This window comes from Anopheles ziemanni, chromosome X (assembly GCF_943734765.1).
Source record: "Anopheles ziemanni chromosome X, idAnoZiCoDA_A2_x.2, whole genome shotgun sequence".
NCBI lineage: Eukaryota > Metazoa > Arthropoda > Insecta > Diptera > Culicidae > Anopheles > Anopheles ziemanni.
The window spans coordinates 12,585,070-12,654,466 of NC_080707.1; the positions used below are offsets into that span (position 1 = coordinate 12,585,070).

Consider the following 69,397-nt stretch of genomic DNA (forward strand, 5'->3'; position numbering starts at 1 on the left):
ACCCCTTACTGTATGTATATCATTATTTCTGCTTATCGACCCTAGCGGATCCTGAAAAGCCCCATAGCACAGCGCTGTGCTGTCACAAAACGCGAAAGAGAACCGTTTGGCAATGGCGCTCTGGTGGGACCGTGATGTAAACGGCCCCGCGGACGGCTGCAGGTAGTGGGCCCCGATTTCATAACGCGTGGGAACGACGCACACGTGCGGCATCCAACATTTCAATACGCAGGGAGGTCCCCTATATCTGGAAGAACTTTTCCATCGGCTGATTTTATCGAAAGATTTTGCACAACGGTCCGTGCATACGCTTCACAGGAAGTTCGCGCAGTAGTATATCTTACAGCACTTAGTTTCCATGCAAGTTCACTGTTTTGCTGCACGTTCCCATGGGATTATTGCGTCTCTCTCGGCCTTTTTGTTGCAGAAGCTGTTATTTATTTGCAGTTTTGGGTGTTTAACTGTATGTTTGTTTGTTTTGCGTGTTTCCGTACGACTTTCCTTTCGGTATGCGTTCTGCATTGTGTTGTTGCACAACAGCCAATGGAAGGGTTATATTCCGATGCACTGCCCTCAGGAAAATCAAACCTCGATGGAAGTCTTCGCTTCAAATCGCGAGTCATGCACCATCGCAGTATAAAGAACGGCCGATCTAATACCGCCCATCAATAAGTTATAGCAACTCTTCCCTCAAGAGATGCCAAGTGCCACTTACCACACGAAGTACTGAGTTCAACGTGAGTGTAAAGAATGTACGGAACAGAATTGTCCCTAAAGCAGGGTGTAAATCGTCCCGCATCACAAGGCATACACACTGTCCCGCAGATATATGGATTTCTGTCGATCGTCGTAATGTTACGACCATCTGTAAGCTACAGCTCGACGCTTACAGCATACTTGTATCGCAGACCGGCCAACGGCAAACGAAGAGGAAACGCTTAGATCCATCATCCAACTGACCAAATGTCATTCCTAAGTGTCTTGGACGATGCGTTGCCAAATGGCTACCGTTTCATGTTTCTCCTATCAGCACCCTACGACACCTAGCCGCAGAACGCGATCGGACGCGTGTCGTGTCACCTCAACAACATAAAGGGAGGGAGAGTCGTAACGGAATGTGCAATTTTTCCCAACCGCCACAGCAAACCGATTTGCCACAGCGTTTGCTTGTGACAAATTTTTTCCTCGAAGCAAAATCACCCAAGCCACTCTCTGTTTGTCGTGGGGCTGCCCGTTGCCACAGATTACGCTTCCCAGAGCACACAATAGGTTTTGGTGCGGTAGTCACAGCATCGCCGTTTTACCTTGTTGTGTTGTGCGCTGCTCGAAGCGATGAAGATTTTGTAACTTTGTCACACTTAATTAACTAACCCAGGTGCCTCCGCGGTCCAGCGTGAGAATATTACCACATTCACACACATACACACACATAGTGGTCTTTTTACTCTCCCTTGTCCCCTTTTCCATGATTCGGAAAATCCAGATGCTGCTATATGTCTTCCACTTCGCCCTTTCGCATTGGCGCTGTTTGTGTGCCTTTGATTCTGCTGTGACTGTGTTGTGAACAGCCATTGTTGGTCATGTCAACACTCAATGCAAACAAATCGCCAATTGCAGACTCGCTGTTTCAACGCAGTTCATTGATATATGATCGAAAACTCTAGTGTACTTCACTCACTGCCTACTACTAGTACTTATCGAATTCCCTTTGTTTATCTGACTCGGTTTCGTTTGTAGCTTCAAAGAGGAGCGGCAACATGGTTACTTCTGCTACTGACAACTCTTGCCCTGTACAGCAGTAATGGAGTGTCGGCAGCGGAAAACAATCAGCGTGTCGTGTGCTACTATACAAACTGGTCCGTCTATCGACCTGGTACGGCCAAATTCACGCCCCAGAACATCAACCCGTACCTTTGCACCCATCTGATCTACTCGTTCGGTGGGTTCACCAAGGAGAACACGCTCAAGCCGTACGACAAGTACCAGGACATCGAACAAGGTAAGTGAAACCTCATGCTGTAAGAGATTCGTGAGAGCGTGTACTATTTAAGACAAAACCGTTCGTGTTGTTTTACCCTTCCGCAGGTGGTTTCGCCAAGTTCACTGGACTGAAGACGTACAACAAGAACCTGAAGACGCTGCTCGCCATCGGCGGATGGAATGAGGGATCGTCACGCTTCTCGCCGCTGGTCGCCGACTCGGAGCGGCGTGCCCAGTTCGTGAAGAATTCGATTAAATTCCTGCGCCAGAATCACTTCGACGGTCTCGATCTCGACTGGGAGTATCCGGCGTTCCGCGATGGCTCGAAGCCGAAGGATCGCGAAAACTACGCCCAGCTGGTGCAGGACCTGCGCGAGGAGTTTGAGCGCGAGTCATCGAAGACGGGTCGCCCGCGGCTGCTGCTAACGATGGCAGTGCCGGCCGGTGTCGAGTACGTTGAGAAGGGCTACGATGTGCCAAAGCTGAACAAGTACCTGGATTGGTTCAACCTGCTCACCTATGACTACCACAGCGCGTACGAGCCGGCGGTGAACCACCATTCGCCGCTATTTTCGCTCGAGGAAGCTTCAGAGTACAACTACGATTCGGAACTCAATATCGTAAGTGTAGCTGGATCTGCTGTCAGGGTAGATCAACCCTGTTGTTTTCCTTGCGTTGACATTGTGCCATACCGCGTTATCATTTGCAGGATTATAGTATAAAGTTCTATCTGAACGCTGGAGCGGACCGTGACAAGCTGGTACTCGGTATTCCGACGTACGGGCGCTCGTACACGCTGTACAATCCGGACGCAACCGACATCGGCGCACCGGCGGATGGCCCCGGCGAGCAGGGTGATGCAACGCGCGAAAAAGGCTACCTGGCGTACTACGAGATCTGTAGTAATCTAAAGGAGAGCACGGACTGGACGGTGGTGCAGCCAAATCCGAAGGCGATGGGCCCATACGCCTACAAGGGCAATCAGTGGGTTGGCTACGATGACGAGGCCATTGCGCGCCGCAAGGCTAAGTACGTCGCAGAGAACGGACTAGGCGGTATCATGTTTTGGTCGATCGACAACGATGACTTCCGAGGAACGTGCCACGGGAAGCAGTATCCGATCATTGAGGCAGCAAAGGAGGCACTGTTGGCCAGTACAGAGTAAGTTGTCACTAAGGCGCGCATTGTGAGCTCATGCTGACTCAATCTTCTCAATGTTTTGCTTCTTTTCATAGGGTCGGCGTGAACGACATTGCTGCTCCAAGCCGACCGCGCAAACCCAGTCGATCGCGTAGTCGCACCGGTTCGACGACTCGTAACCGCGTTAACACCGACAATAACAACGAAATCAAGGCATCGTTCAAAACATCCCCGGGGCGTAAGGTTGCCCGGCCGAGCCGTGTTACTACGACAAGCACCACCACGACGACCACTACCGAAGGCTCGCTGTATATCGGAGGGCGTACGACCACACCACAGCCACCGACTACACCCGATCCGGGATCAGGTAAGTTCTCGCTAAAGCTTAGGGTTTGGTGTCCCGAACAAACGCGTACTCAACTCGATGGTCAATGTGCCTACAGATTTCAAGTGCGAAGATGAAGGATTCTTCCCTCACCCGAGAGACTGCAAGAAGTACTTCTGGTGTCTGGACAGCCCTAGCCTCGGTCTGGTCGCTCACCAGTTCACCTGCCCCTCCGGGCTGGTGTTCAACAAGCTGGCGGACTCGTGCGATTACGCGCGTAATGTGATCTGCTCAAAGACGTCCGCGACCACCAGCACCACCACGACGACGAGCACGACGACGACAACTACACCGTCGCCCAGGACGACGAGTACCACGCAGCGGGCACGTATTTCTCTCTCGACGAACCGTAGCAACTTCTTCAACCGTATCGCAACCTCAACTACCACCACCACCACGGAACCTTCGGTGGAGACGGACTACTCGGAGGAGGAGGAAGATGTCGAGAGGCAGCCAGAGGAGGACCCGAAAGTGATCAAGGAACTGATCGCGCTCATCAAGAAGGTCGGCGGCATCGAGGAGCTGGAGAAGCAGCTGCAAGCCCAGGAGGACGGCTCCATTGTGCTGAAGGATGGCGAATCGGACCAGATCTCGACCACACCACCAACGATAAGCAAATCGCTGTACGAGCGCGTACTAAGCCGCACCGGCAACGCCGGGCTCACGTTCCGACCGGCCATCACGTTCAACCAGAGTCAGAAGCCGGAACGGACGGCGGCTTCGCCCGAGAACAAGTACTCGTCGGTCGTGCGGGGCAACTCGTACACCAACAGTCGCGTCGGTCCGCAGAACGAAGGTCTCGATCAGCTGCCCGAGTTTGAGGGAGTGTTCAAGGAGAAGCCGAAGTACGTGACGCTGAACCGAGCCCGGCCGACGAAGGTCGCCTCGATCGAAGACCGCTACGACGACGACGACGAGATCGATGAGGAGGAGAACCAGCCGTCCACCTTCGAGGCCCGACAGCCGACCACCAGCCCCAAGTACGTAAGCATCCGGCGACAGCGGCCTGCTCCGTCCGGCGAGCAGGAGCAGGATAAGCAGGAAAGCAGCGAGCGTGATACGGGCGCTAGCCGGGAGGGTGCCCCAACCGGGCAGGTGCAGTACAGCACACTCAACCGGAACCGTTTCCGGACCACCATTTCTCCGGAACCAGCACCCGAAACCGACAAGGACTCGCTGCGCCCACTGTCAAACCGGTAAGCTAAGCTTGAAGCGGCTTAAAGGAGTGCTTGCTCATTGGTAAACTGTAATCTTTCTCCCTTGCTCCCGCCCAGGTACAACACCATCGATCGTAGACGGACGCCCAGTGCGCAGTACACCAGCAGCAGCCTTCAGGAAGCGGAAACCGATGATGTAGGCACAGATTCCTCTCTTTTGGTATCATCTACAGACTTCCAAAGCATTTACACCACAGCATCAACCATTACTACTACCGATGCCACACCACCATCAGAACCAAACTTGATACCTTACAGCACACGACAATACAGTAACATCGAGCGCGGTACAAGCGCCAGCAGCGGCGGCAGCGTCAACAGCAACAGCAACAGTGTCACCAGCAGTACTGGCAGCAACACTCTCAGTAGTCGCGACAGTATTAGCAATAGTAACGATAGAAGTAGTTATACCAGTAGCGGTAGTGTCAGCACTACCGAGCCTTCCACTTTACAGTTTTCTTACACAAATCCAACCACCACCACCACCACCACTCCGAGCCCAACCGATACACAGAACAACGACGTACAGCCAGAGGTGCTCAGCACCGACTACCAGACCGAGGCGACCGCGACCGATACCGAGCAGTCGCTCGGCGACGACGCGGACCCGTCGACGGTAAACCGTAACGCCGACACGACGCTCGAGGTAACCACAGTCTTTAACCTGGGTGAAAGCGTTACCGGTAGTAGTGTGGTTGGTTTGGAGATGGGGGGTTTGCAGGGTACGGACGCGCTGGGCACGAGCCCCAGCAAGAGCGCCGAGCTCGTGCGGGATGCCGACGAGTCCGGCGGCTCGGATGGGCCGGAGGCGACCACGGCAGCAAGCGCCGCATCGACGGCCGGTCCGCTCCTCACTAACGATGCCACGGCTAACTCGATTCCCAAATTTCCCACAAGAACTAGGAGACCACCGGGTACCACTACCACTACTACCACTACCATTACCACTACCCTAGAGCCCGTCACTAACCCTAGCAGGGAGGTTGCCTCGGGTGGTGCGTTCGCGCCGACCAAGGGCGCGCCGCGCCCATTCCGGCGTACCCGCCCGACGCGCCCGTCCACCACAACGAGCACGGCCGGAGGAGCGTCGGCAGCCGATGCCGACACCGCAACGACACTGCGCTCGGTGAAGGTGAGTTTTTCCAATTCCCAGAGATTTGACCTTTCAGGCGCCAGCCGTCGGAGGGTCGGCACCGCCGCACCGGACAGCAACGAGGTGCAGGCGGCCGGTAGAACGCCGGAGGAGGAGGTGCAGGAGTCGCAGGGCACGCAGCGGCCCCCCGTACGGGCCGGCAACCGTGGCCGGGTGCGCTTCCGCACCTCCACCGAACGGCTGGCCCCGGTCCCTCGGGTGCCCGTTACTGCCCGGGACGGCGTCAACGCTCGCCAGCCCTCCGACGAGGCCGTTCCCTCGACAACGACTCCAGCCGCGCGCCGCCGCCCACGACCATCTGCCGGCGACTTTGCCGCGAGCCGCTTCGCCCTAGGCACCCGCTCAACCACGGCGGAACCCCAGCGCCAGACCGTCGTTCCGTCCGAGCGTAGCTCGCTGCGACGCCTCAACTTTAGCGTGTACAGTGGCCGCAGTACGGCCGAGTACTCGTCGACCACCACCACCACCACTACCACCGAGGAGCCGCGCATCGAAACCGACACCACGGAACAGCCGGAAATTCGATCCTACACGCGCCTCGCGGACGATCCGTTTATGACGCAGGAGCGAATTCTGCTCACGCTCGGTACGGCGCTGCGGTACGGGTTCAACAACCGCAACGAGCTGCTCAGCAGCACACCGAACGTCCGCGATACAACGCCGGCCGAGCCGGCTAGCTCGAGCACGTACAGCGACGCGGATCTGTCAGGCGAAACGCTCAGCACCGAGCCGAGGCAACCGAGCCCGGCGAGTGAGTTCACCACCGTGTACAGCGTGAACGCGGCGGAGGTGGACACGACCACACCGCAGCCACGCAAGCTGGCCACCTCGAGCCTGCGGGGCCGTTTCGTCCCCAGCAGCACCACCGAGTCGAGCGACACGACGCTGAACGTAGTCGTGTCGGAGGTGAACACAAACAAAACATTCATACCGGGCCGAACACGACCGACGCGGCCGACCCGCCTGCGTACCACACCCGTGGTCGGGGTGGAGCAGACCGAGCTGGAGCCGGAGAGACAACCTCCGAGACCGTTCGCGCGACGACCCGCCGCCTCACGCTTCGCCCCACCGGAGGAACCGACCGTAAACGAGGTCACGGAACGGGCGCCTGGTATATCGACCACTAAGAGGCGACGTACGACCCGGCGGCGTACGTCACCGACGGTCAATGCCGTCACACCATCGCTGGTCGATACGGAGCGGGACGCTGAAGCGCCATTGCCGGTTGTGAACCGGCCCTCCATCAACCGGCAGCGACTGTTCGCATCTCGTACACCGCCAACAACCACAACACCATCGACGACGACGACGACGACGGCAGGTACGTCCGCCGTGACCGGCGAGTCGTTCACCGTGGAGCCGACCTACCCGGACAGCAATGTGGCCAACTCGGACTTCACGACCGTCATCTCGGAGACGTCCAACGAGATCGGGTCACCGTACGACCTCATGAACAGCGAGGCGCTGCTCAACTTCCCCGAGCTGACGAACCAGGCCGCGCCGGGAGTGGAGGAGGAGGCGGAGGACACCCTATCCACGCTGGCCGCCTCGGTCACCACGGATCCCAATCCAAGCGCAAACCTCATTGCGGGCGGTGCGCCCACCTCACGGCCCGCCCGTCCGGCGCTGCTCGGGCGCAAACTGCCCGCCGAGGTGCGCCTCAACGACAGTCAGCAGATCGAGTCCGAGTCCATACCGAACAAGAGCCCGGCGAAGGGCTTCGGCGCGGGTACGACCCGTCGCAAGTTCACCGGTAAGTACCTAACGACGGAGGCGCCCGAGCCGACGGAACCGATCAAGAAGTTCATCCCGACGCGCCGCAATCGGCCCTCCTTCTCGCTCTCGCGGCGTGTGACAACCACGACGGAAGATCCGGCGTCGGCGGCTGGTGCAACGACGGCGTCGGCCGACGTGGCGGCTCCTCCAACACCATCCGGCGGCTCATCGTTCGTGCCCTCGATTCGCCGGAAGCCGATCGGATTGGGTACCCGCACGACCACAACTTCGGCGCCCACAAACAACGAGGAACAACCGGCGGGACCGGCACTGGCACCACGAACCACCCGCCGTCGCCCCTCGTACGCACAGAACCGGCCCGCACGGCCCGGATTTGAGGATTCGTTCGACAAGGGCACGGTCGCGGCTAAGCCGGTCGAGCAGAAGGCGATTAACCGCACCTCCGGGTTGCTGCCGAGGCGCCAGATTTACGCACGTACGACTACGACGACCACTACTACGACCACGACGACTCCGGCGCCGACGTTCGCCGACGGTGAGGTGACCGATCGGACGACGCTCGAGGAAGAGACGAGCGCGGAGCGGTACGGTGGAGGGTTGCTGAGTGGGTTGACCACGCGTCGGTACAACGAAACGCCGCGTCGACCGCCGGGTCTGTCCTCCTCCTCCTCCGAGGAGCGCCGTTACAGCGGCGAGGAGGACGACGGTGAGAACGAGATACAGCGGCAGGCGAAGAAGCTCCCCGGTCCGCTCGGGCCGGACGGGAACAACAGCCTGCAGCAGCGTGACCCCGATGCCGGCGATGCCGAACGACCGCGCACCTCGGGAGAGGTGCCGCCCACACCGAACAGTGGCCCGAGCGGCTTCCGGCGCCCCGTAGGCCCGCGCATCATCAGCTCCGGACCGTCGCGCGTTTCACCCGGCAGCGGCAGCAATCGGTTCATCTTCAAGAACAACCAGCCTGCCTCCGGCTCGGATGGCTCGGCGAGCTCGACTCCGCGGTCCCTCACGACCCGCACGCGCCGCCCCTTCGGCACTGCCTCGGGTGGAGCCGTCGCACCGAGCGGCGGCAGTGCCACAACACCGAGGGCCCGCTTCACGGTGACCACCCGGTCCCGACCGGCCTTTGGTCGTCCGCGATCTACCACGCCCTCGACCGTCTCGAACGCCTCGGACGATAGCGAACGACCGGTGGTGGCGGCGACGGCAGGCACCGTAGGCCAGGGGCCGCCACGTCGCTACCCGCCACGAACGCAGGGTCGACGCAATCAAACCACCAACGGCGTTGGTTCCGTTCGAACACGTCCGGTGAGTCCGGTGTTCGGTGGTGGTGCGGTCGGTGTACTAACCACATCCATCGCGCCGGACAGTGCACCCGAGACGACGCCGGAGACTGTGTTGGGCGGCGCGACGACGGCGGTGCCGGAGGCGGCCGGAGACAGGAGCGCACAGACGCCGGTGACAGCTGCTTCTACCGCTTCGCCTAACAACGACAGCGCTGCTACAACGCCCGACGACACGACACCATCGACCTCATCCACTTCCACTCTCACCACCACCAACAACAACAACAACAACAACAACAACAACAACAACACCTCCTCCTCCACCACGACCACCATCACCACAACCACCGTGCGCCGGTCGGAGAGTGAGAACGAGGTGGAGAACACTACCTCGTACGAGGATACAGTCAACACCAGCTACCGAACCACCACCGAATACTACACCGCATCCGATGAAACTCACTACACCACACTGAATACGGCCGACACGATCTACACGATTAATGATAATATCGATATTGATGATGTCAATGTATTGCAGGACCGTAGTAGAACGTCGACGACGACCGTCAAGCCGACCACGCTGTACCACGTGTTTTCGATCGATAAGGAGAACGAGTCGGTACCGTCGTCGACCGAGATCTACCGCACCGAGGAGCAGGAGATCGAGCTGCCGGCGGCGAACCGGACGGACAAGCACGTCACCATCGAGCGGGTGGTGGAGATCTACACCAAGAACGCCAGCAACCCGGACGAGCCGCCGGTGATGCAGAAGCTCGGCGAGATCAAGCGCAAGATCGTCATCCGGCTGGTGGAGCCGAACCGGGCGGCTAACCGCAGTGGCAGTGCGACCAGCTCGAGCAGCACCACCACCACGCTCGGCAACCCGGATGGGGTGACCGAGCGGAGCGAGGACGAGCCGGCCACCGTCGGTAGTACCGAGAGCGGCGACGGTCGACCGGTGTCCGGGCGCACGATGGTGCTGTCGTCGAACAGCGTGTTTACGATGGAGACGTCCACCATCCCGCTCGAGGGTTTGTTCGACGCGGAGAAGGGTGGGGCGGGCGGGTTCCCCACGACCGAGCTGCCGCCGGTGGATGCGGAGCCGGAGACGGTGGCCCCGCAGCAGGAGATCGAGCGCATCTCGAGCGTCGAGTTCGGGGCAGCTACCGGTGAGCCGCCGGTGGCCGACGATGTTGAGCCACCGCTCACGATCACGCCGTTCGTGGCGGAGACGGAGCGCTATACGCAGGTAACTAGCCTGCGGCCACCACCGAACACCGACCCGGACACGCTCGCCGGGCACGCTAGCTATAAGCCGTACACGATAGACGACTTCGGTGCGACCGAAGAACAGACCACCACCAACAGCGTGGCGGCAGCCACCAGCACCACCTTCTCTAGCACTACCACCACTGCCAGCACTTCTACCACGACGACGACGACCGAACCCGCACCGGTCTCATCCTCGACTCAGCGCGAGATCATGAACAAGTACACCCTGCCGGCCGAGTTCTCCTTCCAAGAGCCCTCCAGTGAAACGACACCAACGACGACGACGACGACGACGACGACCGCACCAACCACGACAACAACCACGACGACGGCGACGACAACCACGACCGAGACTACGACGCCGGAACCGACAACATTGACCCCAGAGGTGCCACTAGATACCACTCTCGGTCCAGTGCGGGTGCGCCCTACCCTGGCTACCAAGAAGAAGTACACCCGACGCCCGGGAGGAGAGTCCGTGCCGGTAGCGTCTCGCGTGTCGCCAGACTTTGCGTACAACCAGTACAGCTCGGCCGAACAGACGGTGGATGGTGATGGTGGCGTACCGGTGACCACGGAACCGGTTCCCACGACAACGACGACGTCGCCAGGTGCGTCACGTACGACCGGCGGTAGTCGACTTTACACGAACAACCGCAAGTACCTTTCGTCGCAGTCGCTGCGACCGGCTGCCAACCCACAGCAGACCACGGCCGAGGTTCCCTCGTACCGGAAGTCGAAGGACATTCCCCTGAGTGGGTTACCGCGAGCGTCCGCCTCGAAGGCCACCACCGGTGCGACCACACCGACGACGGAAGCGGTCACAACGACACAGCGCACCACCACCACCACCACGACGACGACGACCGCCGCACCGATTACCAAGATCGATTTCAACATCAAGTACGTGCTGCCGGCAACGCTGCCGGACGCGAGCGCCGCGGAGCTGAAGATCGAAAGCAAGAACGACAAGTACAGCGTACCGCTGTCGTCGATACTGCGCGACTTTACCACGCGTGAAATCTCCGGCGAGCGGCAGGAGCGCCTGTTCTCGCCCGTCTACCGCCCGGAGCTGGACAACGACGAGCAGACGCGCCAGCTGACCAGCGACCCGGACCCGGTGGCGCTCGAGGCCGAGCTGCTGGACCGCGAGATCCTCGGTGGTGGCGGTAGTGCGGAGCGGGCCCGACCCTCGCCGGTCGCCGCCGCCTACTCCCAGCGCCGCTCGGCTGAGGTTAGTTAAGTCCGTACGGCACGGTACTGGTACCGCTACCGGTACCGGTACTGGTACTGCTACGGGCCATCTCACACATCTCGGCGAGGGTTGCCAGTCCGACAGATGTGGCGTGGCGTGGCGTGAGACGGGGCGCGGGGCGCGCGAGCATGAGAGAATCGTTTTGAGGTTATACGGTCCCGCGCTACCACACTAGCGTCCACTGCTCACTACCGACACCCGGCGTGCTAGTGGATCGGTGGTTCAGCGCGCGCCGCTTTTGTACAAAACAAACCAACAAAACAAGCAAACAAGCTGCTAAGGCAAATTCAGCATACAACTACTACAACAAAACCAACCAGCGGACCGAAGGACCACTCTCCCACTACTACTTTCTACTACTACTACTACTACTACTACTACTCGTTTTTTTGTGCCGTCACGAGATCCTTTTTTCTAACCACTTATTCACCTTCTATTTTCGTGTTGTCCATAACCTAAGTTTTCCTCTCTTTAAGCCCTAACGCTGGATTTTATGGAGTGACCGATAGACGATGCCATAGAAACCTCTGTGTGTAGTGTGTGTTCGTGCGTGCGTGTGTGTTTGCGTTCGTATATCTGTGTGTGTGTATGTATGTGTGCGTGTGTGTGGGCAATGGTATAAGGAGACTTAAACAGTGCACCTTACAACTATTGTTCTTTGATGAAAACAAAATCATTCTACATTTTTATTTTCTGCATTCGTTTTTGCTTCTTGTACATTATCGCCGTAGCAACGTTTGCATGGTTTTTGTCTGAGAGATGATGAAGCAGTTTGTTGGCAGGGAGGGAACTGTCAGTAGCACCCGAAAGCCGGTCAAGTCAAACAGCGGGTTCCATTTGGGGTCCCGCGTTCAGTTTTTAAAATTACCCCGTTTTACCCTTTAACTCACTTCTAATCTAGTTTGCATTCCGTTTGTTTCCCCCAATATTTAGCTATGCTTTTATATAACTCGTATAAGTGGATAATGTTTTTCGATAATAATGTAATACATTCAGTTTAAATAATGTGCTAATTTGTTTGTCTAACACCAACGGTGGTCACACGCCCGCCATTTTGGGCACGGTGACACCGTGACACGGGACCGCTTGCGGGCGGATCGGGGCGAGGCGAGGAGAGACTGTCTTCTTGTTGTCGTGTCGTGTGTTAGTGTAGTCCTAGCGAGGCCGTTTTGTTCTGAATCACTGTGCCGCACTAACCTTTACCTTTAGTCGCCCGACCTGGGTTGTCGCTCAAGCGAAAGCGAACCACCCAAAGCAGCCCAATATGAAATGCGCAAAATGTGAAGCTCCGAGGCGCAAACAGAAACCGGTGACAGCAGAGGGTCCGCCTGATTTAGCTCGAAATCATGAACGTTGCCCGTGCTGCTGTGTAGCGTCAGCAATCGAACGCCTAGGGCGGCCTCTCCGTATAAGACAGTGCGTAGTTAAGACGAGTACTGTTAGTATTCAGCAAGAAAACACCGTTGTAGCTAGAAGAATCGCAATGTAATGAAACAGAGTGCAACCTCGAAAGCAAACCGAATCGAGTCAGGGACACACGCAACAACTACATCATGTCCAGAAGGAGAGTCAGTTATTTAAAATAGACACTGCTGTAATGCAATACTTCTAAGAAATCAGATCTTTGCCTTAGGATGGAGATGACTTTTCCGAACTTTCGGAATGGCATAAAGCAACTGCATAGATACAGAAGGCTGGAAACACCAACCAGACAGAAGAAGTGGACTCCAGAGCGCGATATTCCAAATAGCAAAAGATGATGTCTTAGCGAGTGGCATATTTATCGACTATTTTATGAGCTAGATATTTTTCTGTTTTCTACATTTCTATTGCTGCCGAGAAGATCCTTAATCGTAGCTGTTGGAATTTGTCTTTTTGTAGGATATTTCATTTTCACATCAGTCAGACATACATAGAGGTTAGGAGTTCGGACAGTTTTTGTCCTGATTCTTCGGCAGCAAAAGAATTTAAATCACTCAAACGCATTAAAGATTTTACCCACAACAACCCGTAGTTAGTAACGTACCTTATAGTCTAATGTTGTGAAAGGCGGAGGTAAATTTACGGTAACCGCATCAGCAGTCCCAGGCAGAACATTTCGAAAAGATACCGGGCATATCTCGACCCCCGACACCCATCACCCAGCAGTCAGTTAGAGCGGAGGTTCATGAAAGCGCTCGATTCGATCCTTCTACGCGTGCGATCTTCTTGTTTGTAAATAGTAGTATCCATCACTTTATTGTTTAGTTCATAAGTGATTTTAGTTATCTAATTGTTGCACCATTACGACAAAACACTTTAAGGCAAAATACTCAATAACTGAAATTTTAAACACTTGTAAAGCTCGTTTTACTCTTTCCGTTAGGAATTGGATTGGCACATCTGCATAGACCCCTAGATTGACTGCTATGCCAACAAGTCATACGTTTTAGGTAACGGCCGGCTTTGGCCGGCATATTCCAACTCGTAGTCGATTTTGTTGAGTGCTTCTGCCCAAAACTGAGCTCCAACTAGACGAATCCCCTTTGGCAGCGATCCGAAACGAGGGTTAGGTCAGCGCAGAATTGGCCCGAGGTCATGTGTCGTTAGATCCAAGATCCTACCCTTAGTATGAGTCATCCTTGGAAGTGCAGCGTCGCTGTAGCTATGGGCACACGTCATGCTGAGTCGTTAGAGCGAGTGAGGAGTAGTGAAATTAGCTTTTCGATGTTGCGTTCCCTTGAGCCAACTATGAGAATCCGGCCCCAAACGAAACCGGTCGGGTCCGTTGCGCAATGGATGTGAAACATCATCGCCCATTTTGGTAATATTCACGGTGGACATAGGACCGTGCGTGCCGTTACGCAAGGCAAGCGTAGTGTCTTTGGAACTACGTGTTTATGAAACTGGCACGTCGGTGGCCTGGAAATACGATACGACAAAAGTTGTTTGCCTACCTTTTGATACTTCAATGAATCGAAAACCAAGTATGTTTTTAAAGATTTGATTTTTCTTTCATTTTGTCGAACAACACTCTCGTGTCACTGGAAAACGAGGTTCTTTTTAAGTCGTTGGAAGAGCATTCACGCCCTTATGGTTATTCTTATTGAAACTCTTGTCAATGGAATGGTTAAGATCTTACTTTTTAAACTAGATTGCTGTAAAGCAGTGGTTGTAGACAAACGATTAAATGTTTCTGTAACTCAGGATAGTCTTTTATTTTAGAAAATGTCTCGAACTACTTAGTTATGAATCTTTACGATCATTGAAGAAGAAAGAATCATTGATTATCAGTTTAAACAGCTCCTGAGGCTGACTCAGTATAAACCCAATATGAGTAGGATCAGTATAAATAGGTACAAAGGATCAATAAGTTGACATTGACAAAGTGATACCAATCTATGACTCAGCTCGATATAGCATTTAACGTTGAATGTTGGCGACCATGCCCCGTGAAAAAGTCGGCTGGATGCTTGATCTTAGCCTTGCAATGTTTCCACTAATAAGGTTATTATTAGCCGCCTGGTACTTACCCGCATAGTCATACGTCAACCATCTTGCTTGCTAGGAAAAGGGGAAAAGTAAAAACAAAACGCTGCGGTTTACGTTGCCGTAGAAATAGCACAGCCGCTTTACTTAATGGAGACTTATTTCAAGGTGATGCAGCTATCCTAGGTGGTTAACATGCCGCAGTGAATCAGTGAATTTGAGCACAGAGTGTGTGCCGTTTTGGTGCTGGCACGACAGGATGTTGCGGTTCTTTATTGACGATCAGGGCTTACAGAATTAGTAGGACTAGGTTCGGATTGGCGATACTCAATCTTAGGATCTATATTATCCGCAGTACGAGAGTTATTAAAAAATATAGGCTAAACGCAGCTAAGAGGGCTTTGCTCGCGGTTATGACTATACACGGATGAAAAAGCACGAGACTGGAGCGAAACAGTGAAAAGAAAATATAAAATAAACGGACCTCACAACGTGTAGGCAATAGAACAACGTAATACTTTCCGCTAAAGGCTAGTTCCTCGAAAGCCGGAACCAGGAGGTTGAGTTGCACGTAAAACGAGTAAAGCAGGAACCAAAACACCTGGACGCACGAAGTCCTATGTTGGGTTTCTCCTACTCCTCCTCCTCCTTCTCCAACCCTGACCACACGCAGGGTTGAAGTGTGGAATGCCGCCGGGAGATCAAACTTTCCAATTCGCTGCAGCTCCGCGGAAACGGCAAACGGATGTAAGACAAGACGGCGGATCGCCGTCCGACCACTGGAAGAAATTACGGTTTAATGGATCCGTCGCTCTTCCATCCAATTTCTGTCACGTCCGCAATCCCTTTCACCCGTGCAGATCTCGCCGGTGAAGCGATTTCCCGAAGGTGTACTGCGCACGGCGTTATGTAAGAAGTTGACAGTTGGCGTAACCGAACGGGTTCCCGTGCACACACGGCTGGGAGATCCCCCCGGGAGGTTTCTGGTTGTGCAGGTTGTTTTCACCTATTACGAAGCCTACACTCCTTTAACTCCTATTGCGCACCAAGCACACCGCAATCTTCCGAACGCCGATGTTCGCGAAATTGGTGCCCGTTCGCAGGGTCTACTGAAAAATACCATAATTGACGAGCACATGAGCCCACGGTTTCTCACTGGGATCACCGTCTGTTTCAGCCCTTTCGGTGCTCCTTTCTTTGACCGCCGTTCAGGGTTTTCAAATACCCAACTTCCGACAGTAGAAAGCTCGCCGGTGCTTGGGAAAATTGACTTTCCGTTTCTGCCTGTCCCCTCGTTTTCCTTTTTTTTTTCTTAAATCGAAGATCGATGTACTTCGCGGTCTCGGTCGAAGTCTGCCTTCGACAAGCCGAAGGGAGACGGAATGTAAAATGTTTATGCAAACGTAATCGCTGACATATGACTTTCTCCCCCCCACCCCTCTCTCCTTCGTGGCCGGCATTGTGTTGCCCTTTTTTCTGCCTACTATGGTGGTGTGCGGAACGGAAATGACACCTACTTTCACCCGGCCGGGTGATGATGTTCGTAGGCCCCCATGCCGCTGGAATGCAATCCGGTTTTGGGAGCAAAATCAATTCGTAATGGTGCTCCTTTTTTGCCTATGGAAGGGGACACCGGGCGAGGTTTCACGTCGTGTCTACGGTTTACGTAAGGGACGTTTCTTTAAACGAGTTTTGTTTTTCGTCTTGTGTTGTGCGTGCGTCTTTAAACGGCTTTGGGATTTTGGGGTGCAGAAGTTGCGCAAAAGTACAGACACAGGACTTGCATCCTTTCGGCCCTGTAGGAGATGAGAACCACGACGAACCGGTTCCGCTCGTTTTACCAAATCCTATTCGCACTTCAAATAGGTAAAATAAAACACCTTTTTACGTCCCACATTGTAACCAGTCGCCTCCGACGTTAGGGTTGGCATTAGTGCCGTAGGAGTAACAAGCAGCACACCGAGACCAATTAGCCACAGCTCACATGGGCCCTCCTCAGTAGGACTAACGCTGTTGTCGCCTTCCCCCCCTGTGATGAAAATAAGCCGGATCTCTCGGATCTCTCTCGCCGCTTAGAACATTTTAGCGGCCCGGCCAACCTTGTAGAACCAGTTTCTATCGGTTGAATTATAAAATCAACAAAAGAACCAGGTTGGAAGCGGAATATCCACTCAACCTCCGTGCTCGAAGGAGCGAACAATCGACGTTGATACAGACCACTAACCCGAGTGGGTTTTAGACGGTGAATCGGTCTGTCGGTAGCGCAGCTGTAGGAGTTGCTTTTACGACACCAACAAATAATGTACGGAGGATGGAAGTTGTAAAGTTGTACATCACCACTAGAACAATAAAATAAGTTATTATAAAAGGGGACTGAGTCGAAGTAGAAGAGAGCGCACGTTAGTTGATAGCATATACGATAGGAGCTTTGATTTGCCTTTCCCCAGCGTGAAATTGGTGTAGTAAAATCTAGAATAGAAAATAAGAGCACACTTATAGCATTTGCATGATAAGAGATAAGACCTGCTGCATGCAACCCTTTCGGCTTTTAGTTTAAGGACATGTTTGGTAAGCCTCTGCGCCTAAGTAAGTGTTGCCAGTAACTTGTTTTGTTTTGTGTTGGTTTTTCCCGATTAGAAGTTAGTAAACCTACTCTTAGGACGATCGTAGGTACACACCCAATGTCGAATCGTAAACTCCAAAACTCCAAATTTCCTTGCCTTCAACTATATGCACACGATATTCTTGCCCACGCGAGTGTTGCTGGCCAGATGGCCGTACGGAACGGTATCTAGCCAGGTGACGCTTTATCTACCCGAATACAGACGACTCAACATCACAAAACTGGCACTCATCCTACCATAGACACACTCGCTGCAACAGCATCCTGTTGATGCGACAAAACTTGCACAACTTCAAAACCTTCCAAAAAAACAACAACGCCATCCTAATGTTGCCGCCCCGATGTACTAACACTTTACGTATGCTTTCCTACATTGTTTCTCGCCTCTGCTCCTCCTCTCGCAACCGGTTGCTCCTGTCTCCTGTTGACGCTGGTACAACCCAGGTGCCACCGCAGTTCCGACCGAGCCTACGCCGTCCGTCCGTTGGCGGGAACTCGCAGCCAACCACCCCGAGCAGCAACTCGCCGCAGGCAGCAACCAGAGCCACAACCGTTCGCACCAAGAGCACGCGACGCTCTGAAGCGCCGTCGACCAGCGGCGAACAGTCCGACTCACCGACGACGCCAGCGCCACCGACGACGACGTCACTGTTGGCTCGCCGCCGCCGTCCAACCAACAGCTACCTGGGCAAGCTCGCGAACGGCAATCGGCAGCGCACGAGCCCGGTGACGTCAGCGGTAGAGGCCGCCACCAGCCCCAGCACCACCGCCACCGCCGGCAGCGAACCGCTCGTCCGTTACGACCGACCGAAGCCGCTCGCCAGCGGCGGCTTGCGGCGCAAATACGGTGTCCCCAACAGAACCGGTTTCAGCACGACCGCTGGCAGTGAGAGTGCCACTCCGCCAACCACTACCAGCAGCGGCAGCGGCTCCAATCAGCCATCAGGTAAGGTCCGGGTAGAAAGGGAAGGGGGCAAAGCGGGGCAGCGGGGTGTCGCAGCAATCGACTAACGCGAATAAACACGCCGCTCGCGAGGGGATCGCTTGCCTCGCATTCCAAACGTCCACCGACCGAAGGTCGAGCGAAATCGAACCTCGGCCTGAAGATTTTGTCGCCCGGCCATCCACGTGCGGATTTACTATTGATCGTTCACTCCCGTTGCCGCTCGCTCACTCACGCCCTTTTTTCTCTATCGTTTGTTAAGTAATCAATTTGCCTCGGTTATGATTCTGCTGCCTGCTGTTTGCTGAAGTGAAAGTGTGCGTTCCCTTTCGTTTTATTTGTAATCACGCAGCATCCGAGGCGGGGTGTGACAGGAATAGGGAGCCATTTCTCCATCCTTGCACTGTGTTGTGTGTTGGCACTCGTTTTACTGTTGGGCAATCTGTTTAGCATGTTTGTTCCTTTCGTACATCTCTCGTGTTTGCACCTTTATTTCGCTGGATCCCGCTCCCGGCGATAAACAAATGCCGGACGTTTGTCAAAAAGCACTCCCCAATCATCTCCGATCGCGAGATGAACGTTACGTAAACCCGCCTTTCGAGCCGTGTTCATTCATTCGAAACGACAGGTTGCGTTGAAGTGTGGTTGACAAAGTTATAAATTGCGTTTGCTTGTTCCCTTTTTTTTGCTACATCGAAGCTAATTTCAGAGCCAATTTTACAAAACAGACAAGTTTTTGGATTCTTTATGTCATATTTTTATAACCATGTTGATTCCTATAGCAAAAAACACAAGGTATCTTTAGAACCTGATTTAAATGGAACGGTCGATAAAATGATAACGATTAAAAAAAATGGAAGTCTGATTACCATACGCTTGTGGCGCCGACCAACCTCTCTGTTGTGGAGTTTGCCATGATTAAAAAAAGTGAATACATTGTTTCACACTGGAATTACCGGTTTTAAATTAAAAAAAAAAAACTTATAATGATATGGAAAGACATGCGACGAATAATAGGGCGCAAAGGGCAGACGTAACCGACACCGAACGAACCCCCTTCGCAGAAAGGCGATGAAAATTAGGCAAATAAGTTCAGTCGTATGATGAAAGCACGACCAACGGCCAAAGGGGGTTAGTGCCACGCGCCCGCATCACTGGATGTATAAAATCTGGACCACTCGCATAATTGGAAGCTGAATGAATGAAGCACCCAATAAAGTCCACACGGAGATTGGCTCGCGGACCGTGGAAAAATGTGTGCCGCATAATTATGGCGGGCCATCAGTACGGGTGTAACAACAGTAGTTGCAAACCCCTTTGCGGACTAGAGGCTGCAGCATCTTCTGCTCGATTCAGTGCTATTTTTTTATATTCAACTACGAATTGACACTATAAAAAGGCTGCGAAGATGACGAAGAGTGAATGTTACATCGGAGGTATCGCCACCAGCCGAAAATACTGAAGAGAGGAATCCCGTTAATTTGGAAAAACAAGAACTCATATTCTCATATTGTGTTGTAATCAACCCGGAATGCAAGTATTGACGTTAAGAGCGTTCAACTACAACTCGACCAGCCAATTTTCCTGTGGTTCATCGGCATCGTTTTGGTACGGTAGACCCATAAGCCTCCATCCGGCAAATGGCGCTGCCCGCCACAATGGTTTTGTTTTTCACGCCCGTCAACTCGCTTTTACACAGTCATGCAAGCACTGCTGGTCATTATCGTACCATTAGAAAAGCTGAATCGGCCCCGGTTTCAGCGGTTTCGGCCACCGTCATCGTCGCTGTCATCTCGGTGTGGCCAGCCGCACGGTGGCCCGCTTGGGGCGTTCTCTGCGGCCAAAACACAGTGCCTTACGACATGCCAAAAGAAAATAGACAACAACGAAAAAACGCAACCTAATCCGTGATGCAATCGCACAGCCAGTCCACGCAGCCAAACTGGCCGCCCTCGTTCTTTTGACCCAATTCCTTCCCAATGCTCCGAGGGGTCCGAGGTTTTTTTAAGATGAAATTTAAAAACAAATCTCGTGAATTACCAAACTGATGAAGACACACAATGGAGCCTTACTTTCCTTTCTATAAACAATGAACAGTTCGTCTGCACTTCATTTTTCATGAAGTGAATTAATTGAATAGCTAAACTAAGCTAACAATTTTCTTTAATTTACATTTTTCAACGGGTTATGGTTTGTTTTTTTTTTTATCTCAAATTAAACCCTATTTAGCATAGGTTTTCGCGAACGCATCTTTTTTTCTAAATTGGATATGCACTGCTTACTGGCCTGTCCGGGTTATTGGTATACACGCTACGACTAATGAAACGCATTAAGATCTTTTTTCCCATTTTACCGTCATCCATGTATCATGTATTATTTATGGTTAGAAACACCGAAAACTAAAATCTCCTCTATAGAGGAAAATAAATTCGATGTTGGTTGAATTATGCAAACCATTTTCAAATCGGGCCACAATAGATAAGGGTTTTGATAAACGCTTTCAGGTTATTAAAGCCAAAAACATAGCTTAATGAATGTTATTAAATTGTAAAATACTGGAAGTGGCTAGGTTTTTCCATGTTTTATGAAATCAAGTTGACGATCGAAATGCAACGTGCATGTCTTGATAGGTATTCAATAAACTAATATTTATATACTTTCGTTTGACACTCGGCTAATTTTGATTGGGATGGAACCTCCCAAATTAGTTTTACAGCACTAAATAAAATTATCAACTCAATAACTCACTGTGTCGCTAGATTGCATCATTCTGAAAACATGGATATGGTTCCAGAAATTTCGTCAACTATGTCGTGCACAATACCAGGCACTCGTCTTAGCTCCATGACGTCAAAGCCTGGATGCTTTAATTGACAAAAATCAGCTCTATGTGCTCCAAACATTTGAGTGGCAAAATCGGTATTTCGTGAATGTCACAAATACCCAAAACCTATACCACCATGTCCATTTGCTTTAGATCTTGTGTTGGCATATTTGGTTCAATATTGCTTAGAGGAGTATAGCGTGGCCTTACGTGTCTAACAACTAAGTCCAATGGCATTCGTTGAGCTCGGAAGGCATTTATAAGTGAGCTGCGGAAACCAATAGCTGAGAATTGAAAATTTCCATACCTTGCCTAAGGTTGCCTAACGCTTGTGGACACTTTAATTTACGCCGTGTTTCAAACGCAGGAATGCTGCCTCTTTTAAGGTGAGTCAGTCTGCTCACCACATATTTGAAGGCACACTCACGCAAATCGGTTGGAATCCGGATCTTCTCCATGTCAACAGCAGATAAAATCAACAGCCCGATCACCGACGTCCACCTTCGCCTTCGCAGCCTCACGCTTTCCATTTGCTTCCTCGCCTCGCTGCTAATTTATCTTAATTCAATGCTGTCCTAAGGATGCTGTCCGCGAGCTTCACACGCATCCGAAAGCCACGACTCTTCACCCCGGGCCCGAGGCACGATCAGCATCGATTCGCGTCTCAAGGTGATCGGGTTTTTGCTGTGGTGGACCAAAGCGGCGTACTGCGCAGCACACGGATCCTACATTTGAATAATATTCCAATATGTACGCGCATCTCGTACATTTCACATCTCCGGCCAGCATCTCCCGCGACACGTCACGTTCGCCTTTTTGTGTTCTTGTTTTCTCTATTCGTGTTTCTGCACCAAGAGGGAGCCACGGTCAGCCTACGGCTGCTGGGGGGGATTGGACCTGTCCACGATGCTCGTTGTTGAATGATGATGATGACCATGTTGATTCTGATGGTCGTTTTGACCCACGATGCAACATTGCGCAAGTCTTCGCTGACGCGTCGGTCAAATGAAGCGAAAAGAAAACGAGAAACCTCATTACATTTTCACTGCCAAGTCAAGGGTTTTTACGGTGAAGCCAAAATGTAGCTACACACTGCCTTTTTTGTTATGCAAGATGTCGGTGTATTCACATTTGAACCCACGTTTGACCATATTGTCGCTTGTGTGGATCAAATTTCAATTATTTTTTCTTCATCCTTATATCGTTTTAGAACGTTGGACACTAAAAACATTTAATTTCCATATAAATTGTTTCTTATCTTTTTCCAGCATGGTTGTTTGTCGTTTGAATTCTGTAACTGCTCTGTCACAAGCCGTAGAACTCTGAAAAGAAGACTTTTTTATATTATAATATTATCAAGCATCGTTATCGTGTCTGTTGTTTGTGTCCATTTGGTTTTGGTTTGCAGCTGTTTGAGTGTACAGCATTAATATAATGTCTTGTGGATTGTCTCTTTGAACACAAGAAACCGTTTTGTTTGTGGTGAACTTTTTAACTTAACGGAAGAGTGTTGCACCAACGCTCGGCGTCCAGCACGCTTAGAAGGGTTGCCCCATCACTGCTACTTATGTTACTAATGCCCTGTCAAGCATGACGCAGCTACCCTCTGGAGCAGCGACTGTGTGTCGCTGCGATCTCCAGGCGCGAAGTTTGCCTTTCCCTGCCGAGCGCAATGAATGGAGCATCGGTGTGGCGTAGCGTTACGAAAGCTGGCGCGCTTTGTATTTGGCCATCGAATGTCCGTCCAATCATCGCACCGATCAGCATGTGGACCTCAAACGAGTCGAAAGTGGAGGGCACAAGCGGCAGTAGTGGAATTGTGCAATGGATTGCTTCTTCACCTCGTCAGAACAAAGCCCTGTCATCGCCTCGGTGATCCATCTTCTCAGCATACCGATGACACAACATACCATACAGAGAATAATGTCTTGCACGGAGCGAGAACGGTGGTGCCACTACGAACACTTAGTCACACAACCACGTTAATTATTTAGCTCAAAGGTATCTCCATTTCAGGCGATCCAATGGTTTGCTAATCGGAGCTGGGTCAACTTTGCGTGACTTGAAGCTCCGTGCTGCTGGTGATGTTATGTCCATCAATGTATATGGGTCAGCGACAGCGTGGGCATGTTCTGAGTATCGGTGGCATCGTGTATTCTCCCCCTTCCAATTGGCAAATTGGGCAGATGTGCAAACAATAGATTAATATTTAGTACAGGGCTTTCCTGAATACATACCGTCGAATCCACTTCTGCAACGGGGAGCGACATATGGCAGCGGGTTTGAATACGTCCCGTGTCTCGTTGCTTTAACTTTGCTCCTTTTCCTGCATTCCACAGAGCCGGCGACCCGACCGTCGAGTGCATTGTTCAAGCGCCGAAACAATGGAACCCGTTTGACGCGCACGACAACTCCCGCACCGGAGACTTCATCCACCGTAGCCGGGTCTTCGCCACCGGCAAGCAGTAAGTTCTTCGGCAAGAGCAAATACCGTCCCGGCACGCTGAACTCGGTGGCGGTAGCGACGACGGTGCCGCCCGTGACGCAAGGGCTGCCGGACGGCGATCAAGACATCGAGCCGAGCATCCGGCAAAACAACAAGCTGTACAATGCGAAGAACCGCTACCAGCAGATCGGCGAACAGCGCGAAGATCCCGCCTCGATCGAGCAGGAGCTGCTCGACGCGATTACGACGATCTCGCGCGCCCCTCTACCCATCACCAGCACCCCTACCGCACGTCCCGGCTACGAGGACCAGAAGGAGCTGCAGGACGAACAGCAAAAGCCGGCCGTAGTTGCCGTCCAGCAGGAGCAGCATGTCGGGACGAATCAGCGCGCTACCACGCACCGCTACAACATCACCCACGAGTACCCGTACCCGCTCGGTTACACCGCCCCAGCCATCTCTACATCCACCCGCCGATCGCGTAAGTACAAGATTGAGATTCATACGAGAGACACTTCACTCCATTCTCCTTCACTTCAACCGCAGAGAAACTCGTGCAGAGACCACGGATCGCGACGCAATCGCAGTACTATTACCAGCAGGCGAATCCTGGCAGCGTTTACTACACGTCACCGATTGCGACGGCCACCATCAGCCCCCGGCAGGACACGACCGCCGGATTGCCGCCCGCCCGGAAGCGTAAACCAGCCGTCTTCGAGAAGACCCACAGCGCACACGACGGTGCCGGCCGGTCCGCCGCGGGTGACAGCTTCACCGGACGCACCTACCGACCGTCGCCCCTGGACTACGACTACTACGACGATGGGGATGCGCGTGTCATCGGGAAATCTAATTCCCAGGTAAGCGCTCCAAGCGGGGGAAGAGACAGAGAGCAAACTCGTTAACCTCATCGTCTGTTCCAGGTAAAGGTCATCATGCACGGTCCGGGCATCATCGAGTGTCTCGATCAGGGCAACTTCCCGCATCCGCTGTCGTGCAAAAAGTTCATCTCTTGTGCCAAAATGGAGATCGGCGGTGTCATCGGCTGGGAGTACACGTGCCCGAAGGGGCTCAGCTACGATCCGGTCGGGGGCATCTGCAACTGGTCGGCGGGGCTAGGCTGCAAGGATTAACAGCTGCTGCAGCACCGCGGAGGGCGGATAGGCATTTTCGCCCTGAGCCCTCGCCAACGCTATCCGTTCCCAATTGTGTGCGTGTATGTGCGTGTGTAGTTTTCTTTTGTTTTGTCTATAATTGTAACGGAGAAGATAGGAAGGAAAGATCACGAGACTGGCGTCTGCTCTCTAGCTGCTGTTCCACTAGGGAAGCGTTATTTATAAGTTTAGCAGTTAAAAACGAAGAAAAACAAACAAACATAAAGCTTCCGTAGTCAGTCGGGCGTCACTGGTCACGGTTGAATGCCAGTACCCAAGTCAGTTAATGGACCGTAGGTGCGACCTGTAACACCATCTTTGCAGCCGGTGCATCAGTTTGTTTCTCTTCCCGATTTTTCATTGTTTGAAAAACAAAATCTCCCTGGTGTCCCCAGCTACCCTTTAGCGCCTAACTCTCGTTTCAAGTTGATAAATAAACCATCACTTATGGAACTTACTGAAACATTACCTACAACATATCGGTTTCTTATTTGCCATCATCATCTAAGCAGGCAGTTATCCAAAACACGTGTATCAAGGTGCAGTTGCTTGTTCGTTTATTTACTAGCTCACTCATTTCGCGCATCACAGACCACCGAGCGCATCACAGACACAAATATGAGCGATTGAATTAGGAAAAAAAAATTTAAGTGCTGTAGCTTTTAAGCGTTGTTTATCGTATGCGTTGAAAAATTGTAATAGTTTTCTTCTAGCTAAGTAACCAATTAAGGTAGTAAACTTCCTACGTACTCCTAATAATAAAGGGTGTGCGTTGCGTGTCAACCTTATCTAAACGCTCACGACGGGGTTGAGTTCGAAACAGTGCAAAAGGCTTGATATGTTGTTCAACACTCTAGGATACGCTTAGTAAAATGGAAAAATAGTGTCCATCAAGAGAGAAGATGTTTAACTTAATTGAGCGAACCGGTATACCACTTTTCACTAACCACTTTGGATTGAGAAGGCACATAAGATTGATTGAAGACACCCACCGGGAGCATTTTGGTGGTTCGTTTCCGGCTTGATTGTGAGTTTCAATGCAGTGCCAGCCGTTTACCCCCGGCGATCCGAAGGGTGTAATTGAGATCTAGCTTAGCTCAACCGCATACTTGCTGTTCCAGTCGCGCTCGAAAAGCGCCTGCAGCTCCTGGATGATGGTGCCGTCGGTTTCGAACGACCCCATCACCATTCCGATGCCGGCCGTGTCGATGAAGTAATCGCCGGACCAGTTGGACGTCCCAATGTAGGCGGTATTATCCGTCACCATGTACTTGTTGTGGTTGACGCGACCGAACGGGATTTTCTTCTGATCGTCCGTGGCCGGTACGACGAACCGCCGAATCTGGATGTCCACCCCGCTGAGTGCATTCGAGAGCGCCTCCAGCGAGTGGAGGAAGTAGTCCTCCGAGGGCCGCGAATGATCCCACAGCGAAATAAGCAACCGCAATGACACCTTCCGCTCGATGGCGGCCTTTCGCAACGCGTCGTCTATGTACGGCCAATATCTGCGAGAAGAAAATGTAATGAAATGGTTGCTTGTGGGGTGGATGTGTGTTTTTGATTTAAACATACTGCGTTTTACGGGAATAGAGAGTCAGCGGGAAATAGTCCATCACAGAGATATGAATGAATCGGTTCGCCTTGCCGATGACATCGAGAATGGCAGCTAGATCGTCCGTGCGCCCATCAGGGGACAGCATTGGAGGTGAGCTCTGTGGACGCAAAGATAACAAAAGAGAAAAGACTCCGTATTAGATTCATGTGTTTTTATCGAGTAAAAATTTACTTACCGAAAAGTAGGTGTTTAGCACGTGTTCTCCGTTGAACTGCACCTTTGCGGGGGCGCTCAGGTTATAATTAGCCGCGTACTGCTTGGGCCACTTCGGAGGTACACGCGCATCCGGTACACCCATGTCCCAATAGACGTCGAATATCTTCGCCAAATCCTGCGCCAGACAGGAGCAATTACGAGCGAGCACGCCCAGCTCCTTGACTTGCGTCAGCGACCGCCAGTCCATGTTGGCGCTTCCGAGATAGAAGTGCTTCCGGTCGACGAGCCACACCTTCGTGTGCAGCACACCGCCCCCAAAAAGGCGAGGAAAATCGACCGAGCGCACGTTAGCAGCACCCTGCTTAGCCAGCAGGTCCGTGTCCAGGTTGGGCGAAACGGACGTTGGCGCGCTTTGGGCAATCTTCACTCGCAACTTACGCTCCGTACCGGCTAGGAACAGCTGACGGAAAATCGTTTCGCCTTCCCGCGCCGAACTGTGATTGTACACATCCGCTCCCTTCAACGTCCAGTAGAACGAACCGATCTCAATCGTTTCCTCCGCCATCGCTATTAGTGCCATCCACGCGTCGAAGGTAGAGCGAAAGGAAACGCTGCCATCCGGGTAGGTCAAGCCCTCCGGAATGCTCTCGGCCAGCTGAATCGTACACTCATCCGGGCACTTGGTGCGCACCTGCTGACCCAGCCCGGTCCGGCTCGATTCTCCGCCGGTCCGATCACCGTGGTCGATCAACGGCAACAGCACAACCAGCACAATCAGCACCAGTATGATCGATATTGGAATACAGGAAGACCAGCCATTCTGGGCCCACCGGCTGTCACGGTACTCCGAGCGCAACGCCTTGCTCTGATCCCACAGCTCGAAATCATCGTCTGGCCCGTTGGCAACCGGAGCCTCGTACCCGCCCGCTTTCGCACCTTCAACACCTTTGTCCAGGGCCGGACTCTGGCTGCGACCGAGTGGGATTTGTATTTTCATCCTCAACCAGCTCGTCACGACTGAACGACGTACAAACTAACAACTAAAAGAGAGCTGCACCCTTGGCCAGCAAAGAATCATTTCACTTGAAAATCGCTCCTTTGAAACTGGCCATATGCCAGAATATAGCACGAAGTCCTTCGAATATGTTTATTCACCTGGTGCCAGATTGCTATCGTACCAGCATGAAGGACCAAACAGTTACACACGCATACCTTACAGTATGGCCGCCGCGTCGCAACGAATTTGTTAACTATTTGCAACTAAATAAACAACTCACAATGATGTTTTTTCTATAAATAATGATTTTTCCTCCCAGATAAAGCAGCGATAATATGTTTACGTTTTATTGTATCCACACAGCACTGCGTACAGATAATAGAACAACAAAGCGAGGGTGTAACCCCTTCGGAAACGGCAAGCTACATATAAAGAGCCTTTTTATAACCAAACACGTTCACACCGGGTTTTAATCAGGACTCGTTATCACTACACTCACTGAGTTAAATGCTAGCTCCCGCTAATTTTATGATTGCCCTTTCTTTTCAGATTCAAATTTATTGTTTTAACAAAGGAATGTTATTTAAGCACTCGCTTATTCCCCTAATAATTTTGCTAGCCTTTCGAAAAATCCTTCAACCATATTGGGAACCTTCAAAAGACAACGTTATGATTTAAACGTACAAATATTGTCAATAAAGCACTCGTGAACAAAACCAGAACGCAATCTTCGAAAAGAATACCGCCCAACAGCTGTAGAAGAATTTTCTTTGAAAACGAAGTAAAACAACGAACGCATTAATAATGCATCTATTTATTGATAGGCAGAAATGCAATTCCCAGCTTCGGCGGTACGATATTGACGAAAGCCTCATCGTTGGAATCAGCTTTGCGTACCAGGAGGCGCACAGTTCGCCCAGCGGAATTGTCCAGAATAGTCTTAACTTGCTGCATAGATTTGAAGTTGCTAGCCGAAAGGGAACCCATTTGCAAAATTTGATCGCCGGCTTTAAGACCCTGAAATATTTGCAACAGCGATTAGTAACATGTAGCGCTATCAGCGATTCCTGTAATCTTACCGCCTGATCAGCACCAAGGCCAGGAACGACTGTTTGCACTGTAATGAACGGCAATCGTATTTTTGCTGAGTTCGATTCACTTACATCCATCGGCTCGTGGTGCTGTTGGTTGTGCTGCGGAGTGTTATGCGATTGCACTGTTTTTTCCTTCTGCTGTTTGTGAAATGCCCCTAATGCCGTGTGGATTTGTTCGTATAATGCACTTCTTTCGTTTTGCAAACAAATTATATCGCGTCTTGCATGACGAACTGCTGCCACATCAATATCGTTACGCGGGTAGCCCTCATTGTCCACCAAAGGTTCCTTCATACCAATCTTATTCTGTGGGGAAAAAGACGAATGCAAAATTAACAATGCCGGTATTTCAACCACTAATTCTAAAACCGTACCGCTTCAAGAATCTTGCCTAGATCATTGATTTTTCGGTCCAACTTATCCTTTTCTCGAATCATTTCTAATAATTCCTCTCGTGGTAAATCGTTTCCGTTGAAAGGCATCATTACTAAAACTGTAGAGTAAATCTAGGGCTGAAACGAGAAAGATAAATGCAAGAAAGTAGATGATGTCTCAAGTAATGCAGTATGTTTTGTTGCGTATACTTACCACAAAAATAGGACCTTAAAACGCCGCAGGAACGAATAATTTAACTAAACTATTTTGAGGCACGATATCGACTCAGCAAATTCTCATTTGTTGTTTACTAGAAGTAAACGTAGAGATACCACCTTTGAGCAGGATCGGACTTTCAAACTCGACTCCTTTTATTTGAATTTTGGGTATTTGCTGTTTTAAAGCATCTTTGATAGCGATGTGGTGTTTTTACCAGACGGACATTCATTTAGATTACATGTTAGTAGAATTTTCTGTTAAAAAAATGCTTCAAGGACATTTTCTGCAAAGAGGGCCTATTCAGGACGAAAATATATCTCCATCTATAAAGGAATGCCCAATCCGTGATTCTATCGATGATTGAAGCTATCATTGGGTCAGGCAGTACAAAACCACTGTGCTTAAACATTGTGAGTGGGGGTAAACATTTATAACTTCCTTTTAGGTACATACTTCGAAATTAGAAAGGTTTTTTTTTCAAAATCACGGAGCAAATTCAACGATGGAATCTTTTGCCGGTCAACATCTGGCGTGCTGTCATTCGGTCTTCCCTACGATTCATAGAGTGCAGGTTGAGTAAAATAAAATTGTCTTGACAGAAACATCAGTACGAATGCATCTATTCACATTGTACTATGAAAAATATTCGAGAATAGTATATTTTATTCGAAAATTAAAAGCTTATCAATCAAAGATATATAAAATTTCCATTCTAAAAAATGACAGCATAGTTTACTCTTGCTCAACCTTCGCTTGAGCGAATCTTGATCAGACTGCCTACTACTGAACCAAAACAGACAGCGAGCACTGTCAGTTCTTTCCGGTTCAAACGCTGCGTCCTCCAGCAGGGTAGCCGCATAACCAAACAGATCGCGGTAGGAATAGTACGCGTTTCTAAGTCGTGTCTCGTAGTGTCTAGGTGACTCCCGGCATTACTTCCGTAAATCGTCGAACCAGCTTAAGTAAGCAACGTAGAATATAATATTTCCGTTCTGGTTCAAATAGTTCATGCCTATTTGTTTGTTACTTGTGTCGTCCGTGGAATATACGGTGCCCTTTAACGATTGGCTAAGTTGGTTGATTGTGTTTTCTAAAAGTATCGCAACAGAAACATACGGTTCAACCAGGAACGTTGCAGCATTATGTCGGTTTGCTTACCGTGTTTTCAACAAATGTATGGAATAGAGAAGCTCTACCATTTTGGACCAGTTGAAAAGAAACAACATCGTTCTGTACATGTTTTGGCAAGTTGATGCCACCAAACCCGACACCGTTGTCGATAGTTAGCGATTCCTTTCCGTTCCATTTGAAACCGTAGACAAAACGTAACGGACACTAGAAATCGGATAAATTGAGGTGATAATTGGATCCCTCGTCGAGATAGGGATGTTGCAACGATCAGTTTCTTTCTCCGTTTATGCATAGAATGCACAGTATCAAGTCCATTTAAACAGTGTCACTTAGTTACTCGCTCACATTCACTCGTTCCCACCTTTGTTTTGTCCTACAGAAACACCAACGCACAGTGAATCCGTTTATCGTACTCGGTCATCGTATGCACGGTGCAAACGATATCCCACTGCAGCTGCACACCTTGCATACTAACAGCTCGCGTCACGCTTCGGACACGTTCCAACGGCTTCTGGTGGCATCCCTGGCGTCAACGGCTCTCAATAAACAAACCCCCGATCAACCCGACTGCAAGTGCACGCCACCGGTGGCTTAAATCGCTGGTAGGGAACGGAGTTGACAAACCGGCAACCGCCGCCGGCATGTCGATCAACAGCTGGCACAGTCGGCGGGAGCGTGGGCTTCCGCCGCGCTTCGGCGACATGGACAACATCTATCGCAACGTCTACGCCGGGCTGCAGTACGATCCCACCGGGAGCAGCGCGATAAATTCGCCGTCCGCCGGCCAACCCAACAACGGTGCCGTCTACAGTCTAGAATTTTCACCATCCGGGTGAGTGGTCAATGAGTAAAGGTTGCAAAATTTGTTTACAGATAGGCCACATTGGTAGCAGTTAGGTTTAGAAAAGGCAGGCTCCATGCGCCAGCAACCATTGCCGGTTCCGATAAGGGTACCATCGGCTCAATCGGATGAAATGTAGCGGTGGGTGAATAGGCAAAGGTCGTCTTGGAGAGGGAGGGAGGTCGTTCGTTCCGGTGGATGAGTTCTCCTACGCTCTGTAGCCACTTCCCTCCGGTTGGTGTATATACGATCGCTAGGTGCTCTCGAGGCTATCCGATCGCTGCTGTTCCGTGCCGTTAGGTCCACTTGTCACGTCCGGCTTCCGCTATTCTGGTTGCCTAGCAAAACTCGACATCCGAGTCGCAACTTTTTATAACAATATCTCCCACCAGACGACGCCTGTAAGTTCCATTAAATTACGCGTTGACGCAGAATCATTGGTGGATCTGACAAAAGAACCGCACGCTGGTGTAAGCCCGGAGCTCCAATAGCGTCCACACGAGTGAAATCACCGTCTGACCAGAGTGACCAGACGGCAGAAAAGAAAAAAAGAGCAGGCTTGCCTTCCGAGCCCTTCGTTCGTCGGGTCCGAGTACTTCCTCGTTCGGTGACGTAAAAGTTAAAACCACCAAACGTGCCGAAAAAACCCATATTTTTTCCTCACTTTTTGTGGTCGTAGGCGCCGCATTTTTACCCACCACCTTGCCACCCCCCGTCATCTCACGCAGCCGTAGCAAAAAGTCGCCGCACTTAGGAGCACTACCGCCGCCGTCTTCGGAAGCCTTGCTGTTCACCGGCGGTTAGGTCGTGTCTTTACGTTTGAACCATTTCTTGGTTAACGACACTTGCCACCCGCGGCGAATGGATTTTCTCGTGTGCGCGCGACGCTTGTTTTCCTAGTTCCGGGCCGTGCCGTGTCTTGTGCGCCTCGCAGAAGATGTAAACGATTTTTATGCCGCTGAGGAGGTCTACGGACCGTCATCTCATAGTGGTCTACTGGAAGGGTACTCTTTGGGGCGTGGCATCAACAACCAACAAAATCATTTGAACTATCCAAATGTTACCAAATGGGTAGTTAATTAATAAACAACATTGTTATGTGCGTATTATGTTTGCGTGCTTGTCGAATGATACGCTAATTTTAATATGATTCAAATATTATTTTGAACTGTAACAAGCCACTTATACCATGCTCTGGTTGGTTGGTGTTTATTGAAAAACAAATTCTGTGTAACTTATGTACTATTAGGTTTATAGTTCATACTTCTTCGGCCGAACCGGAAACCTCTACGGCTTCTTTAAATTTATTATGCAGAAACAATGTTCGCCATTCCGTTTTATGATTTTCATAATGATTTTGATATAAAGAGTCATGTAAAAGATCAATGTTATATTGTGACCATCATGCCTGTTTTCCGTATTTGCTATCCATCAGAACAAGTTTACTTCCAATAATATTTTAGAATATATTTTTTATCTCAACTGTCGTTTTCGTCTGCTTGTATACATTGGGTGTTTTCCGGTGGTGTTTATTATAATAAGCTTTCACTTTCATGGAGTTCACAGAATTCAGAAATGATTATTTTTTAATTCGTTTCGGAACTTCAACGGGACGGTAAGAAATATCTAGTCCCCGGTCCTACCGTGCGCTGGATTTGTTTGCCTCGAAGAAAGTACCTCCGGGCTGCTGCTGTTGTTACTATGGGGCGAAACATGATCATTTACCAATCATTTCCAGGCGGTTCCCCCCGTGCGCGAAGTAGGTTGTTGCATCAACTTTCAATTTCCTTTGCACCAATCCCAGTTCGGCTCGTGGCCGCCACGGGCGTAAATTTGAACACGAAAGGTCAGCCAGTTTGGCGCGTGCGGATAGGAACACGGTGATAAAAAAGGGCTCCCCTCGGAGCCTATTTTAGATTGTCGCCTTATAACCTGTCACAAAGTCTGGAGTGCGCGCATGCCCCGGAAATAGCGCCGAGACTCCCGAGATGTGTGTTTCCCCACGCAGAGTTTGGCGAACTTCTTGAGGCACGTGTACAGGCCGTCGGTTGGTTACGTTGACACTCTCCAACCTGTCCTGTACGACTTCGTCATTCGTTTGTGTATCTTTAATCGTTGAGTTTAAGCTTCTTTGTAGTTGTTGTAGTCGCTGCTGCAGCGACGCTGCACGCGCCTCAAGCCCGCCGCTGGAACCGGTTGATCATGAAACGAATTTACCCACCGACACAAGGTGACCGAGTTTGGGAGCACGTGCAGCGAAGCGAGCGGCGATCAGATCAAGAAGTACGTGCGAAGGGGGGGCGGGTAAGGCCAGCGAAGAAGCGGTGCTGGCAAAGTTCAAGTTGAAGTTTGCTGAAGTCACCCTCGCCGCCACACAGCGACCAAGCAGCGCCTGCTGCTTATAACGGCTTGTCATGCTCTTATTTCGGCCCGGGTCCGTATGATACGTTTTAAGGTATCACATCAGAGAAGGGGCGAATGACGATCGTGCACTAGATCCGATCAGATTGGAGCATGGGGACGAAGGGCAACGGATAAGCTTTAGTCGCTTTGATTTTGTTCAAAATTACCTTAATGGACAGAGGCTGTCTTAGAGCTAATGACGCAATGGATACTGAAAGTATAGCTCCTCTAGGTAATGTAGTTTATGAAAATCACTGTCTGGTTGTGAAATAATCTGATACATTTGCTCCAATAGTGTTCGGGATAACTTGTCCAACAATATTGGTTCAAGCCTCCGATTTTTGCCTTTTTTCTAAATGGGTTAGAAATATTTGTAGTGTGATTTATAACATTCTTCAATTCGCTTACATTTAGTTGATTTCATTTTTGCTTGTCGAAAATAAATAATAATCTAATACACTTCCTTCGATGCTGTGTGGATTTGTTTCTTGTCCCCCAATGATGGTACTTTTATTCCTCTGACTTTTCCCTTTTCCTTCCAGTTTTCCTTTTTAAACTGGTTTTTAAGGATTATAAAAATACAATTTTGCGTTTCATGCGCCATCTTAAAACAGCTTCGAAATATGTTCAGTGCATTTATTCTTCTCTTCAACATACATACAATGTCGATTTCGTTTCACAACCCATTCGTTCTCCTTTTGATCTATTTCTCAGTGACTTAGAAATATTTGAAATGTGTTTGATGGTTTAATTTATTTTTTATTTTTGAGCTTCATAAATAAATAATGATCTAATACATTTCCTTCTTATAAGGGTTATAAAAACACAACTTTTCGTTTCATGCACTATGCTAAAATAGTTGCAAAATATGTTAAGTGCATGTTTTCTTTTCTGTTTAATACTTACCATTTATTTTAGTTTTGTACCCGTTCGATTTTCCTTGGTCCTTTCCATTAGATTCTATACCCCACATGGTTATTTTTACGACAAAGTTCTGTGACTTGCAGTTTTGAACCGAGAAACACATTGTTGGAGCACTTTGAAACAGTTAGGAAGCCTCATTCAAACGTGCACGCGTTTTAAAAAGAAAACTTTAAAAGCAAAGCGAACCGATGCTCTTAGCGGTACAACGTGTTTTATTTCTATTCGCTCAAACTTCCGTGGCAAAATTCCTTCGCTAGAACATATTATAAAAGACAAACTTCTACCCTTCTGGTACGCGTTAGCGGGTGTGGATAGTTATTATTATTATTTGAAAATAAAAACGACTCTCACGTGTCCATCCGTTTGCGTGGCCAACAAGTTTTCCCAGCAAGAGCCTTCTTCGTCAAAGTGTAAACACGTGCTTTCGGTACTATTTCTGACCCGGCATTTGATGTAATAACGGGCACAGTGTCACTACCGGGCAGTCTAATACAACAGTGGGCATTACTGCTTACCGCTTGTGTGTTTTTTTTAAACAAACAGCTCGCAACTGTTTAGCTTCATTCGGTAAAATGTTAATAGAGCGACCAGTGTATATATATATATATATATATTCACAAACTTTAAAATGATTAATCGAATGAGTGTTTTGTAAGACAACATGTTCCTAAAAATAATTAATGTCCACGTTTACTGTTTACAGTCATTACCAACATTGTTCATTGGCAGTTAAAATGTGTCATAAAGGAAGAAAATCAATCACCCTGTTCAGATGGACCAGTATAATGAATATCGATATCAACCTGGCCAGTTATTGGCGTTTTTAAAAGCTCCAGGGTGGTCTGGAACCTGGCGAGACGGAATCCCCGCGACGATAAGTATCGGCGGACCGGTTGATCATCGCTGGTTTGGCGTACCGCACGACTGGCTCCGGTCTGTGCGATGCGTGGCCATGCAGTCGCGCAGCACTAGTAGCCATGACCATAACCTGCTCGGATGCCCAGACCTCCAAGGTCCAGCCGGCCAAGCGGTGGCAGCGGCTCGAATTGATTCCGGCTTCGCCGACCGGCACCGCCGACGTCTGGCAAATGTAGGGCAGCCGATCGTCTTATCGAGCCGACTGCCCGCGCAAAGGTTGCAACAAGCACCGAAGAAGTGGTGGCGCCACTACGCCAGAAACACAGAGCCGTCGAAAAGGAAGGCACGCAAGTAGGCATTCATAACAAAGAGGAAAAAAAGCGGTCCCACGCGAGCATAAAGGGTGTACAAGCTGCAGAAGTGTTGCCATTATGCTTCACATCTTCACCGCCACCTCCACGGTTGTTTACAGCCCTCCCCTCGTCGACGATCGCTGATTATGCGCGATGTTTACATTTGCATTCGACAAGGGCAAGAATGAATGGCGGATTTTGACCACCAAACCGGCACACACTAACATTACAATTTTCTCCTTGTAGCGATCGCTGCAAATGCATGATTCCTCCAAACAAATGCTGAACACACACACAACATGTTGCCAACCAAATTCCCACGAAACCCCCCACCCCCATATCGGTCGGGTGGATGTAAACAATTTGTACGAAGAGAAGACGACAAAACATCTGCACACCACATGTTGCTAATCGAGAGATACTTGTGAAATCAGTCCCTTTGAGGGTGGGCGAAATTATTGGATTATAACGTGTGTTGCTAACTCCTGATTAGCCTTCCAATGCCAGTACGTTGTTTTAGTTCTTCCATTTTTCCCAAAAAGAACTGAACTGTAAGGTAATGCGAGGCAAGATGCATTCCTTAAGCGAGCAACATCAATTTCTTGCAGTCCATTGAATGTCCCAAATTTTCACAGAAAACCGATCCTCCTTTTTATTATCAAAAAACAATAACACGACGTTAAAATGTTCATTTTCCAATTGAGCTATCTATCGTTATTTTATATATACTATGTCAAGAAGTTCAATTAAATGTACTACTAATTTGAAATAGACTAAATCTCTTGTTTTGTTACAATTAAATGTACACCATATGTTTTAATATGGGTTATTTAAAATTAACAATTTGGGAGTTGTGAATGCAGAATACATACAACCTTGAGTAAATTTAGTGCATTTCAATATCTTTAGTGAAAAAAAAACCTAACATTTCCAGCAGGGCGTTCTGCCCTTGCTTCAATTTGGTTCAATTGCATTGATTTGCATTGATATATGAATAATACTTTCCAAACACATAAGAACGTGTTTTTAAAACAAAAGCTCTCGAAAAAAACGATGCGAAACGAATGTAGAAACAAAACGTGCGACAAAAAAAAACTGCCCGAGCCAGGCTCAAGCAATACGAATTCCATCCGTTTGCGCAATATTTTATTTTAACATTTAAAAAAGTTTAAAATAACGCAAGGAAATCTTTCCTGATATGCCTGTTTACCTAATTAATTTTATTCTATTTTAATTGATTTTATGTTGACTTGAAAAACGAATTTCAAAAAAATGCATAACATGATTCTGATGTTGTTGTTTACTATGGAATTGTTTATTATCGCTGCTCTGCTTATTTTTCCTGCTCTGTCACAACTGAACATGTTTGTTTTTTTGTGTTGTTGTTGTTTCCCACCGTGTATTACGATTATCGTTTTACATTCTTCGCATGTTTGTTTGTTCGACGCTCGGTTCGTAGCTGTCGGTATGGGGACCTTGGCCACTCGTGTGTCAACCAACTGTTGTTGATTTTTTTAAATTACTTGTTTATCTTATAATATTTTGTATTTAACAACTTTTCTTTCTAAAGTGCCCATCTTTGATTCTCTTTCTTCCAGAGCAATGTTGGCTGCAGCGTGTGAAAACAAATGCTTCGCGCTGTACGACCCGCAGAACGCCAAACGCATACATACGGTCAGAGGGATGCACGGTGCGAGTGTCAACTGCTTGAAGTAAAAATATGCGCATGCAAAAACCCAACCGTTAGCGGTGTAACAAACGTGTAGCTAACATCACGCATCATTGGTTGCAGGTTCATCAACGAGCACACGGCCGTCACCAGCTCGGACGACCACCTGATCCGCCTGTGGGACTTGCGCAACACGCAAACCAACCTGCGTACCCTCCGTGGCCACGTCGGCTCCGTGAAGGGGCTCGAGTACTCGCGCCGGGACGGCGTGCTCATCTCGTCCGGGCTCGACGGCGTTTGCTACGGTTGGGAGCTGAACAGTCTCACCGAGCACGGCTGCCTCTACCGGCGTCTGCTGCACGTGCCCGGCATGTTGCGCTGCCGCCTATCGCCGGACGACAACCGGCTGGTCGTGGCCACCACCAACGGCTTCATGATGCTCATCAACAACCTCAACCTGACCACCCTCGCCGAAGACACCGCGGGATTTAATGTAAGTGGCAGGGTGTAACACTGCCTGCCAACGTGGTCCTTACCGAAATTCTTCCTGCCGCCTGTATATTTTCCCCGGTATAAACCGTTTCTTCTACCTACTCCTAAACAGCCCAGCCTGTACCGGCTGATGCAGTTGAACAGCGAGATGATCCCGGCCGCACTACCCTACTACTCGGTGTTCAGCCATACGCGCAACAACATGGCCCTCATTGTCGACTTTCACAAGAAAGACGAAGTGGACGTGATAAACGGGCTCACGGTAAGGCATGCTAATATGCTACTACTTGCTACAGCTTTTTCCTTGCTCTCACACCGTAATCTCAAAGCACTACGTGTATGTTAACGACCTTGCATGGAAAGCAATCATTACGTTATGGTTGGTGTAACACCGGAACATTTTATATGCTAAAAAGCCTTAAACGATTACATTAATTTGATTCATTTCTCACTTGGGTTCTCAATGCAGCACTATTTGCACTATTTGGTTTCTCGATTGAAGTTCGATTGAGTTGGCTGTTGTTTGGTACAATTGCTATTGTATACTACAAATGCAAATTTAGTTTTAGTCTGTTAATTTTAAGAACAAGCTGGACTAGGTATAGGTAATAGTTTCATAAAGTAAGTTACATCAAGCGGTTTTTTATTCGTCTATGCATCTATGAATGTAAAAGAAAATTTCCAACTATTACCAATGGATATAGACCCTTTAAACGGTTTTGAAATCCAAGCAAACTTCATCCCCTTTTACTTTAAAGCCGTTGTGTCGCCTTCTCGGCACCCAATGGCACAGTTCCGCACTGGGACGACCAACGATTGACCCACTAACCCTGGCTTATAGCCGCCGTAATAGCCGATTATAGCCCGGGCTACGCTTTATTACGCGTTTTTGGGTATCTACCCTGTTTTCGTTCGTTTCCTTCGCATTGCTGGCTCGTTTGTCGGTGCTTTTTTTATCGCCTCTATCGCGCCATTTGTGACAGCTAGTGAGCTATTGGTTTTTCTTGTGGTAGATGTGTTTTTATTGGTACACTTCATATTGAATGAACCACTCAAATTGATTAGCTTATTACACAACCGCTTAGTGTCTCCTTAAGTTTTGGTTTGTTTCGCCGCTTTCGGCGATTTCGGTTCCGATCGCTTTTGGCTTGCGGAAGTGCGGAACTACTCGAACCGGAACGAGTCCCCGCGTGAAGGTTCCGATTACGACGCCGCCCGGCTATTCCGGTGACGAAGACAGCATGGATCGGCCGTACTCAACTGCTTAGGAGGTGACAGAAAGGGAAATGAAAAACGCTGCACATAAATAGGGTGGAAGGAAATCAACAAACGATAAATGAAAGCGGAAATTGATCTATTTTTTTATATCTGTTATATACCATTTCCTTTAACGCTTTCAACCGAATGGTTTGGTTTAAGAAAATATGTTCGTTCATTTTTTAGACGTCCGCAGACGTTTTATTAATTTGTCACAACAAACATTGTTTGTCAATGAACAGGTTAATAGTTTTGTTTCAAAGCCTATATAGGGATTTCGCTTCGTTTATTTTTGTTAACTAAAAACGTTACATTATTTGTACAAAAACAACGTTGTTCTAAGGCAAGAATGTTCGGTAAATCAATAGGAAACATTCCCAACCGTAGGTGTTGGCCGAAAAGCTGACACCAAGCCATCCCCCCGTCGTGAATAGCACCCGCTTGATGAAACTTACACGGTCGATTTAGTGCGCGGTCGAGTGAAACCAGCGCCAGAGGGTGATGGAGAAGATTGGTAAAGCCGCGCGAAACATAACACCCACTCATCTGCTTCCTATCGCCGGAGGACGGGAAATGCTCGCACACAGTTTGTGTTTGTTGTCCTTGGCATTGGTTCCGACTGCCGAAGCCGACAAGCTCCGGTATAAAGTCGCACCGGTAAGCCACCGGATGCAGGGGTTCATTGCAAGAAACTATGTGTACCCACGATCGCAATATGGGTGCTTATTTACCGTGGAATGAGAGCCAAAACACCTTTCCACTACTTCTCAAACTTGTGCAAAGTGGTGTTAATGTGATGAGGTTCTTCTCACCGCGATAAAGAAGTCATAGAGAAGGAAAGCACTATACAATCAATTATCTTTTTTTAAATAACACAGATTTTGAATGTCTAGTTAGTCTAGTCTAGTAGTTCATGCGATGCTACTAAGTGCAACTACTAACCTGCAACTAACATTGTCATTGATTGATACTTAATAACCACCAGTGAAAGCTGCCCGTTCATAAAGTAATTGGTTGCTTTAATTAAAAACAAAATAGAAGGATTCGGATAGTTAACATTAAACTATCCCCAGGACTTATCTCGCAGCTTTGTCATCTGCCATGAATTGTTAGTTGCATGACAGCCGATGGCCGAAAAAAATGTGATTGGTTTTTTGTATAAAGCACTAACATTTTCTTAGGGATCGGATAAAATCAGTTGGGGGGCTGGAGTTTGCCGACCCCTGCCCCTAGTTTGATGTTGATTAAACGCCATTAACAGTATTTGTATGCGGATTAATATTCTCCCATTGATTTGTTTTGGAGCATGTGGAAGAGTTTGTTAGAAGTGTAGAAATTCTGTTTTACTGCCGTTAGCCGCCACGATGCTATTTATATATTTACTATAATTGTCCATTTACGTTCCTTGCACCTAGATACACCCGAAAGGATGGTGCGCCTTGAGCCGTTATGTGACCTTCGACAACAAGGAGGTAGGTTAGCCCGCGGTCTGGTGTAGTTAGGTTGCTTAAAAGTATTTCATTGCTTACCTTTCTCTTTCGCCAGTGGTCTACCGTGCACGACATCCGGAACAAACCGCTGGACGTGGATGGTAACGGCGAGCCGGATGAGTTCGATGCGGCGGCGCTGCGAGCGGACGATGAGGTGATGGAAACGATGTCGTTTCAGCAAAGCAAACGCGACGGCACCAGTACCATCCCCGACGTTGTGATCGATGACAGCTTCGCGACGTATCAGCTGGGCATCGTTTCCAGCAAGCCCTCTCACACGGATCGGTTCACGCAAACGCGAATGAACGTGTGCCTGTGCGCGTCTACCTCGTCCATCCGGGCGCTCGGCAAGCTACCGCCGGCGGAAACCGCCCCATCGTCGAGCACCGTGACACGGCGGAGTGTCAAAGTGTGCGCGGTTGAGGGGGGAGTGGACATGCAGACCAACACCAGCCTAACCATCCCGCCCAACGGTACCGATCGGTGCCTGTGCTTCCAGAGTGTCGCAAGTCCCGTGTCCGGGTTGCGATCGGGTAGGGTGGGGGTTCCGGGGTCGTCAGACGCACCGGGCGGTAACATGCAGGCGCCCCTAGGTACGATCCGTACCAACGTCAGGGCTGTGGTAAGCCTCGAGCCGATACCCGGACCGAGCCGCGCCACTGCTAGCGCTTCGCAGCCATCGGTTGCTCTGCGGCGTACTACTAATGCATCGGCTCCGGGAGCTACGGCTGGGACGAGTCGAACAAGGGGCACGGCGAGCAGCTCTGGAAACGTTGGTCAACAGTCGATGCCGGGCCCGAGTGGTATTAGCAGCGCGGCGGGACAAGCCAGAGCGTCGACCCAGACGGCCGGAACGAGTCGGACCAGAGCCACCGCAAACTCCCGGAACGCGGGTGAAGAACCGATGCCGTCGAGTAGCGCTGCAGTACACTCCAAGACGGTGCCTTCGGCAGCTACGGCCGTGCCCGGTCGAGTCAAAGCCACCGTCACCGATGCGTCGACCGCTGGTCCGAGCGGGAGTAACGCAGGACCATCCAAACTGGTACCTCAGGGGAGCCCTCAGCCCGGGCCTAGCCGTATCCGGGCCCCCGCTTTAGCTGTAAATTCGGGTCAACAAGAACCGATGCCGGGTCCTAGTCGTAGTAACCACACCATTGTATCGGCTCCGGAACCGGTGGCCGGACCGAGTCGAACCAGAGCCACCGGGAACTCTAGTAGTAGCGCGCTCGATGCACAATCAATGCCCGGGCCTAGTCGCATCCGACCCCAACCGGGTCCCAGTGCCACTATTACGTCTGCCCAAGCAGGACCCATGCCCGGACCGAGCCGAATTAGGCCCACTGGAAACGCTGCGTCCAGCACGTCGGCTCCCCAACCGGTGGCCGGACCTAGTCGCATACGCGAAGTGACGCCACCGAATCGAATCATCCAGCCCGGTGCTTTCGTTGGCATGCAGGGAACGTCCCCGCCGTTCGATCTCATCGCACAGGTCATTGTCTCGTCGCAAGAACCCGGTACTAATCGCATCGTGACACGCACAAGCCCACCCGTGATCCTACTGGACAGCATCGCTCAACTCGTCGCATCCGGGCGCTACGGTGTTTCGATCGATGCACCGGCCGACGCCTCTCCGGAACTGGCACCGTCCGGTCCGCGCGTCATCACCGTCCGGGAGGTGATTGCCGGCATAGAGCGCATGTCCGACAGCGACGAGATACCGCTCAGTTCCCCGCAACGCCAGCCACCTTCCGTGCCCGCTCCGGGGACACCGAACGCCTACGCCACCGCTCCACCGCCCCGGTTGCCCGGGCGGGAGGCAGGTGGTGCTCCCGCTTCCCTCCGCCAACCGCGCCCGGACGTGTGGGTCGGTCAGATGACGCTGCGGGAGCGCAAGATGGCGGCCGGGCGGCGCCTCAGTCAGCTGCGCGGCGTCAACTCCGGCATCAACCAGCAGGCGGGCACCTCCGTGCGCCAAGGCAAGATAGCGCGCAACGATCCGCGCCTGCTGTTCTACACCGAGGAGTCGCTGCACTGTCCGCGCTACTTCATCGAGCCGTCCTTCTCGCCGGACGGTCGCGTCATCTGCTCGCCCTACAGTGGCGGCGCTCGCCTGCTGATGTTCAACGAGCAGTGCGCCGAACCGCAGTACGCGGCCGAATCCATCCCCAAGCCGCTCTACGAGCTCAAGTTCCTCGGGCCGCAACCGCGCTTCGTCGTATGCAGCCAGTTCAGCCCTCGCATGCCGCTCGTCGTCACCGGGTGCCTCGACGGGGAAGTCCTGTTCCACCCGACGGTACTCTAATTGTATTATAGTTTTTCTTAATTATTACCGAACCTATTATTATCAATGTTACGGATACGTCGTTTGTATGTAGCTGTAACTCAGATTAATTTGTAATTCAAAGAGATGTGCAATGAACCAATTGCAGCCAATTTAGGTCTCGTATGCCTCAATGGGAGAAACCCTCTTCCACCCGACGTTTCTCCAATCGATGAATTGTATCATATTTGATCATAATAATTTTAATACGTGCTATTAGATTACTGTTACGAATATGTCGTTTGTATGTACTTCAAATTCAGACTAATTTGTGCTTTAACCAGACGTGCAATCAGCATTTGGCAGACTAAAATATACAGTAAAACCGTACTAAATAAATTAAAAGTGCTGAGCGACGTTTGTTGTATGTAATTTTAGTATCGATCGTTTATTCGTTTCGACAAGCAGCGGGAGTCGTACAAAGTGTGCCAAACCGGGGGAGTTTGTGCGGGGCAATTCACTTGCTATCACGAACAAAAAACAGGATAACTCGCTCGACGGGTGTTGAGATTGTTCCGCATGACATGTTTTTTTTTTGGGTTTTTTCCTCCCTCCCGTGGAAAGGCAGCTGGGGCCACAGGGAACGTTACTTTCCCGGGTTTATTTTTCTTGCGCTTCGGCTCCCTCCTCTCGTCTTGCATTGCATATTAAGTGTGTTATTTTCTTTATAGAATGTGTGTGAATTATATTCAGCGCCGCGTTTTGACATCGCTGGTAAGAATGGTTAATAAAAATAGGATCGCTCGATGCTTTCTAATCCTCCCAGTCGGTGTTGTTCGACTCCGAGTCGCTATCCTCCTCGTCCGACGGTTGGATGACGCGGCCGCGTTCGGCCAGCGCACGCCGGAGTGCATCGGCCAGCGCGTCCGTACCGACGTCACCGCCGCCGGCACTGTTCCGGTCACCGGGCGCGTTCCCGAGCTCGCGGTCCGCCACCGGACGCAGCTGGAACCCCTTCTGGATCTCGTACATCAGATCGCCGCGCGTGTCCCCGCTGCTGCTGCCGGTGCTGAGTGCACTTTGGTCCACCTTCTGCAAAGCAAAACGGCGAGGGAGAGAGAACGGGATTACGTTGAGAGACCGTTGGAGGGTGATACGAATGTTCGGCCTACCTTCAGTGTTGTGCCTTTACGGATGCTGTCCAGCAGGGCTGATCGGTCGTCCTGGGCGCCGCCCGCAGCTCCGCCAGGAATGGTCGGAGCGAGCCCCTTCACCGGAGGCATCATGGCTGGCGGGGGTGGCGGTGGTATCGGCCCACCAGTCATCGCGGGTGGTGGTGGCGGCGGCGGCGGTGGCCCCGGTGTCGACTGCAGTGGTGGTGGGGGACGCGTAACCGCCGGCGGTCCGCCGCTTCCCGCCACCTTCGGCGGAGTGGTCGGCGGCAGTGGGGGAAGCGTGCGGTGCGGCGGCGGAGGGGGCGGATTCCGCTGACCATTGTCGGGCTGGTTCTGGTGCTGTTCGTGAGTGGTGGGAGGCAAGATGGGGATGAGATGAGCTTGATGCGGGGAAAGCGATGGATAGCCTTCGGAGGACTCGGCCTGCGTTGGCTGTGTTTGGCTACGAACCGGTACCGGTGGGGGTGCTGGTGGCTTCTGCTTCTTGCCGCTGCTCTCCGACTTCACCTGCCCGAGCACGTTGTTCGTCTGGATGAAGTCGTAAATGAACGCGCATGTGTCACGATCCTTCAACTGTGCAGCGCCGCCGTGAACCGAAAACGATAAGGAGAAAACGTTACACACCCTGTCCAGTTGCTATAAGACCACATAGGTTTTTATAGTTTCTATGAATATATTGCAAACCGGAGGTCGCGTCAAATCAAACAAAATTCACTTGATTTTTTGGTCAAAACGTTTAAAATCAATATTGTTCAGTTGCTATAAGACCACAAGTTAAGTAAGCAACAATACTGAAGGGAACAGTATTAACAACATGTTGGAATTCGAGAAGCAGTCCCTCGTTTCAGCAAGTCGCAGCAAGTATTTATGAACTTTTTGAAGATTCCATCTGAATACGTCACTATTAAGAAAAAAAACCCTAACAAATCGAAACTACCGACAGGTGAACCATCATCAGAATTGCTGAAAATTCACAAACATCATTGTGTAAAATGAAACAAATATTGAAGTTGTCACATTTTTCGCACAGTGTTGGTAAAAGGCCCCTTCATAAAGAGGACCAAAATGGCCAACGAACCTGACAAAGACGCAGACACATATCGAAAGTGTTTTTTTCAGGCAGGGATGATTTCAAAACATGCTCAGATATGATACATCAAATTTCAAGGTAAATGTAAATACAAAGCTTGCATGATTGGTACTTATCAATGGTTCGAAAAACAAATATTTTTAAACCAACATGGATTGGCAATGATAACCAAACTAAAATATTCTTTCTTCCTTTGCACAATTCAACCAATGAATCCAGGATATATGCAATTTGATGACCAGCAGGTCACTGAATCAATATTTAAAACATGTGTGAATTTAGTCTACCAAGTGGTAATGGAGAAAAAAATCCCTTTCTGCATCGAAACAAAGACGTTTCTTTGGCGTTTCCTACCCGATTCGAACTACTGATCGTTCAAGACATGGCCCTACGAAGACTTCAGTGAAGAAATATTTCTAAAGCGTCGAGAACTAAGCCTCAAATGATTCTAAATTTGAAATGTACGCTAAACTAAACCTGTTTTACCTGCACAACGAATTGTGTAGCGTACCAATTTACTGGTTCTTAACGAATGTGGTTGTTAAACTAAATCAATAAACCTGATAAGACATTTTTCTTCTTCGATTAATTGTTTTGTGTGATGAAATCTCTTGAAAATATGTTTTTGAATCTTACAGTACATGGAAAGCTGTTGCAAATTATCATCAACTAGCATAGGAGATTGTTCCCTCATAGTATTGTACCCCGTTTAACCGGGTAAAAAGTTAGTTTTCCTATATCTTAGGTATTTTTCAAATGCTCGTAACAATTATATATTAACCAACCCATCCACAAAACCCTGTGAAACTTGTACACATTAGCTGCAAATGGATAAGTAGAAATCCATCTTGGAATAGCTCATCTCAGCGCATTTTAGCGATGGTTTCGTTCAATTTTATGACTAAAGATTCATCAAACATTACTTTTGATATGTTGGAAGTTACTTTGAAGAGTTATTTCAATTTCGGAGAAACCGAGACCATATATGTCTTAATGGAAAAACATATCTCAAGCATCCAAGTTGATTGTATCGCGTTGGAAAGCCAAAGAAACAAAGGAATGTACATTGAATAAAATGTAAACATAAACCGTCGGAATGGGTGAAGCGTCAAAACGTTGAGTTGAGAACGAACTAAACCAGTATTTAAAACATACGTGCTGATCCCGAACGCCAGCCTTCGCGAGGAACGGCTTGAGCGTGTCCTCTTCGCCGCTCAGATCGAACCCGTGGTGCGGATCCCAGCCGACATGCGTGACGTGCTTGAAGTTCGACGGCGTCCCGATGTCCGCCTTCGACAGCTTGCCCATACCCTTCACCTTGCGCGGCTTCTGGTGCGGCTGGTTGGCCAACTGCTGCGAATGCTGCTGCTGGTGTACCGGGTACGGCTGCTGGAATGCTGAGACGGCTGGAAAACAAACAGCCGGGTAAGTGCGATTCGTTAAAACAATCAAATAAATCGAACACGATGGAGTCTTACTCGTGGGTGGTTGTTTCATGCGATACGTAACGCCCGTGTCGGATGCATCCGAATGCTGGCTGCCGCCGACCATCGTCGACAGTGGTGGTGGCCTGGCCGGTGGCGGATCCTTTCGCGTGCTGGTTCGCTTGACGCGCTCTGCGGGAGGGAGATAGGAAAAAGAAAACAGTATTAAATTATGCTAAAATCTTGCGCCATCGGAGCAATAAAAAAATAATATGAAGGAAGGGATGAAGGATTCGTGTTGGACGGCACTAGTACGTTTGAGATCATTGCCCTGGTAGCGCCAACAGCAATGCATTATGCGTGTGAGACGAAACCGAACACACTTCCGCAGCTGGGGACGAGATACAATTGGCAAGGGCATAGCCGTGCGTAAAAAACGAACAATTTTACGGAGTGAGCGAACAGACTGTCCATGCCAGGCGACCTTTCAGAGTCTTACCAAACGAGAACGCTCTTTCGTCCTGTTCGTGGATGCGGTTAGCGAATCGCCGTTGCGCCTAAAACCGTGTTCCCCCGAGAGACATGACCCACTTCGTAACTGTGCTTACGTCTGTCGTAGGTTTACGTCATGATTGTTTTCGCTACTTCAAACGCCAATAGCAACTTCTAATTCGTCCATTGTTTTCTCCGACAGCTCGTACCAAAGTGGTCAACCGAAAGATTTGAACAAAAATACACAAGAAAAGAGACAAAAATTAAGTACAAACTACAAACCTTTTGGAGATGATTGTATATAATGCGCTGATCGGCAATGTGAAAAACTATATAATATTGGCACAGCATGTGTTCGAGTTTCCAACGTTCGACCTCGACAAATTTAATCAAATTATGTACACGGATCTAATCCCTTCGAATGTGTAGCGTTTGATATACTGTTAGCAAAATTCAATAGGATTGGCGCAAGAAAGGGCAGCTCTTGTTTTCGCCCTTCGTTTTGGTTTTTTATAGTTTGGTGTTGTGACCGTTGTTAGAACATAAACGAATCTTCGCTTATTTTTTTAATGGGCCCTGAGCCCATCCTGAAACCTGAGCGGACAATAATAAACATATGAATTAATTTATTAGCTAACTTATTATTAGCTAGCTTATTATTATGATGAAAAATGCCCACTGCCTTTTTCATAAACCAACGGAAATGAAATTATTATTTCTACAATTATCACGTAAAATAAGTGTTTGGATTATACTAAAATTTCAAAAACAAATCTTTGTCTACCTTTTCGACACAAGACTTATGTTGGGTATCAGATGTTTGTTTGTTTTGCATTTCTGGGCATAAGTGAATCGTTTTCTAAAGAAGGAAGGGAAGACCTAAATAGCTAAGCTAAAGAGGGAAGAGAAGATCGTGACATTTAAAATACGGAATGTGGTACAGTGACCGTACGTGACAAACGATTCTCTTGCCTATTTGCACGCCAAGAGCGGAACAACAATCAACATAAAATTCAATCGCACAAACACGGATGCCTCCGAAAAAGACAAAGTCTTCCCGGTAGCGAATGTTTCCCGGGGACTCCCGTATATTAAATATGGATCACTTTTCCGCATTTATTACTACGCTTGGAGTCCGTCTTTGTGGATACTTATCTAAGTGTAGAGCGTGGTATTTAAACACGTACCAACAAGTAATGTTGTTATCGAATTTTTGCATTTTTCTGTATCGAAAACCTGTTCTGCAGGGTTTGCAGAGTTCTCAAAATCGTACCACATGATTGCTCACCATAAAATGTAACGCAAGACAACTAAAAATAATTCCAAAGCGAGCAGTGTTCAACACTGTGCCTTGCATCATCTTGCCCATATACTGTCTGTTAGTAATTAAAAAGACAAATATGAATAGTTCCGGTTCGCTTATCGGGGCATTCTTTACGGTTCTGCCTCCGAACAGGTGTGGCTGATCTCAGTCTTCTTCTTCTTCTTTCGATATGCGAGTCGGGGTATATCCTCCTACGCTAAGTCGAACAATTTGTTCCCTTACACGTAATCAGAGGCGTACCAACTCTGTCCGAACTCCTATGAAGGGGCTCGTCCTTTAGGACCGGCTAATAATAGCCATATGTCCACCCGCCGGCTGATCTCAGTCAGGTAATCTCAATATACGATTCTACCCTTTAGGAGTATGTTCCCCGCGAGAAGGTGGTTCCGATAGGGAAGGTCGTTTGGTTGGGGTATAGTGCGTGAAATTTCGATAGCAAGAACGGTTGCTACGTGCAGTAGAGTGAGGTGCGTGTGTGCTTTGCTTACCATCGCGGCGCCTGTTGCGATTGTGCACGGTGGTAAGGGTCGTGCTCATAAATCCGGCAGCCTCGTCGTCAGTGGCAAAGTTCAGCGCAACTATGCCATCCTAAAAATAAACACCAAACACATAACAAAACATGAACAACGGAGCGCCACGCCGAAATGGCGATAGCTGGTGGCCGGTTTAGCACATACCTGTCCCTCGAACGTGATGAGATACGGTTTTGGCTGCGTTACCTCGATCTTTTCGTACAGCTCCTGCTCCCACACCATTAGGTTCGCCTTGAGGCAGTACAGCCGGAAGTAGTACGACTTGCGCATGTTATCCTTGATGAAGCAGAGGGCCCCGGTGCATCGTTTGACCCAGGACGCGTGGGCCGGAGACTGCGTCGTGTACAGCTGCACGACCGCTGTGCTGAGTGTCTAAAATGAAACAAAAACATTGCGTGAAATTCATCTGTCCCACTTCATTGTGATCATCTGGTTAGGTTGAAACGTAGAAAAGGTAATTAAATAAGCCTCAAATACTGTAGTATTGTTTGGTCACCGTAAAAATCTTCCCGAAAACATTGTGAGATTCATTTGCAACTATCACTTAATCAAATTATGACAAGTCAAAACAACCATTCCGAATCTATAGATCTTAAAATGTCAAAATCAATGCTAAAAAATTATAATAAACACAATCAACAGTAAAAAACCTACAAATAAGTTGTTGTTTAGTCTACTTGTCTGACGACAAATAAAGATAATTACCCCAAACAATTAAGCAAAATGCGGAACGTATTGGCATTATTAGTTTTCACATGCTTTTCCTTTCCTCGGATACCCATTGGTGGAACAACCGACTAGCGAAGCACTGCAACGAGTTCCAAACCCAATTCACAGGTAATTTATGATACTAAGTATTGATTTAACTGGCAACGAAATGATCTTATCTTCCGGTAAGCCGTAGTATCGATTTAACTGGCAATGAAATAATCTTATCTCCCGATAAGCCGCAGATACACTTAAGCCAAAAATTAACTGAGCAAATCGCTAAGCGCCAGTTTTATCAAAGTATCAGAGTATCACGATTCGTGCAAACAATTACCTGACTAGCAAGACGGTGGCTGATAACGGTTGGTTATCGGATTGGTTATTGGGTAGATTATTTCACCATTCGTTTCTCCTAAATAGCTCCTTACCATTGTCTCGGTTTATCGGAAATTGTTGCAACAGTAAAATTGTATAATTCCAACCCGCCAACCACAACCGAGTTAACCCGGGATAAGGTTACAGCCGTGATTAGCTGGAGGAAATGCCACGCTACAATTAGTTTTAAGTATTAGGTTAAGAAAAATGTTATATTTTGGTACAAAAAGTACAATACGGCCTGGCCGTCCAAATATATATATATATATAAAAAAAATTGTATAATTTAACATACATAAACATATTTTATCGTAATTATTTTTCGCAAACGTGTAATTTTCAAACGATACAACTTATTTAAGTATCTGTTTTCAGAAATCTATAAATAATAAAACAATAACAAAGTAACAACATGAAGCGTACATCAACATACAATGTATTCGTTTCCATGAAAAATATTCCCGTGAGTGGTAGAGCGGAAAAAAATTTAAATATTTTCTTCAGTATTTTTGATACTATATTTTGATAGTTGGTTTGTTTTTATTTTATGCAACCTGTGATCCTCGATTTCAGTTTTGAGAGTTACATCAACTTTTTGTTTCAAATTAGCTAGCGTTCGAAGATCAGGGAGGTTAGATTTTGCCTCACAAACAGAGCCTTTAGAGCCGCTGGGAGTTGCACGGAGCAGTTTCATTCTTTGGTAAATGTTATTTTAAAAAACAACCTCTAAGGAAACAACAGCGTTGCGGGGCGCTCCGTTAGCAGATCAGACACGTTTGTTTTATTTCTGCGGCGACTTTCCAACGACGTTTCTACTTTACCATCAACATCAGGCTTAAATTTCGTGTTTTATGGTAAAACATTTCTCATGGTTTACACAAGAAAACCCAACAAGATGCTCCATAAATAATGAAAGCAGCTAGCGAGCGTATAAGGAAAGGCCGAAATTGAATTAATTTCCTTCCTCCATTTCAATATTGGCAGCATCGTGCAGTAACATCATATCTTGCTCTGGTGCGGCGGACGTTTTGTTCGGACCCATCGGAACCGTTCGCCCGTGCCCGACTGAACTGAACGGAAAAAGAAAACCCATAAACACACACATGCACACGCCCACATGCCAGGTGTATTATAAATTACCAGTTTCCCAATGCATTGGTGGCCCGCGCAAGAAAGTGCATTCGTTTCCTGGACGGAGAAAAGTGCCTCCAATGGGCACCGAGGGAAAATAAACTTTTCTTGCCCATCGCCGCACCAGTGCCGCTTTCTCTTTTTCCCGTCAGTTCTAGGCGCGTGCTACCCACGTTCCTGGTGCGGTGGAGGTTGGGGGAAGCTACCGGCATTTCCTTTACGTGTGCCCGATTTCCACACACTCCGTAGTAAATTGATTTTTCTTCCGCGCACCCGGAAAAAAAGGTGGGAATGGCACTCAATTTTGTTTCTCCGCCACACGTTCGACGCGGTTATCTGGCTGTTGCGTAGGTTTTGATGTAAGGTAGCGGCGTGCCGAATGCATCTGTTCCGAATCGCAATCGTACCGTGGACGTCCGCCTCCGGAAATGATTTACTTTCAATTTCCAGGGCCACCGTTTCCGCTTTGCCGGCTGAACTATTACCATCGCGATCCATCCGATGGGCGATTATCATTCGCAGCCGAAAAGTTGAACGACATTACGCCCAACATGGGATCAAACGGCTCGGCGTTTTGTCTCAAGCCATGCAACCAGCCCAGTTTCCACTCAATCCGCAGTGGCACTATTGCATAACCGATGAACTTGGCGACGGGTGGCAAAAAGATAGCCAGCCGGTGCGCGCGCGTGAGAGATCGAACACCCGTGGCAGCTGGCCAGCTCGATTTTAGAGCGCACAGGAAATGATTACCGATCCCCCTACTTTGCTCGACCCGTGGCCATTTTCCGCTGATCCGAGTGTGCGGAAGCATGGTATGATCATCCCCCTCAACTACCTGTGGAGCAGGAAAGCGAACCGAGCAATAAAGATTCCAGGCAATGAAAGTGGATAGGGAAGAGGCAAAACATGCGCGCACTCACACACACACATGTGAGGAACTGTTCAAGTAAGAAAAGTAAAAGTATTATCCCATCCCATTTTCAGCCCCAATCGGTGTTCAATGAGGAAGAGCAATAGCATGGAGCATAGGCGTGAAAGCATACATATGCGTACGCTCTTCGCTCGATTCGACCGTAACGAGCTATTACTTTGCCTCCGGCATGCATGAACCCGGCTCGGTACTGCAGGGGTTCCCAATCTGTTTACCTCTTTGTCACTCTCCTTCTCGCATCTGTTTTATCTCCCATGCTCAATCCGGTTTCATGTGCAGTTTATGCGATCCTTTCCTTAACCCAACCTGCATTTGCCATCGCGATGCATGCCGGAAGTGTGGCCGTCTGGACCGCGAAACTACTTGTGCAGATAATTGCCCCAGTGCGTTGCGTGATTCACCATCGCCAGCGGAGGGTGCGCACCAGCATCATGTAGCTAGGCCGGGGACCGGAAGCTCTGAAAGGTCTCATATCAATTGAATCACATGTTGCCACTGTTCATAACCGTCAATAACTCATTTGAAGAAATGTGTTATACCTGTTCAAGTTCTTTTCTCTTGGTTGTGGTTTTACTCCAAGCAATAGATGTTGTTATGATAAGGTTGTGTACAAAACGAAAAAGAACAAAGGCATTCCCTTTTACCAGGGGATGTCAACATTGCGATATTTGCAGGGGAGCAATATTTTTGTCGATAACAGCATGAACAGCCCCTCCGGATGCAAAATTGATTGGAACAGATTGCGTTATCATTTCAATAAGAACTTCAAATTTGCTTATGATCACATGCTAACGAAACGGTGATAGTCGCTTTTCTATGAAATTTATATTTAAATCTCCCTAAAGGGTAATCTTACACAAACATCCCATATTTACGAAAGTCAAGAGCGATGATTATAGTGCTGTAATATAGTTTCATTATAAGCTGCTATTTCGATTATGCTGCAAGTGTTCTGCCTCAACTTTTGGGGATCTTTATTGTGGATGTTCTCGGGAAACAATTACCTGACAGCGTCGGCCGAGGAGGCGGAAAAGTTGATCATTTTCCTCGTTCGTCAGTAGCAGGCTGGGTCGGTTCGCTTTGCTGGCCGTGGAGTTCCGGTCGCCCGCGGTGTCAATGCCACCCGGTTGCTTCATCGTTTTTTTTTTTATTTTTCCTGTCGTCCAGCTGATCGGTTCTGCAGCTAAAACTTAAGCTCACTCTGCGTGGTACGTGGGAAACTTCCGGGATGAATCACGATGCGCTGTTCAGTATCCTGATGTCGAACGTTTTCCAACAATTTGGCTTAAATTGTGAGGGTAACAAGCTGTCTGGCGGTTGGTAGTTATTGATTGTTGAGCGGTTGGTTGTGATAAGTGTCGAAACCAATGGACGCCACGGACACGGATGTCGTATACACTTTATTGTGTTTTGCACAGATAAAAGATGGCTTTAATGGCCACCGTCCCGAAACACCCGACGTCTGATAAGCTTTATCAAGCACAACCGCACTTATCGTAGGTGACACCTGTTTTGTCCTCCGTGGTTTCACACTGGCCGTGAGCGTGAATTTCGATCAATTTAAGTTATGAAACGAGCGACTTTTCACCGAGCGATGACGACAGCTGGCTGTTCGCAATGCACACCAATATGGTAACAGGCAACAAATCAGAGATAAACAATCCAGCGACCCATCAAGTGGCACAAGTAATGATTCACCAGGAATGGCTTTTAATCATGTTGGGTTTGACTGACCGCAAACGGAAGCATTTTTCACAGGAACACACACCGACGACGACGATCCACTGCTTTCGAGGTGGCACACTTCGCTCCACCAACACCCAACGTAGGGCTGTTTACCTTTTGGGTCGTCGAAAAACTACCCGATCGTGATGAGGACAAGATAAATCAAAGGGGAATGACAAATTAAATCATACTGCTTCCTTTTTATGTACACCCGAAACACACGCGCCTACGGCCCATCAACAAATGTAGCTCATCGTACGCTGGCGAAAGAGTTTTACTCAATATTTCCGTAGCTAGGATAGCTACGATACCACCTTGCAAGCGTTATGCCTTTGACAGCGAACGAAGTGCGTGAACGTATCCCACGTAGTCAAGCAAAGATGGTGTTCGCAGCCAAGGTGACTTCTAAAAGAGGTGAGCTCATGGCTTCAACGGGGTAGCCATATTGAAATTGATTTTTGACAGTCGGGATGACGTTTGTTCACTTTCATACAGGGATTGTTAGATGATATCATAACAGCAGCAGCATTATTTCTAACTGCAGCACAACAGCATCAGTCGATTTTATAACGCGATCATGTTTTTTTTATAACTTTGTCAGTTGAAATCAGAATCGTAGCAGTTGATATTGTAATCCTGGATCAGCAGCTTGAGCGAAGTATGCAATTACTTTTAGTCCCAATCGCTGCATAAGAGGGACGCGAATGTGCAGGCTAGTTCGACAAGCTAGTTATGGTAAACGATTAGTTCGACAAGTTCACATTTGATTCACCATCCTCCAGCTTTGTTCGATACATCGTTCGTGCTCTGTATTCATCAGTGTTATTCGGAAGCATTCATTGGTACCATAATCGATAAAAGCAACCCGGATTTAACCGGATTCAAGCGGATTGAAACTGGATTCAACCGGATTCAATCGGATTCAAACCAAATTCAAACGGATTCAACCGGATTCAACTGGATCTAACCGGGTTCAACCGGATTCTACTGGATCTAACCGGGTTCAACCGGATTCAATCGGATTCAAACCAGATTTAACCGGATTCAATCGGATTAAAACAGATTTAAACTGGATCCGGTCGTAGAAAAACGCTCTTCCCACTGCAGTGGCCTCATGAGGCGTGGTCCCACTAAGGGGTATCGTACTACATAAAAAAAAACATCAAAAAAGATTGTACTAAATAGTGTGCTAAAAACGTTTGGCATAAACGTAACGGTTCAAATATTCAAATAAATTCATTTTACACATTGCATACCATCAGGTGCGTATGTGGAAAAGTAGGGCAACGATGATTTGGTGCGAGGTGCTATTCACTCGGTTTTCACATAAAAATATAGGATTGAAAAGTTTAGGTAAATTCACATTCGCGCCTCAAGGTATACAATGCGTGACACAAGGTTTCTTTTTTAAATATTTGAACGCTAACGGTTCGATTAAATAAAGTAATCATTCAGTGAATGCTGAATGTAGATTAAAATACTTTTAATAATTAGGTTAAGTAAATAAGTAAAAGGGTAAAATCCCAAGGTGGCACATCTTTTTAGTTTGAATATTTGAACCGTTAAATTTCCGTCAGAAGTTGTAATGGTTTGAACTAATCGGATAAGGTTGACAAGATGGACAGCATAAACCAATGAGTTTGACCGAAGAAAATAATTTGAAAGATTTGTAAGATCAGGGAGGTGCAGGCCCTCCTCATACCGCAAATAGTCGTAGGTCGAAATTATCGACCCACACAACACATATGCATGTAAATCGAATATCAACTTGAAATAATCGTACTTCTATGCAATATGATTGAATCGTAAATGATGCAAAAATAATGCCTATACGTACAAAAGTGGAGGCGCTATTTTTCGGCGTATATTTTCTAAGTCGGCATCATATACGACTTACGATATGCATTAGCCGTACATTGCTCGTTCATCTATACGTATGCATAAAGAAAATCGTATTACATTCTTAATCGGCATCATATGCAACAAAGAATATACATTGCTCTAATAATAATAATTGTCTATGCATAATGCGATTCCGATTCGAAATATACTAATATATTTCGAGGGGATTTAATATATCACCTATTGCATACATTTAGGTCGCACAAGAGGTGGGGCAACGTCCGGACAAATGAAGGTTGAGGCCTTATTTACTCTTTTACTAAAGAATATTAAATGAAAATTTCAGAAACAAACCTGTCCCGAACCAATACTTTCGTTGAGTTATCCCCAAAGATAATCGCAATGAGTGCTTCTTATCAACCTCAAAAGAACTGGGCGTCTCCATTAAGAATAATGACAGCTTGTATGAATGATAACGTAGTCTTTATTCTAATTATTGCATTTTTCACATCTGCTTTCGTAAAAGGCTGGACTTTACCGCTTTGTTTTTGGCTCGAACTGTTATTGAGTAAAAATTTAAAAAATAAAGGAATATAAATAAAGCATGGTACTGCAACTGGAACAAAACTTGCAACAAAAAAAAAAGAAAACACAAAATGTGTGTAAAGTTTGATCCAAGGTGTTAAGTCTCTTTCTAGCCCATATCATAAATAATAACGTAATTAATAAATAAAAAAACAATTAACAATTTTCTAAAATAAATAATAAATAATAATAAATGTTTACACCAATTAAATGCTCCGGTGTAATTTTGTTTACTCCGATCCTACTTTAAATTACTTGGAGCAATATTGTCCCTTCTTTAATCTTGAAACAAAGTCACACCGTATATTAAAGAATTGAATTTCATTTTCCGACATTCCTGTGTTGCCATGTCTTTTTTATGGCCACATGATACACGATCAAACACGGTTCATTATGATACAGCCAACGTGTCTCCACAGTACGGGGGAAAATTTATCGCTTGTACATTTCGTAAACCGCTGTTTAAACTTGCCTGGAATTCCCGGTGGCGGGAACGGGAAAAAGTAGCCCAGATTCGACAGAATATCCAGCGGGAACGAGCTTATTCGTCCGATCTGTCAAAGTGAAGCTTTGTTTACGTTTTAGTTTGTTTACGTGATCTAAATTGGCGGCAGGTAAAAGTGGAATTGTGAGTCATTATCAAATATAAAGTTTATGAATGGTGTTGTTGAGTTCCTCCTCCAAAATTTTGCGTCGAAGACTACTCGCATTTTGGTTTCTCTCCAACAACATCGGTCGCATCCATATACGTTGCCCATACCGACGTTGTTGTAGCAAGCGAATGAAACTTTTCATGAAACGTTTCAATTAAGCAAATGCGTCCGTTCCCGCCGGGTCGTAGTTTCGCGTTTTTTAAACATAGCGGGAACGAAATCCGTTTTTTTCATATGGAGTTTCCCGTCATCCAGCGGGATTCCCGCTGGACGGCGGGAATATTCGTGCGAATACCGCTGTGTCTAGCCGTCGCTTAAGAACACATTACATTGAATTCACCGCGCGCTCTCTCTTTTTGTCGCTTTGAATCGACTTGCAGCTCTGCTTAGAGCCCCCGTTAAGCATTCGCCACTCACCGGGAGGCCGTAGGGCTCGAAGTTTTAACTTCATCTTGCTCGAGTCCCGAGCAAACACTAAAAGGTTATTTACGACCTCCTACGGCATTGTATAACGCTGAAGAATGAGGAGAAGGATAAATGAAAAACAAAAACCACGCTAAACGTAGTGGTAACGTGTTTGACCAGGTGAAACCAACACGCAGACAGTGGACAGGTAGGTGCCGGCTGCAAATTATTACATGCAAATAATTACTCTTTCAACAGTTTCCAACCGCAAACCGCGCGGCCCAGGATGTGCGGGCTGACCAGTGGGAAAACGCTAATTGTGGAACCGCACGGCGAAAAACAGCGGAACGATGTGGAAAGGCGGTGATACCGAGATGGTGCCGGTTACTGCTTACCGGGTGGCCATTACGCTGCCGGAGACATTTGTACACACGTTTACGGTCACGACGCGGTCCGGTATTATTGGCGCGCCGGTACAAAGGACCGGCCTTCGGTACGGTTTCCAAGCGTTCAGCATTTTCCCGGGCCGGGGGGAGGGGAGAAAAACCAAGCTCCCGGCGTCCCATCACGGCGTACCCTATTAGTGTACGTGCTGTCTTTCTCCCCAACTCCGTTGGGGCGGGCCAAAATCCCACCGTGCTCAGGCTGCACGTTTTCCCGAAACCGTTCTAACGCTCGCTTGCCTACATTTAGGCGCTTGCGAGCCCTTTTTCGGGCGGGCTTGCCAAACACCGTCGCGAATGGCGAGGGAGGAAAAAAAAAACGGCGGCTTGCGGCACACGTAATTTGCATTGGGCCGGCCTACACCGGGTGTTCGGAAAATTATCCACGGTTCGTTGGAGGGTGCCGTGGGGCTCGTTTGCATTATTGAGAGCTAATTTTTACCGACTTCCGTAGTATAATTTCGGCTAGGACCAATCGAACCATTTGGGGGCTTGTTGTGCGTCGGTACCATCGACCACCCAAACCCAGCACTGTTTCTCCCTCCCCCTGAGTTAGTGTGTTATTGTTATTATTTACATCAACGTTTTCGAATCGGTTTTTACTGGCGAAAGTTCATTACCGACGCTGCCCCCTAAAAAATATGACTGCCTTTTTATTTGTCGAATTTTTACAACCCGTGAAGCGAAAATTAGCAAATGACCATCCCCCCTCCCCCTTCCTCCCCATCCCGGGCACCTTTGCCGTCTTTGTGTGGGTTACCGAAAGCCGAGAAGCTTCCGACGGTTGTTTTTTTCTTTTTAGCCGTGAAGTTCTACGGAAAATTAAGTTGGGAAGGGGGGTGGGGGGTAAACGAAACCTTTCAACCCCCGGACGCCGAAATGTGGGGCAGTGTAGCAGCCATAAACACGGTCGTACTTGTACTGGGGTACTTATGCCCCACCACCGCAGACCATCCCCGGCCCGTGAGCAACCGATTGAAGCTTACCGTATGCGTAATAATATTTGCACCATCGCATTAATATGGTTCTTGGTTTATTAAAAGAACTCGGTATTAATAATGTTACGGTAAGGAACATCATAAAGGAAGGTTGTGGGGCGAAGTCAAGGGCTGCAAAAACCAATCTCACATAAGGACCAACCGCATCTGGGTTGAACAATGTTAGAAAAATATACCAAGACGAAAAAATCTTGTCATCATCTGACAAAAGCTGGATTTAATTCTGGAACCGACCACTATATTAGTTTCCTCGCAGTAAAAGACGTGCACGACAGGTGTAAAAACGTCTATCGGACCAATTAACCTGCTAGTGTAATGGTGTTTGGAATTGTTGTGAATTGATCCGTTGTTCATTCCACATGGAGAAAAATATAAACTCCGTGGTTCACATTGAAATTTAAAATAAATATATCCTTTGGTCCTACAACCTCCAAACCCAAGCAAAACTTGATCAACTTTTGGAAAGAAATGGATCCAAGTTATATTTTTAGTAGTGATGAGAATAGAAGCGGATCAATCCGTTCGGGGGCCCCAAGCGGGTGGATAAACGGGGCCCTCCAGACATTTCCATTGCTCTAAGTGTTTCTATACTTATGGCCAAAATTGGACTTATTTTTTACAACAGTTAGCAATCCTTTAAAGGACGCATATTTGCTTATTTTATGAAATCAGACATTAGATCTTCATTATCTGAAAATAATCACTCTGAATTAAGCAATCTGAACAAGTTTATCGCAATCGCAATAGGGGGTTTTTAAATCGCTCTCAAATTATCAAATCTTTTTATCAATTTTAACAGCGATGACGAAAACATTTAAAATGTTTTTTTTTTGCTGGTAGACCGTAAATTGAGAGCATTATTAGATCAAACGGACATTATTAGATGGGAAAGAAGATTCATGAAAACATATTCTGGTAAGGTTTTAGGTGAAAACTAACAATGGATAAGCAATATTAATATACATCTGTACTAACTTTGATCAAAGTATGTGTACCGCTGCGAGAATAAATAAAATTGGTAGTTACTTTTGCGGTCTGGGGTTTTCATCACGGGCCCCCTTAAGCTCGGGGCCCCCCGCGGCCGCTCAGTCCGCTCATAGGTAGATCCGCCTCTGGATGAGAATAACAAATCTTTTTAATGTTTTGAATCAAAGTGAACAATCATCACGATGATTCGAATTATTAAGTCACTCTTTTATGATTTCAAACATGTGAAATGATTTATTAGTCGTCGGGGAGATTTGAATCCTTAACAGGGATTCGAACCCCAAAAGAGTGAATGAGTGAGTAAAAAAGTTGCTAGTCGTCATAAAGAATCGAATCCCAAATACGGATTTGAATCCCAAGATAGAGTAAAATAGTTGCTAGTCGCCGTAAAGAGTTGAATCCCAATTCGGGATTCGTATCACAAATAGCTATTCGAATCACAAATTGAATGTGTATTCATGGTATATTAAGTTCCAGTTTGGGCTTAGAGTTCCTATTTGTGATTCTAATCCCAAATTGGGACTAACAACTCTTTTACTCACTCTTGAGTCCCTTTTCTTGGGATTCGAATCTTCACTTGGGATTCGAATCTTCACTTGGGATTCGAATCTCTATGACGATTAGCTACCCTTTTACTCACTCATTTATTCTTTTGGGATTCGAATCCCAAAAAAAAGGAGTAACAAAAACTTTTCATTAGGATTTAAATCAATCATTCGTTCTTACTCAGTACGCACATTACTAATTTTTAGGACCTGCAGTGCATTCCGAAAGCGTATGGAGACTAGAATGGCCACAATTGGCAACTCAATCGAAAACTTACTTGCTTAAAAACATTGACAAACATTTACATTACGAATAAGTTTAAAAAAATACATCCTAAAATTTTTGAGGATATTTCAAATTTAGTGGTGGTGCAAACATTATTACGCATACGGTACATTTCACCGTGTGGACATTGCGCTGCCCGTGAGTTTGCCTATGAATGTGTGAGTGTGTGTGTGCAAAGGTCGATGGGAGGAATAAAAAATAAGCCAGACCCCCACCGGTAGGCCCCCGTTTTCCGGCGGTGCGTGGAAAACTTTCACAAAAACCCTTGGGCAGGGATCGAAACAATCCAATCCATCCGGGTTTCGTTTTCCACTTAGCGATCCCTCTGGGGGGAGGAGTAGAAGCGGGGGAGGAGGGAAATCATCTAACAAATGAGTGGTAAAAATGAGTGCGAATAAAATAAGCCTGAAATGGAATGGAACAGTGGCCTAAATCTTCCGTCGGGTGGTCGACGCCGAGCCTCGAGTCCATTCGGTCCCGGTCGTTCTAGCACGTGTTAAATTATCTTAACGACATCGCGCCCGATCATTTGGTGCTGGGTTTGGCGAATGGCCGGAGAAGTTGGCGAACAAATCGGGCTGGCCTTCCAGAAATAGCAAACACCCACCACCCACCACCACCCCGTGACGCAGAAAACACAGCCAACACTTGAAGCGAAAAGTGAAGGGAAAAGTTCAGCCCCGGAACTGCCCGAGTGGTGCCGGGGGCGGGAAAAGGGGGGATAAAGGCAGCACCGACGGCTTCATCCTGACGTACACAGGTCGCCGGTGCGGTTAAGGTCGTTGCGGTAACAAGGCAACACACTATTGGCAACCGGTTTTCCCTCTCCGCTCCGTCCGCTTTTGGGGAAAAAGGAAAATGAGTGAACTTTGCTATTTGGTTTGAAATCTCTAGCTCACGTTTCAAGTTTGTCAAAGAAGTTGTCCCTCCCCCCTTGCCCCATCGACACGCCACCCCCAACTTGTTCCACTTAGGGCGAAGCCTTCGGAGGGTATTATGAAACTCATTCTTATTCCAAGTAAACCGTATTTAATTATATTCTATTCATTGCTTTTCGTACGTCATGCCAATGTGATTTCTCCCGTCATTAGGCAGGGCTAACGTCTCATCATAGTCTCGGTGTTCAGGAAAGCTGAGGCACAAAGCAACATTGCGATTTCGTTACTTTCCTTTCCATTTGCTTTGCAGCGGGCAAACAAAAAACACCGGCACCAAAAATTCGTAAAGGATGTTGATATTGCTCGAGAAAGCTGACAGAACGCGTCTCGCTCGCTGTGCAGATACTCAAACACAAAGACCCGAAGACCACGCCAGAGCTTTTTGGCTGTATCGTTTTTTTTTTGCGACGAGAATGGCAATTGTTTACATTTGTGCTAGGAGTTTGTTTGCCAGAAGGTGAAAGAAAATCGGTACTGTGTGTGGCTATGATAAGTGAAGTTGACACTTGGCTGTTTGGTTGTTTTTAGTTCGCAGCCATACTACCGCTTTGATCTGTTTGGTGTATAAATAAGTGAACATGTACACCCCGGTGTAGAATGTCTTTATTTTTGTAATTCTCTGTTTCAAGTCCCGTGATGAGATGAGACAATAAACCCAAGGTGCACGTTAAGCATGCTGTTTTTTTTAACTTGACTCTAAGAGTAAGCGGGACGCGAACACGGGTTTACCAAGAGCGAAGCCGTAGACAAGTTAGAAATCGTAAGGAAATATCGCTTCTTCAATAGTAAACAACGTTGATTTTGAAGAAACATTTTATATATTTACATATTTATAACATGTATTTTATATATTATGATTTTTTTATTATAAAAAAAAAAGTTCCCTAACGGGATTCGAACACCAAACCTCTGACATAAGACCCGAGCTCCTCTACCAGTGCACCTTTTATGAGAGACGTTTGCTCTAGGAAATTACAGATACATATGGTGATGCAAATAAACTAAACCACCAAGCTTTTAATTGAATAATGGTTATGATTGTTTGAAATCTACGAACGTCAAAATATGCTCAAATTTGTAAAATTATATAATATATCTAAAAACAATCGTGAAATAAATTGTTTACGCAACCGTGAAGAAAAAAAGTCCGGCCCGTCAGCTGATTTCATCCGGTCCGTAACAAAATTTAAGACGAATATATGAACAAAACATATCTGAATTCATATCGAATTTTTCCACGATATCACCCTTTTTTAATTAAAATATTTGTTTAAACTATTTAACGCGATGTTTAGTACCAGGCAACTAACGTGAATATTTTTATAAGATTGTTCGATCGAGTTTTACGTTCCAATATTACCCTTTCTCGCTTCGAGAATCGAGTGCAAAATACCATGATTACTTTAAATAAACATCAACTACTTCAAGGGAGACAGTTTTTGGTACCACTACGGAACAAAATACGGTTGACAATGTTCAAAACTTTTATAAGTGGAGCGCTTTTAATCTAAGAATGCAGAGAGTACTTTAAACTGAGAGTTAGCTAGTGAAACATTGATACGGTATCATTATTTCAGTAAACTATTAACTTGAAATGTAATAAAAGGATTTTATTGAAAGTACAACAAACGAGCAATATGCTGATTTTGCATTGCGTTGGATCCTAGAAAGCGACGAATTTTCTACTTGACCTGTTTTATGTTGCAACTTGGAGGTTTGACTATTCAACATCAAATACTTTAACTACCTAATGGTTACCATTGTTTGATGTTTTTCGTCCACTGCCGGGGTTGCTAGATGAGATGTAAAACGCTGTATTCGGTTTTTAATCGAAAGCTATGTTTGTATAGATGCATTACAGCAGATGTTTTGGAACAAAACCGCCATCAACTGTTTTTACGAGTTTCGAGCGGTTCACAAAATTGTTTGCACGCACGACTTCCATCGCTATTTGCTCTTAAATTCGAAGGATAGCGACACTGAAACGAGGGTCAAAGCGGACATGTTCATATTTGACGCCACATACGGTAACTCAAACTTATCCATTGGATTTAGACCTGATGAACTGTGAGGTCAATCGTTTTCGACTAAAATCAAATCGGTTATGGATTGTGTTAAAAGGTGTTCCATGTTGTCCAAACATCTTATCAGCTTTTTCTTTTATTTTCTCTTTGTTTGTTTCTACGACATGCGGCAAAAACACTCATTATACAATTTTTCCTTACAACCTTTTTTCGTTAGAAACAAGCGGTATGTTTGGCCACTTTTGAAGTGTTCCCATTAATATCCGAAACATCCTTGGACTTACGAGACTGCAATCTTTCATTTTGATCCGCCTGAGAATGCTACGGAATAAATAGATTTCATCGGAAAAGACTTACGCTCTGCCATCGTGTAGGAGAATTGTTTCTCCTAACTTTTTTACTCGGCAGGTTGTAAAAGTGCGTCAAAAACAACTTGTTTTTTACAAGCTCGGAATGCCAGTGCTTATCTTGTGTCAGGGGCCATTTTACGTACAGAACTTTGTCGTTCCTGACGCTCTTGAATCACAATCAGCCTAGGTGGGAACTATTTTGATCATCGAACCAGTATATCTGACTGTACCTTCGAATGTTTTAATACAAAAATTACGTTCAGTTTCTAGATTACTAAAACTCTTTAAAATAGTGTATGGGGGTGCTGCTTCTAAGATTGGTTTTTTCCTCTTTTATCCCTTTTAAGCTCTTTTATTCTCTTTTATCCCTTTTTGTATCTCCTTTTAAGATGAAAAAGAATGATACCAATCAAACAAAACTTTCGACAACTTCTGTAAGCCGAGTAGAATGTTAGAAAAATATGCTGAAAGTGTATGAACTGTTGTGTCTCGATGGCTAAAGTGTATGAACATATATTGAACACCGTATAAACAAACAAATAATCGCGTGCACTGCTTGTTTAAGGTGTTTGTTGTAAAATCAATGTTTATATTTAAATTAAATTCCATCTTTGACGGGTTTCCATGTTTTTTGAGTTGGTTTTATGGTTGTTTCAGGAAATGATTTGTTTTTCCTGATTTAATGTTTTTTTTTTATTTTTTATTTGGAATTGTTCGCACAGTTTGGCAAAACAAATTGAATTATTTTTAGCTCCACCGATGCGTATTTCCACCCCCGTTCCACTCTTCTCTTCTAATCCTCCAAGGCCAAACTTCCGGGTAAGTGTTGAGCAGCAGTTTTCTTTCCTTTCGGGGTATACTTTACCGGGAAAATCGAGTCCCGTTGTGCGTAACTAGCTGCTGCTGAAGGCGCCAAGCTTACGCAAATTACAACCATCCACTTCCGACAGTTCTACGCCATTACTGTCGGCTGCCCACATCCGACGCGATGTTCCCGCCTATCTTTAGTATCCATTTCCCGTTGATTAGTCCCGACGCAATGAGGTTTGGCTGCGAGCGTTGCTTTATTTCACGCCTCGCGAACCATTTCGCGGGCTGAAGGTGAGCTGGAAACTTTGCCAGAAAAAAGTGCGGCGCCCCCGGCTTGGAGCACAGGTTGACCTCATTGATGCGCCGTCTGCGATAAGAAACTCCCTTTTCCCGGGTATCGTGGATCCTGGGAAAAAGTGGCACACGTTTCCACGTCATCGGAAACCGCAACGGCGGAAGCGATTCGGTCAGGTAATATAGCATTAATTTCGCGCACCAACGAACAAACGCGGCGAAGGAAAGGTGGAAATTCGAGCAATGGAAAATGTGCGCGGAAAAAGCAAAATAAACCGGGTCGAGCCCAAAGACGGGAGCGAGAACAAAGTACCAACAAATAATCATTTGCCAAGACGAACCAAGAAAGAAACGACACCACTCGGCGATGTGCTTGCTTTTCCAAATATACGGATCTATATATTTCTGTGTATATATACATTTTTCCATGATCTGTTATTTTTCAATCGTTAGGTACAATAAATTTCACATACATCTGTTTAGAATGTTTCCATCTGGGTACGATTAACGAGACATACGCATCCTACGGCCCTGAAACCGGAACGGGAAACCCGCAGGAGAAAAAGGGAGTCCCGCATTGGGACAACGTCGTCAACAATCGTTCTAACTAACGGTCGCATGTACATGTATTTTGTTCGTCATGCTGTGGGTGTCTCCTCTCCTGTTTATTTGTTATTAATGTGATTTCTTCTTTGTTTTTTTTTTGGTTTTTATTTCCACTTTTCCACTTAACTGTCAACAGAATAATTGGCCGCGCACGCTCGTACTGTTTAAAAGAAAATATCACGAACAAAGCACGACCGAAACGCTAGTGAAACCGATGGGAATCTTAATCCTGTCAGAGCCAGAAATCCTCCGAACGGTGGGAGGGGGTGGGAGGTGGGGTGGGAACGGTCCAAGAAACAATATTAATGGCAAAAAATCATCAAGACATTTCGTGCGCTTTCGCTCGGATCCGAAGGATTTCCATTAACCGGCAGCCCCGATGCCGTTTCATCACATCAACCCCTCACATTTACCCTCCACGCCTACCCCCTCCCCTCCGGGGACTTCCTGTGACCTTCTCTAACCACACACACACAAACAAACACACACGCACAAAATGAGCGCATCGAGCAATAAATTAGTTTCGCCTTCGGTTGCGCCTTTTCCATCGAGTGAAACGTGTTCCGGTTTTTATTTGATGCCACTTTCCTCCCCCCCCCTCCCCGTATGTACTGCTGCGTGTGGTTGGAGGGGGGTGTTTCTTCCGGTTTTCATCCTCCCTCCACCAACGTCCGACGGTTTCCAGCGCAGCTTTGAACAGTAATCAGAGTCATTTAATTTGTATTTTCTTTTTATCTATTTTAGTTCGGAGGAAGTAGAATATTATCTTACAGTCAGAGATGTCAAACATGCGGCCCGCGACCTCTTTGAAACAATGCATGGAATGTTTTAAATCTTGAGTTTCAATACCAAACACAAATTTTTTTTATAAAAGCGAAAAAAGAGCTAGGGTTTTATACAGATTTTTCGAGACAAGCAAAGAAATCTGATGAACTACAAGAGCATTGGCAATGAAATTAAAGGTGTGCAGCAGTGTAAAGTATTATAAAACTAGCATAAGCGTGAACTGCGACAATTACCAAAGTTTCAAAAACCTTAATAACTGAGATAAAAAGAATGTTTTTGGAATTACCCAAACCTGACAATTACCTGAAACGAATTGCAGAAAGACAAACAAAAGACAAACAATTTTATAATTCAATGTGTTTTCACATTATGGAAAGTGTTTCTGTTTTACCACTTGTTGTAACGGAGAATAAAGACTGCGTTTTTTTTAACGTAGCGTGATACCAAATGAATGTTCGTGTTTTTTGTTATTAGATCAGAGTTTAAATTTGTAAACAAAAGTAGTTCAGAATAAAAAGCTATTTAATTTCAGAATAATTTTATAAAGTTTCTCATTGACTGCACTTCAACCTGCTTTTGTTATCTTTTCCCTAAGGTTTGTTTTAGTAAGCATTTTCAAGCATGAAACATAATTTGCAATTCAACACTGTTGTGTCATTTAATTTTGAATGTTCTTTGTTGTTCGTCTGTTCGTCAACTTTGTTTCCCATGAACTCTATTTATTTGCTTGTCTCGTGAATAAAGTACACCAAAAATGCAAAAGTGTAAATCATGACATTTAGTTAAAAGGTCACTGATAAGTACGTATTTTTATAAATAGATCGCGTGGTCAACTGAGTTTGACATCACTGTCTTACAGTATACGACGAGAAAGATCTCTGTATTGTGTCGCCCTTTCGTCGCTCACGTTCACTTTATTAGATTTCAGTTTAGTTGTTCGTTTTCTTGTTTCTTGCTGTTTTATGTGTTCGACTCCCACCTTTCACACGTTGCAAACAACACCTTAACGTTATGACTCAGATCTGCGAGGCGTAGAACCATTGCTTCATGTTTGGGGGCGGCCAAACCGCAAGCATTTCGTTCGCTTCGACGCCGTAAAACTCGCGTTGGTGGTGTGTGTCGCCTATCGATGGTGGATGGGCAGAGCTGAGTAAGCTTATCTTAAGTTTAACGACGAGCTGGTGAAAAACGATAATCCGGTGACGACACGGATACATTCAACTGATTTATACACATGTAGTTTAGTCATTTGCAAGGGAGACGAGTAAAAGTATCTGCCTTCGCCCCCCCCCCACCTCCCCCCAACCCCCCTCTCCAAGATCCGGTCGGCACCAGAGCCCGGTTCGTCCGACCCAATCAGGGTGATTAGATTTAGCCGGCTTAAAACTTCGCCAAAGCCCAAGGGAAGCGGGGGTTTCTTTTTTTTATTATCTTTTCGTAAGAGTATTTTTCAATTTCTTAAACTAACAACATGTTTTATGCGTTTCAGCTGTGTGCACGCCTTTTGTTCCGCCTGTTCGTCACCGTTTCGAGTGGAGCGCCGGCCCTTGTAAAGGGATCGGAAATGGTTTGATTAAATCTGAAGCGTTATGGAACGCGAAGCGAGCAGTGCTGCTAGTGATGGGCCGCATAAGAGAAAGGAGTGAGCGAGTTGTGTGTTTTGGAGTGTGGCGTGGCTGCTTACTCGCCTTTCGGTGTGCCATATTACGCTGCCGTTCGGGCAGATCATGGTCTTTTCAAAATCGAATTCCATTACGCGGCGGGTTGGCGTGTTTTTTTTTCGTGCGCTCGATTTTCGTAACCTTACCCGAAGGTCGGGACCTTACCAGAAGACGTCGTGGCGAGTTGTAGTTGTTTTCCGTTTTTTTTTGGTTTGGGTTTTCACGCATCCTTCCTGGGCAGGGAACAAATTGGGGACGAACCTTTAACCACGATGCCCGGCCGACGAACCTGTTGACCCTCGTGTGTCAAGAGCAATGATGTGCACGGTAGCTTCGCCCTTAATGACCGCTGTGCGGCCTCACAGTCACGCCGGTCGACGAAGGCAACGGTCGAGCCTGGGCGTCGAGATATGGGCGTCCCCGGGTCGAGAACATCGAGTGAATTATTCAGCTGAACGGTTAAAGACATAAAGCCCGACGGTACCGAGTGGGAAGTGTTGTCCCCTCGGGAGTCATGCCATCCATGCCGGGGTTTCGGGGATCCCAAAAAACCCAGCTCAGATTCATGCCGGCACTCCTGCCCTTTGCTCCTACGAGTAGCGCTCGCTATCACAACCGGACGCAGTCTTTGAGTAGTTAGCCGCCGAGCTCGGCTTCGACCACGTGATACGCAACCGAAACGAATCGTCATCCGGGTCCGTCTCTATGATCTAGCGTGCAGGGAGATAGAAAAAGAATAAAATGAAAAGAGAACGACGGCAAAGTAGCGTTAGGCTGAAAAGTGGTACAGATTACAGATAAAACAGCACACCGGGGCTTAGGGTCCGGTCCTTTGGTTTGACAGTTCGTAAAGCCAATTGTCAGAATCTCCATCTCACATGAAAGAAGGATGGTTTAGTGAGAAATCTTTAGAACATTATCTATTTGAATACACTATTGTGAGAGGTACGGTTCTTGATAAGAGAAAAGTTGAGAGACTCTTTCAAATATTTCTTTCGATTTTCAAGTTTAATTTGAGAGATTTATAAAATACTTTCCTACACATGTTATACATCGTTGGAAAGTATGTTTTATTGGCTATCTGGTAAATTTATAAAAAAATCTAATTTTAAAGAGTTATTAGAAATTTTTCAAAAGTAAATTTAAAAACCCCTAAAAACTTGTGCTTTAAATGTCATAAGTCAGCCTATTTTTGGAAACAAATGGAACTCGTTGGGACTATATCAGGGCATAATTATAACATCTTAGAAAGGTGT

The 69,397-nt window shown here is 47.5% G+C and overlaps 4 protein-coding genes across 5 annotated transcripts; 1 reads left to right on the forward strand and 3 right to left on the reverse strand.

The window, feature by feature from the left end:
- The first annotated feature begins 1,761 nt into the window (after positions 1-1,761).
- Positions 1,762-24,865, forward strand: LOC131291092 (mucin-2-like). The gene is made up of 11 exons (XM_058320283.1): positions 1,762-1,999; positions 2,086-2,600; positions 2,690-3,141; positions 3,216-3,487; positions 3,564-4,701; positions 4,780-9,070; positions 9,263-11,407; positions 17,964-18,465; positions 23,626-24,213; positions 24,279-24,592; positions 24,656-24,865. The coding sequence occupies exons 2-11, from the start codon at positions 2,409-2,411 to the stop codon at positions 24,863-24,865; spliced, it is 10,104 nt and encodes a 3,367-aa protein (XP_058176266.1). The 5' UTR covers positions 1,762-1,999; positions 2,086-2,408.
- An 868-nt stretch (positions 24,866-25,733) lies between these two features.
- LOC131290386 (5'-3' exonuclease PLD3-like) lies at positions 25,734-28,011 on the reverse strand. 2 transcript variants are annotated; one of them, XM_058319541.1, is made up of 4 exons: positions 27,875-28,011; positions 26,677-27,708; positions 26,459-26,598; positions 25,734-26,391 (listed from the first exon to the last, which is right to left on the reverse strand). In XM_058319541.1, exons 2-4 carry the CDS (start codon positions 27,652-27,654, stop codon positions 25,974-25,976), a joined length of 1,536 nt encoding a protein of 511 aa, XP_058175524.1. In that variant the 5' UTR covers positions 27,655-27,708; positions 27,875-28,011; the 3' UTR covers positions 25,734-25,973. The 2 variants fall into 2 exon arrangements, with proteins under 2 accessions (XP_058175524.1, XP_058175523.1); XM_058319540.1 differs by lacking the exon at positions 27,875-28,011 and having other exon boundaries at positions 26,677-27,757.
- A 453-nt stretch (positions 28,012-28,464) lies between these two features.
- LOC131291094 (probable 26S proteasome non-ATPase regulatory subunit 9) lies at positions 28,465-29,240 on the reverse strand. The gene is made up of 3 exons (XM_058320284.1): positions 29,123-29,240; positions 28,734-29,054; positions 28,465-28,671 (listed from the first exon to the last, which is right to left on the reverse strand). The coding sequence occupies exons 1-3, from the start codon at positions 29,231-29,233 to the stop codon at positions 28,465-28,467; spliced, it is 639 nt and encodes a 212-aa protein (XP_058176267.1). The 5' UTR covers positions 29,234-29,240.
- Positions 29,241-43,745: 14,505 nt separating this feature from the next.
- LOC131290840 (actin nucleation-promoting factor WASL-like) lies at positions 43,746-53,473 on the reverse strand. The gene is made up of 7 exons (XM_058320023.1): positions 53,208-53,473; positions 49,203-49,430; positions 49,014-49,113; positions 46,749-46,901; positions 46,441-46,682; positions 44,193-44,768; positions 43,746-44,112 (listed from the first exon to the last, which is right to left on the reverse strand). The coding sequence occupies exons 1-7, from the start codon at positions 53,337-53,339 to the stop codon at positions 43,834-43,836; spliced, it is 1,710 nt and encodes a 569-aa protein (XP_058176006.1). The 5' UTR covers positions 53,340-53,473; the 3' UTR covers positions 43,746-43,833.
- Between the last annotated feature and the right edge of the window lie 15,924 nt (positions 53,474-69,397).

What these genes read in the sequence shown, in the direction of transcription:
- LOC131291092 (XM_058320283.1), top strand. Translation starts at nt 2,409, where the DNA reads ATGGCAGTGCCGGCCGGTGTCGAGTACGTTGAGAAGGGCTACGATGTG. An exon ending in CCCAGCGCCGCTCGGCTGAG is followed by an intron (nt 11,408 to 17,963) that starts GTTAGTTAAGTC and finishes GGTACAACCCAG; the next exon opens with GTGCCACCGCAGTTCCGACC. An exon ending in TCGGGAAATCTAATTCCCAG is followed by an intron (nt 24,593 to 24,655) that starts GTAAGCGCTCCA and finishes CGTCTGTTCCAG; the next exon opens with GTAAAGGTCATCATGCACGG.
- LOC131290386 (XM_058319541.1), bottom strand. Translation starts at nt 27,654, where the DNA reads ATGAAAATACAAATCCCACTCGGTCGCAGCCAGAGTCCGGCCCTGGAC. An exon ending in TGCTAAACACCTACTTTTCG is followed by an intron (nt 26,599 to 26,676) that starts GTAAGTAAATTT and finishes TTGCGTCCACAG; the next exon opens with AGCTCACCTCCAATGCTGTC. An exon ending in CTCTATTCCCGTAAAACGCA is followed by an intron (nt 26,392 to 26,458) that starts GTATGTTTAAAT and finishes TTCTTCTCGCAG; the next exon opens with ATATTGGCCGTACATAGACG.
- LOC131291094 (XM_058320284.1), bottom strand. Translation starts at nt 29,233, where the DNA reads ATGATGCCTTTCAACGGAAACGATTTACCACGAGAGGAATTATTAGAA. An exon ending in TAGGCAAGATTCTTGAAGCG is followed by an intron (nt 29,055 to 29,122) that starts GTACGGTTTTAG and finishes TTTTCCCCACAG; the next exon opens with AATAAGATTGGTATGAAGGA. An exon ending in GCCTTGGTGCTGATCAGGCG is followed by an intron (nt 28,672 to 28,733) that starts GTAAGATTACAG and finishes CAAATATTTCAG; the next exon opens with GGTCTTAAAGCCGGCGATCA.
- LOC131290840 (XM_058320023.1), bottom strand. Translation starts at nt 53,339, where the DNA reads ATGAAGCAACCGGGTGGCATTGACACCGCGGGCGACCGGAACTCCACG. An exon ending in CACGAGTAAGACTCCATCGT is followed by an intron (nt 46,683 to 46,748) that starts GTTCGATTTATT and finishes CAGCCGTCTCAG; the next exon opens with CATTCCAGCAGCCGTACCCG. An exon ending in GTAAAGGCACAACACTGAAG is followed by an intron (nt 44,113 to 44,192) that starts GTAGGCCGAACA and finishes TTTGCTTTGCAG; the next exon opens with AAGGTGGACCAAAGTGCACT.